This window comes from Haliotis asinina, chromosome 4 (genome assembly GCF_037392515.1).
Source record: "Haliotis asinina isolate JCU_RB_2024 chromosome 4, JCU_Hal_asi_v2, whole genome shotgun sequence".
In the NCBI taxonomy this organism is placed as follows: domain Eukaryota; kingdom Metazoa; phylum Mollusca; class Gastropoda; order Lepetellida; family Haliotidae; genus Haliotis; species Haliotis asinina.
In genome coordinates, this window is record NC_090283.1 from 7,319,714 (window position 1) to 7,378,079 (window position 58,366).

The 58,366-nt window shown below is 39.4% G+C and overlaps 2 protein-coding genes across 2 annotated transcripts; one reads left to right on the forward strand and one right to left on the reverse strand.

Annotated features, from left to right (window-relative positions):
- The first annotated feature begins 9,321 nt into the window (after positions 1 to 9,321).
- On the forward strand, positions 9,322 to 31,598 carry LOC137281236 (aldehyde dehydrogenase, mitochondrial-like). The gene is made up of 14 exons (XM_067812380.1): positions 9,322 to 9,508; positions 16,918 to 17,022; positions 17,854 to 17,994; positions 18,363 to 18,489; positions 19,229 to 19,290; positions 20,251 to 20,379; positions 22,306 to 22,419; positions 23,008 to 23,110; positions 23,503 to 23,687; positions 26,211 to 26,375; positions 26,758 to 26,915; positions 27,978 to 28,052; positions 28,975 to 29,014; positions 29,803 to 31,598. Exons 1-14 carry the CDS (start codon positions 9,461 to 9,463, stop codon positions 29,833 to 29,835), a joined length of 1,485 nt encoding a protein of 494 aa, XP_067668481.1. The 5' UTR covers positions 9,322 to 9,460; the 3' UTR covers positions 29,836 to 31,598.
- Positions 31,584 to 42,649, reverse strand: LOC137281238 (uncharacterized). The gene is made up of 7 exons (XM_067812381.1): positions 42,573 to 42,649; positions 42,205 to 42,273; positions 36,093 to 36,383; positions 35,767 to 35,909; positions 34,742 to 35,137; positions 34,093 to 34,311; positions 31,584 to 33,649 (listed from the first exon to the last, which is right to left on the reverse strand). The coding sequence occupies exons 3-7, from the start codon at positions 36,376 to 36,378 to the stop codon at positions 33,257 to 33,259; spliced, it is 1,437 nt and encodes a 478-aa protein (XP_067668482.1). The 5' UTR covers positions 36,379 to 36,383; positions 42,205 to 42,273; positions 42,573 to 42,649; the 3' UTR covers positions 31,584 to 33,256.
- Between the last annotated feature and the right edge of the window lie 15,717 nt (positions 42,650 to 58,366).

Consider the following 58,366-nt stretch of genomic DNA (forward strand, 5'->3'; position numbering starts at 1 on the left):
CACAGCAAACTCACGCTACCCGGATATTTCTCCACCATCTGTCCAAGAGCGGTCGTCGTGGTCGCTCTCGGGTGGTAGTTTAGGATGGTGGACAAGAGACAGGGAGGACATGAGTCGGTGTTAGAGATGAAGACAGCAGCAGCCATATTTTATTACTGTTTGGTCGAAGGATGGTCAAAATGGTAAATACAGTGGTAAACATGTGACAGAACGCACATCAGGACTGAATGGCCAATGATCCCGATGTGGAGACCCGCTCTGTCACTTACACACATTCAGAAGTCCGACGGCGATTCTTCATCGTCGACGTAGTCGTAGGTGGGGCGACGGCCTTGGCCGACACCCCGACTAGACGCACAATCCGTCCACTTCTGTCGATGATCTAGTCTCCATGGTTGGTCTCGCTGGTTGGTCTCGCTGGATGGTCCCGCCGGTTGGTCTGTCGACTGACCATATCGGTCAGGTTTTTATACACAGGGCCATTACGCCACATTGTGCAAGGTCACTGGCCCATGCACATGTACATACGTAAGATTCGCCGACGTAGGGAGGTGTTAACTGACATGTATTGATAGCGTTTGAGAATTAAGGGTCCTGCCCGGAGGGGGGTTTATGATAAGAGGGGATACACCGAATGTTTGCCGAATACATTACATAGACAAAGGGGATAGAATTTCGGTGCACTTTGGACTTATATTGAAACAAATAGATTGTTTGAATAAATGAAGTTTTAAGGAAACTTATTGAAATGATTTAGTCTATGACAATAGCAAAGCGTGCTTAAGGTGAGTTTAAACCTTTGATGGGCAGTAAAGACCAAGTTCCGCGAAACGAAAGAGAAACTAGAGTGAGCGTACAAATAGGCACAGGTATTCAACGCCCTGTTTTATTTCTTGGTTTCATATAGAGTTATCTTATATATGTTTAGGAACCTGGGTAAAGGAAACCCACTGGAGCCCTACAGGATTCCAGATAACGGATACCGAGTTTCCGTTTTAGTTTCCGTTTTCTGGAAGGATTTATCCGGAAACCTACCTGAAACTTAAGTTTCAACTGTGTGTTAGATGAAGCAACTGTCTATTAAAACAACAGTACTTACGTGACGAAGGTATGCACTACCCGAGAGTCACCGCCGTATCCCAATAGTAATACGGATACGCGAGTCACGTGATCATAACGACCTCAAACTGTTTTCATTGAACGGTGAATAGTCGCTTGTTTTTCTATAACTTCCTCGTACATTTCTATGTATATTCACAGTGTGCCTCAACTGTAGTTTTGTTTTGTTGGTGTGTAGTTGCAAATAAATATCCACAGGGTGAGTGAGTATGGTGACCTTTAGCAATATTCCATCAGTATAGTGTCAGAGGACACCAGAAATGAGCTTCATACACTCTACCCTTGGTGGGAATCAAACCCGGGTTTTCGGCGTAGTGATAGAATGTTTTACCCCGTAGGCTACCCCACCGCCCTGAATATCTATTGAAATGTTCATTGAAATAATAAAGGGTTGGTGGTGAGAATCGAACCAAGGTCTACAGCGTGATGAGCTAAAGCATTGACCAACTGACTACCCCACCGCGCAACTAATTATGAACATTTCATAACTTCAGGTTTCCGTTAGTGCCTAAGCCGAGGGACCTTTCAGTGCCATGCACCGCTTGAACAAAAATTATAATCATCCTATCTAAAAGGTTGTCTTCAATAACTAAAAGACACCAGAGGTTAATAATTCTCGGTGCAAAGGACGGTTGCCACATCGAGTTGGAATAAAATTCACTGACAGATTTTCCTGAAGCTTGAGTGTTGATACTGAGCAAGTGAGTTTAGTTTTACGGCGTTAGAGCAATATTCCAGCAACATCACGACAGGGTATACCAGAAATGGGCGTCACACATTGTACCCGTGCTGGAATCGAACATGGGTCTTCGGCGTGACAAGCGGGACTATAACGCACATGCTGCATGACGGGGTGGTTGACAGCTGACATGCTGTTGCATATATCCCTTTGAACAACCTGTCCAAGAAGATGGAAAATAATTATACCTTGAAGGTTTAGCTAACATCAGTCCTGGACGTCCCATTTTGTGAAAATATGTCACAACATTTATTTCTAACTAGTCATATACAGCAACCCACAGTTTTATGGGTGTTATGTTCCTGCATAACATCCATATTCATCATAAATCTCTCTGCATAACTTTTCACCAAACATTGTTATTCTTCACTCGGTGGGCGCATAAAATGTGTAAAGAGTGACCATATTTTCACTATTTTAGCTGCATATATACTAAAATTTGTAGTGTGAGGAACAAGGTCTTTTACACTCATCATGTCCAAACATTGTGGTGGTGCATGTGCCCTCGGTATACCACTCCGTGTTATATAATGCAGACAGGATGCGGATGATCCTTCGCTGTCTGAGACATTAAATGTTTTTCCACTGGTATCAAGCACCACACTCTTTAATATTTTAACATAAACTTCATGAAAGAAAGACAAATAAGATGTAAATCAATAGATGAGTAATATTCAACACATATGAAAAAGCACAAAATATCTTTGAGATGACCCCTTGTGCCAGTTAGCAGTGCATGATGCATGCATTTCATGCCAGGTGATTTGACGGTCCGTCGTCATACCTGGCTGAGCGACCTAATTGCCATCTAGATACATATAGTCAGATCTATTGTTTCAGCAGTTAAATTCGTATTAGGTATTGTCCGATTGTCCGAGTAAACATGCAATTCTGGATATCCTCTTACGCATCCGCCTGAACGCCCAGTTAGGCCGAAATGAGTTTATTTTACATATCCTCTTTGCAGATGTGTACATTTGAGGAACAGAGAGTAACAGCCTAAAATCTTTCTTTTTTTCCCCATTTCTGTCAGGAGTTGAGTCTTGTTAATCCTCTCAATGCTACCGTCGAACCCATTCGACAGGAGTGCAGGATAATGACATCTCCAAATAAAACTTGCAATAATTATTCAACGAGTCGGATTTACGTGTCATATGAATTATGTATGGAATGTGCTAATTCTCAACTATACTGAACATCATTGAAAACGCACCACCCCTAAAATTGTGGATTTCTAAGAGCAGAAGTGAGCAATCTATGTAAATTTTACATATTTGTGTAGACCAATGTTTGATAAAGAAAAGAAGCAAAAAACAATCAAGCAAAACAGTGAAGATTTAATGCAGCTGACAATGAAATAAAGATGGGGTCAAAATGGAAAGTCAGTAGCGTGTATGACCCCCGTTAGCAGCAACACAAGCTGTGCAACGTCTCCTCATTGAACGGATAAGTCTCTGAATAAAGTCCTGAGGCACTGCATTCCACTCTTGCTGCAAGGCATTGTCGAGTTCCCCAAGGTTGTTGATCTGCGGACGACGTGCGAGGCGTTGGCCGATGTAATCCCACAAGTGTTCGATGGGTGACAAATCTGGTGACAATGCAGGCCAATGAAGTAGAGGAATGTTGTTGTTAGCCAGATACTGTATCGAAACACGTGCAGTGTGGGCTCGTGCATTGTCATGTTGAAATGTGTGCAGATCTTGATGCTGGTGAAAGAAGGGAACGACGTTGTTCTGAAGAATGTTGTCACGGTAGTAAACGGCATTCACTCTGCCACGACAAACAATCAGAGCGGTTCTGTGGTGATAACTTATCCCTCCCCACACCATAATGCTTCCTCCACCCCATCGATCGGTTTGCACAACACAATCCTGATGATAACGTTCACCCCGTCGACGCCATACCCGTAGACGCCCGTCAGCATTTCGCAAGTGAAAACGCGACTCGTCGGAGAACACCACACCATGCCAACGTCGTAACAACCACACACGATGCTGTTCAGCCCATTGTCGGCGTTCACGGCGATGCCTGTCAGTCAGGATGGGTCCAACGTAAGGGCGTCGACAACGTAACCCTGCCGCACGGAGACGGCGTCGGACGGTGGAAGCGCTGATCAAACCACGTCGACCCTGGACAGCGTTGGCGGTTCTGGCAGCGGGCAAGGTTCGATCCCGAATATGGCGCCGTACAATGTCTCGATCTTGACGAGGGGTGGTAACACGTGCCTGACCTGGGCGTAGCCGGTCCCTGCTGGTTCCTGTTTGTTGGTATCTGTTAGCAAGCCTCAGAATGGTCGAATGATGACACCCAAATCGTCGTGCAATGTTTCTGCTTGAAGCGCCGACCTGCAACATACCCAAGGCCTGTTCTCGTTCCTCTGGTGACAATCTTGGCATGGCGAAAAAACTTTACTTACGAAAGTACTGCGAAAATGAGAACGGTTTTGTGCCGAAGGTCATTTATACCCCTGAACAGCATGCTTTCTGCATGCAATTTGTGCCCTTCGTGTGTGATGTGCATGAATTTTGTTGTTTTCATGTGATGTTTTCGATGATGTGTTCGAACGATCCGTTTTTTACTGTAGAGCGTTATGTACGATCTAGTGTGTTATTATCAAAATTCCCACCATTAATTTTCCATTTCCAAAAGATTCTATTGCCTTATTTCAAAATTTACAGGTGGTGCGTTTTCAATGATGTTCAGTATATTTAAATATGTAATGTTCAATACGTTTATATACCTTAAAACGAAACGCCCGCGAATTAAAAATGAGATCGCCGAATTTCTCGGCACGCAGTCGAAAATAACGGCCATTGTTGACTTCCAGCGCACCACGCCGTGTGGTACCCAGTCTAATATTTTCTTCATAATGAAATATTTTTTGATAGTTTAGTCGATATTTTTTGTTCCTTGACGAAGAGAAAGCTCATAAGTTTCCCATTTTCTAAAAATTAGTAACTTTCGGCTCAAATAAATATAAACAAAACCAATCTCAATGTTATATCATCGATTGGACGAATAGAAACGATCATGGCAACGGCGGTAAACAAACAACTCCACATGTATCGTGATGCCGAAGAAAATGTGCCATCCTTTTGACATATCCAATTATTTTATCTGGAATTAATTACCCGGTGTGAATAGGTAAATGTTATTGCCTCTGCACAGAAATTACCAGATTTAGCGATTTTATTTTGATTTGGTTTGATAAACCTTCCAACATTCACAAAGTTCAGAGCCGTTGGTGACTCGAAAGGGCGTAGCCAAACTCGCGGTCTTTCTAAGTGACAAGATACGAAGGATGTTTGAAAATATGCGTTCATAAGCAGAATCTGAACACATATACATTGAAAGAAAACGACTCAATACCTATATAATACACATCATGAAACGGTATCACAATATTTGTAATTGTACCCACCCTTGATGAAACCGGAAGCACGTACACGGCATGGCACTCGTGGAAGTAAAATGTGAACGAGTTGGAAAACGACCATTGATACATTTTCTAAACTGATTCAAATTCCCTTAAGATCCATACTATACACCAGAATTACCTTTCAGTCATCCTCAGTCATTTACTGTTAGTTGTGTTCAATAGCAGTTGTCATTTGTTGCTTATGTTGTAGTATTTCTCCTGAAGTTAGCCGTTGATGTGTTGATCTTTAGTTTAGCAAATCCGAAGTCGGTGATTTTCGCGGTCTATTTTTTTCAAAGAATGTTCTGACACGGGGAGACATATAAATTGTCAGTGTGTCGTAACAATAACAGAATATTCTTCTGTGTATATCGTCACAAGAAGTACAATTTTGATGATTGAAGATGTCATGAAAAAAAATCATTTTTCCTTTTGCAGAAACGAAAGAAACCAGAGATAGTGTGAGAATGTAACGTACAGTAAATGTATGTCATAAAAATTAATTACTGCTTAGAAAACAACTGTCATCGCCTTTGTGAATCAGTATTTATTTTAGACATTAAAACAGCTAAACATCACATCTTTTGTTCACGAATTTGGAGCAAAATTGAAATTATTTTGTTACTCCAAACAGCAGAGCTTTCTGAGTTAATTCTGCCTAGTATAATGCAGGTAATGTTTCAGATCAAATTGTTTGACGTGTGTGCATATTTGTATTTAAAAAATCATGTCATGTGGCTCAGTCCGTGGTTCCATACAGCTTTTAGATATTGCACTATTGCAATCTGAACTGCAAAATGTACCTCATGTTTATGGCCATACTTTTTACCTACTTGCACACTGTCTATGTTCATATTTTACTGTTAAAACAGACTTCATCTGGGAAACAGACTGATGATCCAAACTCTTGGAGCAGTGATTACACTGACAGTGATCGAAAGACAGACTCATTTTTTTCTTGTGATGAAATTTCATGAAGTAATATGAAATTATCATACCAGACCTAGAATAATTTTGTTGTAGTGATGTTTTGAATATGGAATATCAAAACTACAAGTGACAGATAATTAAGTGTTGAGTAGGAGGTGCAACCTATGTTAGTCTTTGGCATCAAGGTAATCATGTGGTGGCAAGTAAATTTCTTTTTTCCTAATACTGAGCTCTGCAGTGAGTGGTTTTTGTTGTCCAGTTTGGAGCTATTCTTTAAGATTTCAATTTGGATTTTTTTCATTGCCATGTGTATATGGCAAAGACATATATATCAAATGCTTCCAGATCTTTAACGGAAGACTGCTCAGTCCTTGGCATTTTGTTATTCAAGGAAGAACGTTCTTCATGTTTCTTGTTTCATGATGGTTTAGGCTATTGAACACTAAATAATTGGAGTATATCACCATCAGACACTTCAGCAAACAGAAACAATCCTTGAAAGTTCATTAGACCCATTTCATATTGTGACATTGCTCCAAAACCCAGGAAAAGACAATAAGGTAGAATAATATATATTTACAGAATATGAAGCCTGTTTACTTTCACCAGAGACAATATAACTTCTTATATGTATATGGTTTCTTTTTTATCAAATGATAACATTTTCTGATACATTTACATGTACTGTTACTTCAACAACATAATTGACATTATTTGTCACGTGCGATTCAAAATAATTCAGCAAACAAAGTGGTACTGTTGAAAACAAAAATAACTCATCACCCATTTGTATTTGACATACATTTTGGCATGATATTATGAAGAAATAAAATACACAAAATAATTTGTAACATCTATCCATATATTTTATGGCATACATGTAGTGGTAATAAAAAATTGTGCAAAACTGTCAGGTTTCCACATTACTGAAAGACATTAATTAAAATTTGGTTATTTACACGTTGCTAATGCATTGACAGATTTTAAGTGTCTTTGCCCTTGTCTATTTGAGAGAGAAAAATATTTGTCATATTATTAATATCATTTAACATATTAAAGTATATGAAAAGATTTAAAGTTGTAACCAGTTATGAAACATAAAGCATTGACAAATCTATCATAATTATTCATCAAGAACGTTAATTCATTGCATAAAATTATGAATGTAATTCAACTTGTTCTAAAGTGAGACATATAACTTTCCCAATCATGTAATATGAACGCAATTTTTATCAAATCACCTCCGATATCATGTGAAACTATAACTGAAAATATATTTTTGTTTATAAAACATGTATACTGCAGTTCTTACTACACTACATCGTCATAAAAAGAAAAGCATGAATGTTATTTTGAAACACAAATGCCACGCCCATATCCGCGCACCTGTTGTTGAGAATGATGTTTGTACACGTTTCTGTGTTGGACCATGTGAAAAAAAGAATAAGCTGGGATCAACATGCATCACAATTATATCTTTGCTATCTTTATATTCAGTGGACAATAAAGTAATGTGCCTAATATGAACAAAAATTCAAATAAAAGATACTGAAAAACTTGCATCTGCAGTGTTGATCGACTACTGTTTCCGGGTCACGGGAGCATACAAGGTCAAACTGGTTCGGCTATGTGCGAATTATATAGTCAAAAATACACCAAGAAAATTCTATGAGCTCTGATTAGTCACTTTAAACAGTTATTTGTGCTAAATTCAGACGAAATATCTCCAACTTTTCTGTTCATATTCAATACCGAATGAATTTCATCAGGCAATCCCCGTCTGTGACATCACATCCGGTGACCTTTGCACTTACTAGAAAACAAGTTAGATTTCACGATCTTAATTTACGTCCGTCTTTCGTCATACTAAACGGAAAATGATACATGGAACACTTGTAGAATGAGAAATTCTCCCTCTTTCACCAGGTCTTACACAGAAGAGTTCTGTAATCTTTCTTCTGACCAAAAAAGCTATATTTTATGTAGGAGTTCGACGAAGCGCGCCATGTTTGTTTTTTAGTATGCGTAACACGATTTAACACCGTCTTTTTGTGGGTTTGTGCAAAAATTAATGAACCATAAAACTTGATATTTGCACTCATGAATGCTTATGAATCATGTATTTTATTCTGCTATTTTCATTACATGACACGTTTAAATAAACGCAATAGTGCCATTTCAGTAAGACCTGTTATGACATCGAAAATGTTATTTGTTTACGACGAACGTTTTCGATTATTTTTTTTTCAGAATTATTTTTTAATTTGTCGTCGCGCGGATTTTTGCCGATACAAATATACGAAATTAAAGTCAGATACTTATGAAATATCAGTAATACGAATATTGAAATCGGTTTGCGATAACTGGACAATTTATACGGTTCCTAGTATAAAACGCATCCGGCTACCAATTGAGTAATTCAGGTAAATTCAGGAAAATTTACTATATTTATGTTTGTCTTGTAATTAATATCTGTACGTTTGAAATTACCTGGATATTTTTTGATAATAATGTTTAATTTTGTATGTAGTATTAATGAGCTGAATATTTTTTCAGTTGTCCCTTATTTAGTGACGCACTGAGTGTTTGAAATCACCCACCCTCTTATTAGCGCCTTATGCTGAAATTAATTCAGCAGGCTAAAGGTTAAGTTGTTATCCCCATTGATGTTTCACCCATCCAACCTTGTGTAAATTCAATCGACACTGTATAATGCTACTCCTCGGTTTTAAAAAACAAAATAATCTTGCCCTGTTTATCTACCATGTGCTAACAGTTGGTGTCGCTGCTATTCTATTCATTAAATATTTGACCAATGGCCTACATTCACACGCATAAAGAATTAAGAGAAGACAATATTAACACATCGTTTGAAAGGTATTGTTTATTATTATCGAAGAATAATATACTGTTATCAAGTTAGAATATACCAGAAATACTACCGACGTAACTTACATGAATTCATTCACTTATCACTGATGAATAGACTCCTGAAATAGAACTGATCGATATGGCGTTGTGCAATACATGTAACGTACAGCAAATAGTTTGGCTCCGCAAATCGGATTGTCATCCTACAAAGCTCTTCACACCGATAACTTAATCTGAAAAACTCAGTTGAGTGGCACGTGATGTCGAGGAGCTTGCATATAAAGGTCAAGGTTGAATAAGAAAACCGATGTTAGTAAGTTTGTGTCGCTCTCAGATCTCACAGGTGTGGTCCCACGTGTGCTTGCAGGAAGTAACAGGTGACAATGTCTGATCCGACGCCTAACCGGAATCCAGAAATCAAGTACAAGCAAGTAAGTAGTTGACACATTGGAGAAGTAGAAGTCGTCAGCATGCCACACCCCCGTACGGTGGAGAAGTCTTGTTGATGAGTTCGATCTCTGGAGACGTACAGTTAGTTTTTGTCTCTTAGTCAACGTGACACCTGTTACCACCAGTGGAGCTTTATTTTCTTCAGTTTGACCACAGGAGTCAGTAATTGAACGAGACTGAAAACCAGCTTATTAATGACCCATGGTAGTTTTTTCTCGACCAAATGTCATTTCTACAGGCCTTGATTTTTTAGGCTTAGAGCTGAGATAGTCATCGATTAACACTATCTTAGCGCTAAGAGAGCTTCGAAAGTGGAGGAAATGGTTGATATTTCTCTATTCATTGCAGCATTTGTGTGCATTTATTTACGAATTGATTATTCATGCAGTTTATGCAACATTTCATCTGTTCAAATCCACATTGCAGACTCACCAGTCATGTTTTTTAATGTATATCTAATTACGGTACTGTAACATCTGCAGTAAGCGCCACTGAGTTTGGTTTAACATTGTTCAATATTCCAGTAATATGGCATGTTAATGGCATCACCTGAGAGGCAAACTTTTTACAGCAGGTCATATGTGAAACTCATGTGGTGACATGTGCATGGTGACAAACTTAAGCTTGTATCAGTTTTCAAACTCATTATCACATTTTTCAACTGTGTCTGATGGGTGCAACTCAAGTGGACTGTTATTGCTTCAACTCAGACACCTGACCCTGTTACATGTGGGCTTTTGCATGACTGGTAGTCTAGTCCTTAAACTCCATGAATTTTGTTATAGTGCCTGATAGTCTTCAAAAATTCACAACATGAAATAGTTACGTGAAGAGGAAATGTCATATAATGTATACCTGTTGAAAATCATGTATTGTTTGCATGTATCACAGGCACTCATGATGTGTTTCTTCTGTTTTTATACTACAGATTGTTTTATAATTACCAGGGGTACAATAATAAAGGATTTGCATGTTGGAGGTGTAAACAACTTTCATTTATTTCATTTATTCATTGAATTGGACCTGATGTTTTGGGACTTCATCTTCCATAGTCTTCAATGTAGAACATCATCTGCTCAGTTTCACGTGATGTGTTAAGCTCAGATTCCTTCCAAATGAGTTCTGGAATTATTTTGATGACATTTCAGACAGTTTGATGTTGGACTTCTGACTTCTGACTTCTGAGATAGGAATCGAATCACAGACCCTCTGAGGTCCTGGCAAACAAGGATAAGTTCAGGACTGAGCTGACAATTGACCTGTATTAGCATGTATGAGTGCCACTCACTGGCAGGGGTGGAAATAACTCTTTGCCCGACGTCCCAGTCTAGTGGTTTTTTCTGTCGGGCAAGCTAATTTGTATATTACGTTGTACCGGTGTCCAGTTGACTTTCCATTGTTAATTTTGTTGTTTATTTAAGTATTCAACAAGAGAATTGGATGGTATAGTGGAAAAATTATCAGGGCAAGTGATTTTACAAGTGCCACTGTACCGAGGTACATTAGCAGTTCAAGAATTATTTCCATACCTGCATGGTGAATGAAGGTTTTCTGAATATTCTTTCGACTTACTACACCGACTACGTGAAGAGTCTCATGAGAAAATGCGTTCTCATTATGCACTGCACATCCACTAACAATGAAGTTAACCTTATCAGCTTCACTGACAAGATGACGATGCTGTCAGTCTTGTTAGACGTATTCTACATATCCCTAGCCATGTTTTGAGTGAAAATAATACAGCCTTCATGCCACATCCACTCCAGAGAAACTATTATGGATAAATTGTGCCAGAAAATTATAGGAGAAATATTATAGATTGACAAGAAGAAAGACATAATATGAGGCAGACAACTGTTATACCAACTTGACAATCATGTGAAGAACAAACAGTGACTAGATGACTTCAATGAAACGCTTGACATCATGAGTTTGTTAGATGCAGTCTTTGACCATCTACTTGATCAAAGACTGCATCATTATGAAGTCCAAAGTTTGCCTCTGTGGACCTGTAAAGATCTGGATAGAACACGTCTTCAGCATCCTAGACTTGTTTTAAGGGGCGACTGACTAATGGGATCGGCTGCTCAGGCTTGCTGATTTGACTGACACATGTTATCGGATCCAAATTGTGTGGATCAGTGCTGATAATGTTGATCAGTGGATTGTCTGGTCCAGCTGGAATATTGCTGAGTACAGCATTAAACAACCAACCAACCAGCCAACTGAAAAAATTGGCCAGACAGACCATCAACAACTTGGTATGAACTTAGGCCAGCCTGGGTAAATCCTGTCAGTGAGCAGCATCACTATCAGTAAGAGTGAGTGAGTAGTATGGTTGAGTAGTTTTCAGCATGTCAAGCAAAGCTTTAACCAATAAGATTATCAATAAGAAATAACACTGGTATAGTTGTGCTATATTTATTTCACTGAATTGTTGTTTGATGTAAGTGTTAGTTGAAGCAAGGAAATAATTGTAACATGTCTGATGTAGGATGTGTCTTTGATCATTGAAGCACAGCCATGGAATGTAAGATGATAGTGATTATTATTTTTTCAGCATTAAAAATGTAATGGTAGTTTATTTTAAGGCTAGTGTCACAAAATGCTTCACAAAGTATTCAGGTTAGGGGCTATGTTTTTCATAGATATAACTATATATGGCACATCGTCATGGAAATGAATAAAGGTGAGCCACTGTAACTCTTGTTTTCTGATAAAGAACAAAATATGGGTTATCTGATTTTATGATATAAATTCCATTACAAAATGGGTTATCTGTTAATCTCAGATTCACAAACTTGGGCAGAATTGAGATCAAATGTGACTCATGGTTTATGTCACAAAAAGCAGGTTTAGGATCAGAATCTATTAAAGAATAATGTTTCCTTTGCACAGGGTTTTGTCCTGATGCAGAAATGCCTCACACATTGTAAATGGAGTGAGTGAGTGAGTTTACTCCACTTGTAGCTCATCCTCGATATCTCCAGGGTATATATGTTCTGATAAGTCTCCACCATACTCTAGATGCATCTATGGATCAGCCTGATAAATTTATTTCCTCACTTGGTTGGCTTTTTATCCAACCAGGTGTCTAAGCTGGGAACTAAGCGAACCAATCACAGCTCCCAGATGTTTGTGATTTTTGAGCTGAATTTTGAAGTAAAAGACAATCTTTTTCTCTTGTATACAAGAAAAATGTCTTTCCTGTAACCGTTCCATAAATGTATGAAATAATCAGTGATCTCTCATCCTGTGAAAGTGGAACTCCCTATCATGCTCATTCACAACTTCTGGTTGAGAGTGATAAACATGTGGCGTTAAGTTCAAGAAAAACACACTTTTAAAGGACTTATGTTGTTACTGCAAAGACAGTTTAATATAAATGATCTTTCTTTTTCGTTTTTCTTTCCTGATTTATTCAGATGTGCATTAAGATATGAGACCAATTTACCTCATGCTTAACACAGAAGCCTGTTCTGGAAACTTTGCATGCTCATATCCATTTTAAAGACTGTTATTCGAAAATCAGTGTGTGACTGATCATATTAATTATGACAGTGTAATAATCGGTCTGCAAAACAATCAAAGCGTTGAACATCCAGTTTCCTAAATAAAGTTGATTGGTGATAATCTAAAACAGAAAATCAGTGAAACATTCATTTCTGTATGCTTTTCAGAACTGGCAAAATAGGTATGACAAATACAGAGATTAATTTTGTTGATTTATTTGTTACTTAGACAGCTTGAGGCAGATATTGAAAACTTTGATGACTTTCATTAGTTAGTAGCAAGCCTGTTTAAGTGTTTGAGGCAGATGATCCAAACTTGGATTCTTTTGTTAGCTGTAAACCTGTTTGACAGTTTGATAAATTCATGACAAATACTGTCCAACTTGTCTTTAATTTTTTTTCCTGAGTTCCTAAAAGAAACACATTTCAAGATGGTAATTGCTACTTTAATTGTTGTTTATTTAAAGCATGAAGTCATGAACTTTTAGAAACTGGTTGATACGAACCTAGTTTATCATCAATGCCACTGATGTATTCTTATCCTAACTAAATATACAATTGAATTGTCGTCTCTGTAACAAACATGTCATTGTTAGTCACCTTATTAAATAAAACTTATTTGGAGATATGAATATAACATGTACCACTTACTATACTTCTGAAGGTAACACGCAAAGAACTCTTTCTTTTATTACAGATAGATCAAAGATTTTTGTTGCAATTAAACAGTTTTTCAAATTTACTTCACATATTTTTTTTCCAATAATATAGAGTATCTTTGGCATAACGATACTGTCTTTCATATAACAGGACTAGAAAGTAAATGTTTTATGATCTAAAAAGTAAGACATTGTCAGAAATCAATCAGAAATATCAAATTATTCTCTTCAAATCGCCCTCAGTGCAATATTTTTTTATGAGAGACAGTTGAGGGGATATCATGAACATTGAAAAGCACCAGCAGATTTCACTTTTTCATCTGACACAGTGTAGATCAGGTTTATTTCATAAACAAGCAATCATAGAACTGAATTTTTAAGTGTGGGTAACAAAATAACAGGTAACGTAGAATTTACAGTGCAATATCTTTGGGTATCAATGTATTTTTAAGAAAAATATAAGTATTACTGTTCTTACAGGAAAGACATTGTGGCTTCAACCTAATTAGTTTAATTAGTCTCCATGACAATACTGAACATAATTAAGCCTCAGATATTATTGATATGTGAACCTTAACAATGTAGTTTGCCATTTGTGATAATCATAAGTGATTGATTATTTTGTATTTGAATTGTGTTGTCTCTTGTACACCAAATAGCTGCAACTTTTGAGAATGACTCCTATATTCAATATTCAATATTCTGGCAATATCACGGAGAGGGACACCAGAAATGAGTTTCACTAATTGTATTCATGTGGAGAATTTAGCCCAGGTTTTCATTGTGACGAGCTAAAGCTTTAGCCACAGCTCTATAGTCTGGTAGAAAATGTTTCAGGATGGTGTTTGGTAACTTTACTTTAAAACTATAAGTGCTATCCGTTTCCAATTTCGTATGAGGATTTATAATTCTTCTACCGTTGAGGATTTTAACTGGCGTAATTCATCACTCGATAATAAGAAAGTTGTTCTTCAACGTATTGTCGACGGCACAGGAAGGTGATGGTTTGTGCTGTAACACAAGCTCATACAACACTGGTTTTGTTGCTTTGTCAGGTCTTACGATGTTCTTTCTGTCAAGCCATTCAATGATCTCTACTTTGCGACAATTGGATGTTGGATACCGATTGTCAGACTCAGGGCAACTGTGGTATGGAGCATGGTCCATGACTACCAAGGACTTTTCAGGAAGGGCTGTGATCAGTTGTTTTTCTACATACTGTGTAAAGACAGCGCAGTTCATTTCCGTTTGGTAGTCTCTCCTGTCGGTGGGCTTAGATTTAAATACCAAATCACACAGGCAGAAATCCTTTGTGTGAGCCAGCATGCAGAATTATAAGTCTCTGTCCTCTACTAGCTGGTAGGTTCCACTTTGGCTCCTTTCTGTCAGGATGCTGCCATTGGTAAGATGCTGTATGGGAGGCATTTACCCATGTCATGTCTAGATACACCGGTTCGTAACCATCAGCACGTTTTTTTTTAATTGTTCTCAAGTAATTTATTCTTGATTTTACAATGTCATGCCATTCACATGTGGCAAGCTTTATCCCCAGAAACTTTTATGTTTGTAACCAATTTCAGCAACAATTTGTAAATAGTATAACGAGAGACATCAAGCTGGTGATCTTGAGCAAGGATTTCAATTACCGTACCGACACATGGTCATTTTGACGTGTTAGTTTTCTAATTGTGTCCCTGACAAGCCTTTGATCAAAACCATCCAGTTTTAATTTCCTACCAACTTTTGAGATGGTCCCTGGAATATCCGTAGATGAGGCATGGATAATTCCACTCAACACGCCCTTTGAGAGATCCACGGCATGTTGGGTCCGTTTGAACTACTTTGCAGGAGCTGCAAATGGACGACCCCTTTCAATTTCTCGTTTGAAATAGTTATAGATTTGTCTGATAATGTCTGATAATGTCTTTCTGTGGCAATAAATTCTTAACTTAGTTTACTATTCATCAATCTGTATGGCTATGATATTGACATTTTAAGATTATTGACACATTGATACAGTTTGTACAATGATATTTCAGACTGGGATCCCATGTGCATGCCTCTGTCCCAAGATGTCTTATAAGAGTTTTACCTTATTTTGTCCATCACTTGTAAACCACTGGCTACAATTTCTTTCTTGAATTTCAATTATTTTGTTTAATATCTTTTGTGTTTTTTCCAGTAATTTAGTTTGTCTTTGATGCAAAGTGATGCATAATTTGCTTTTATATGATTATGAGAAACTTAATTAACTTTTAATGGATTCATACCATGAAGGTCCGGGGTAGAATAGGCTTTTAGCAATCCATGATGGCCAAAATAGGCAACTATGCTTATCTTAAGAGGCGACTAATGAAATCTGGTGGTCAGACTTGCTGACTTGGTTGTCACATGTCATCGGTTCCCAATTGTGCAAACCTTTCATTTACAGACCGCTGCCATACAACTTGAATATTGCTGAGTGTGGGGTAAAGCTAAACTCTCTGCCTCACTTTATTGGATTCAAAGCATTTGGAAACCAGTAATTAGTGATTTTGATTGTTGCTTGTGTTACATGTTACTGGTTCGTTTTAGTTAGTTGTCTTTGCTAATTCACCTGTATGAATTTGCGAAATAGTTTCCAAATTATATTTGCCAGTCGGACTAGCTATGCCTGAAAGCTAACCATCCACAAAACAATTCATTAGCCTGAAATTTGGTTGTAGAAAATAAGCAGAAGATTACGAAAAATTAAGATACCATTAATTGTCGGATCACTATCTCGCATGATTTAAAAGCGACATTACAGCTTAGAAAACATTGCAAAAATGACCCCATGAAAATTCAGTAGCCAGTAGGATCAGTGACTTGGAGATTTTCTGACCTGACTAGATTTTTACTAACCAGGGGCTAGTGGGTCAGCATGTGTAACTGATATGAGATAGTTTTCACTATTTTCATTGTGTTTCTTTTGCAATGTATTTTGAGAATATTACATCACTGAGTCTTCCTTACAAGAGACTTAAATCCTTTCTGAAGGGCCTGAGTTGTTAACCTTTCCAGATTCCTGGCAAACTCTTCTTCTCAAACAGGGCCTCATTTCACAAAGCTTTCATGGTGTATGACAATCTCACCTCCTGCACTGTAACATGGACTAATGGCAGTTGTTGTGCTACGATAGTTTTGTCAAACAGAGCTCAGATATTTTCTGTTATTGATGAATGCTGCTTCTACCTCCAGCTGTTCATCAACAATGAGTGGGTGGATGCTCAGAGTGGACGCACCTTTCCGACCTTGAACCCTTGCACAGGGGAGGTAATCTGTGAGATACAGGAGGCAGACAAGGTGAGCATGCACTGACAGAAAGTTTGGTTCAATATATTCAAACTGATGTCAGTACTGAAGAGGTGAGTAGCATGAGTCACACCGGCAATATTTCATCTTCAGCGTAACAAGGAAACCTACAGATTAATAACAAAACTATCTTAAACAATATGAAATATAGAAACCTGTGAACAATGTACAGTAATATAACTAGATCATTATCTTTAGATTTCAGTTCTTTCAATTAGATGATATTTTTTCCATAAAATGAGACTAGTAAGACATCACATTGTGAATAACATAGAACTTATGAAAATGTGATTGACATTGACATGTGGAGATTGGGTCCCCCAAGACCTATTCTTGTTGTAAGAGTTGACCAAATTAGATGGTATCTGGCTTAGTGACGTGACTTGGTGTGTGTCTTTGCAATCCGATTGCATGACTCAGTGCTCATGATATCAACCACTAGGTCATCTGGACCAAATTTATTACTCATAAGGCTGGAATAGTGCATACTCAATCGACTCAGTACAAAGAAACTGTTAAAATCAAATGTGTAACATTTCACGTTTCATTTTAAATGTTTGTAAATTTGATCAAATCTTCAAATATTTAGTAGACTTTTACAACATATTGAGTCCATGTTGGACCGACTACACAGCCCTGCATCAATAAATCTTGAAAATGATATGCTTCCCAATGAATGTATCTGAAATACAGCTCAGTGTTCATGCAATGTCCCCACTACGAAAGTGACACATTGTGTCAGAATGTACAATGACAGTTGTGTCTGACACATTGTGTCAGAATGTACAATGACAGTTGTGTCTGAAACATTGTTTCCAACAGGCTGATGTGGATGTGGCAGTAGCTGCAGCCCGTTCGGCCTTCAAGATAGGGTCAGCATGGAGGACGATGGACGCTTCCAAGAGAGCAGCACTCATCACCAAGTTTGCCGACCTGCTGGAGCGAGACAAGGAGTACATCGCAGTAAGCACTCAAACTACAGACCTCTTCCTCTACAACTAACCTCTGCAAATCCATCATTGTATATGACAAATATACCATGTTTCCACTTCACCCATGGATCCATTCCAGGTTAGATTTTTTAAGTGACTGGTCTTTTTTCACCTGTCCTTAGGTATAACATAGTTCCAAAACAAGACAAACATTTTTTTTCTCATTTTCTGTTATTCTTTTATCTTTTCTGGTCAGTATTGTAAACTGGTTCAGAAATATTGCCCTCAGATCTTTCTAGTTAATGATAAGTTTGTGGATTTATACCTGTCTGGGTCTGGAACTAAATTCTCAGCATGTTATAAGCTATTTGCTCTAACTTTACGTTATCGTATTGACAGAGTCTAGAGACTCTGGACAATGGGAAGCCTTTCCTGGATTCTGTGGATGACATCGGTGCAACCATTGACTGTTTCCGCTACTTCGCTGGCTGGTGTGACAAGATCACTGGTCAGACAATCCCTGTCGGTGAGTCATCCAACAACATTGTGACCTGGACCTAATCTCATTGATACCTGTGACAGTCCAGGTTCGAATATTGGCCTTCATTAACCCATGCTTGTTGTAAGAGGCAACTAGCGGGATCGGATGATCAAATTACTGGATTTTCTGGTCCAGACTTGATTATTTACAGACTGCTGTCTTATAGCTGGAATATCGCTGAGTGCAGCGTAAGACTAAACTCGCTCACTTACTCATGATCTCAATGATCGCATCCTTTTTGCCGTTTCAAAGGAATCACCTCAGACATATGGACTGTACATAGTACGAACCATGAATATGATCACATGTGGAAAATATATCAAACTGATTGAAAATATATTTGTTGTCTGCTAAAATGTACAATTGCATTTAGCTAGACTATTGTTACATTAATACATGGAAATTTTCCCAGTGTGGATTGGTTGATGGGATGCATTTAATGGAATAGCAGGTGTATTGTGTTGTGTATTGGATGGCCACTTCACTACATTCCTCCATCACCAGTGGATACACATGTCCACGGGGCTCTGTAGTTTCAATTCCTGTGGGAATGGTGGGGTAGCCTAATGGCTAGAGCGTCTGCTCGTCATACTGAGGTCCTAGATTTGATTCCCCACATGGGTACAATGTTTAAGCCAATTTCTCAAGTCTTCTGCCATGACATTGCAGGTGTATTGATAAAGGTATTGTTAAAACTAACCTCTCTCACTGACTTACACTTCAGATGGAAGCTACTTCACATTCACACGTCGCGAACCTGTTGGTGTTTGCGGACAAATCATCCCGGTGAGATACTCAAATTACAAAACATTTTGTGGAAAAAAACATATGATTTTGGATGAAATATGAAACTTAATGCATATGGAGACATAAGTCACAGCTATTTACCAGCATTAAAAATATTGTGGAATGATAATTTATGAATGTAAGGGACCGTTCATAATTTATCACTAGGGGGTGCAATGAGGATTTTTATATTTTTTTTCTGTACGAATCTGGTAGCCCCTGCTTCAATGCTTGGGACAAAACAAATAGCCTTCCCACGCATTCTGTGTACAAAATAGCTGACCCCCCTAAAATATCTGTACAAAACAGCAGACCACCCCACCCCACCCCACCCCCAACCCTTATATTCTGTGGACAAAATGAATGACCCCCCTGAAAATCCTCACCACCACCCCATCCCCCGGTGATAAATTGTGAACGGTCCCTAAAGAAACCTGATGAGGGGGTTGGAACAGGTACTGAAACATTGTATCAAAGAATGATAAAGAGGATGTAATCCAGAAAAGTCTTTTATGTTTATCAGATAGCATGCCAAGCAACTGATGATGATATGGTTCAGTATAGTATTGGTAACTGAATTCCTAAATGGTTTGGGACCCATGTATGCCCTGTTTACAATACTGGCCTTCATTAACCCATGCTTGTCATAAGAGGTGACTAACAGGGTTGGACGGTCAGACTGACTGTCTTGGTCGACACATGTCATCAGTTCACAGTTGCGGAGATTGATGCGTATGCTGTTGATTACTGGATTGCCTAGTCCAGACTCGTTTATTTACAGTTTGCAGGAATGTGCTGAGTGCAGTGTAAAACTGAACTCGCTCTCTCACTAAAAGGTCTGGATTAAAATATACAAGGTTTTTGAAATATGTAGGCACATTATGATATTTTGATTTTTAGGCCTTCAAACTGAATTGGTATGTGATTTACTGATGTGTTGACCGACTTGATTTGTATCAGTGGAACTATCCCCTGGCTATGGTGTCGTGGAAGTGGGCACCAGCTCTTGCTTGTGGGTGTACCATTGTTCTGAAACCAGCTGAACAGACCCCCATCACTGCTCTGTATGCAGGGGCTCTCATTAAGGAGGTAGGTGAACAGACCCCCATCACTGCTCTGTATGCTGGGGATCTCATTAAGGAGGTAGGTGAACAGACCTGATCACTGCTCTGTATGCTGGGGATCTCATAAAGGAGGTAGGTGAACAGACCCCATCACTGCTCTGTATGCAGGGGCTCTCATTAAGGAGGTAGGTGAACAGACCTGATCACTGCTCTGTATGCAGGGGCTCTCATTAAGGAGGTAGGTGAACAGACCCCATCACTGCTCTGTATGCTGGGGCTCTCATTAAGGATGTAGGTGAACAGACCTGATCACTGCTCTGTATGCTGGGGCTCTCATAAAGGAGGTAGGTGAACAGACCTGATCACTGCTCTGTATGCTGGGGATCTCATTAAGGAGGTAGGTGAACAGACCTGATCACTGCTCTGTATGCAGGGGATCTCATAAAGGAGGTAGGTGAACAGACCTGATCACTGCTCTGTATGCTGGGGATCTCATAAAGGAGGTAGGTGAACAGACCCCATCACTGCTCTGTATGCAGGGCTCTCATTAAGGAGGTAGGTGAACAGACCTGATCACTGCTCTGTATGCTGGGGATCTCATAAAGGACGTAGGTGAACAGACCCCATCACTGCTCTGTATGCAGGGCTCTCATTAAGGAGGTAGGTGAACAGACCTGATCACTGCTCTGTATGCTGGGGATCTCATTAAGGAGGTAGGTGAACAGACCTGATCACTGCTCTGTATGCAGGGGATCTCATAAAGGAGGTAGGTGAACAGACCCCCATCACTGCTCTGTATGCTGGGGATCTCATAAAGGAGGTAGGTGAACAGACCCCATCACTGCTCTGTATGCAGGGCTCTCATTAAGGAGGTAGGTGAACAGACCTGATCACTGCTCTGTATGCTGGGGATCTCATAAAGGACGTAGGTGAACAGACCCCCATCACTGCTCTGTATGCAGGGGCTCTCATTAAGGAGGTAGGTGAACAGACCTGATCACTGCTCTGTATGCAGGGCTCTCATTAAGGAGGTAGGTGAACAGACCCCATCACTGCTCTGTATGCAGGGGATCTCATAAAGGAGGTAGGTGAACAGACCTGATCACTGCTCTGTATGCTGGGGATCTCATAAAGGAGGTAGGTGAACAGACCCCATCACTGCTCTGTATGCTGGGGCTCTCATAAAGGAGGTAGGTGAACAGACCCCATCACTGCTCTGTATGCAGGGGCTCTCATTAAGGAGGTAGGTGAACAGACCCCATCACTGCTCTGTATGCAGGGGCTCTCATTAAGAAGGTAGGTGAACAGACCCCATCACTGCTCTAAATGGACCCATGAAGGTCCCGAGGTAGAATAGGCCTTCAGCAATCCAGGCTTGCCATAAAAGGCGACTATGCTTGTCGTAAGAGGGGTCGGGTGGTCTGGCTCACTGACTTGGTTGACACCTGTCATTGGTTCCCAATTGCGCAGATCAATGCCCAGGTTGTTGGTCACTGGATTGTCTGATTCAGACTTGATTATTTACAGACCACGGCCATATAGCTGGAATACTGCTGAGTGCAAGAAAACTCACTCACACTCACTCACTCTCATTAAGGACCATTAAAGGTAGACCACTTCTGCCTGCCTTGTGAAGAATTCCCATCATTAATAAAGAGAACTACTAAGGGGATGCAACTCTCTCTATTTTTAGCCGCAAAACAATATCACCCATTACAGTTGTTGTTTTATGCAAGAATTTATGTCTGAATTAAGCATGAATTTGCAATTCTGAAATTTTAGGAAATTGTCAGTGGATCAACTGAATTTACTGTATTTTATGGCCACGTTTGTCCTAAGTGAGCAAAAACTGATGTAACTACACATTAAGAGATTGTCCAGTTGTATATGTTCAGGAATATTTGATGATTAGCTATCCACATCCCCTCTGTCTATGAACCTTGTGTTGCAGGCAGGATTTCCGCCGGGAGTGGTAAACATTGTTCCTGGGTTCGGGCCCACGGCCGGTGCCGCCATTGCTGAACACATGGACGTGGACAAGGTGGCCTTCACTGGCTCCACTGAAGTAAGCAGATGGTTACACTGTTACAGACACACCCTGGAGGGATTCTGGAATTATCCCCACTGATATATGTTCATATTTCTCCTCCTTGCACATAGATAGGCTACAAAAGGGAGGCAACTCTACCCCTTATTTTCAAGCTGCTAAAAGATAATAATGGCCTATAGCTACATGCAGCAACACCTGTAACAAAAAAAAGACACAATGTGTAAGAAACTATAGAAAGGACACAGTCAATGATTGTATTTTTAAAGGAAACAATGTTTGATTATTTGAAGGATATAATGTATAACCGTATATGTAAGGAACACTGTTTGATTATTCAAAGGACACTATGTTTAGTTTGTTAAACGTTTTGTTTGTTAAAAGGCATAATGTATAGTTATCTAAAGAACACAATGTTTGGTTATTTAAGGGACACCATATTTAATGTTCAGTTTTAAAGGGGAACAGTGTTGAGTTTGTTAAAGGACACAATGTTCAGATTGTTAAAGAATAATAATGTTCAGTTATTTAAAGAAGACAAAAGTGATTGTTAGTCTATTTGTTCACAAACCATTGCCTGTGTGTGATTGGCTACTCTTCATCTAGGTAGGGCACCTGATCATGCAGGCCGCTGGACGCAGCAACCTGAAGAGGGTCAGTCTGGAGCTTGGGGGGAAGAGTCCTCTCATCATCCTTGCTGATGCTGATGGTGAGTAATCTGGTGACGCCATGAGCCAGGGCCCCATTCCTCAACGTGTTCGTAGCACTAAGATGAGCGTAACTCCCATACTTTAACACAGACTTACGACTGACGCAGTGCCACAATGGCATTGAGGAATGGGGCCCAGAACAATAGTCATATGATATAAATTGAGCTAAAATCGTTATTTTGTCGTGATATTGTCTCTCCTTTGTTGTCTAGTAATGGTTTCTACTTTGAATGATTAAACAAGAGTATTTGAATGTGTTATTGCTAATGTAGTGATAAGAATTGACTTCAATATGTATTTGCTTATTTGTAGTGCATAAATATGCTCGTCAGTTGCTAGTCCAGAAATGTAACATTGACAACAGTTTTGAAATGTGAGCATATTTCCACAGTGGAAGATGCAGCCATGTGGGCCCATGCAGCCATCATGACCAACCATGGCCAGAACTGTTGTGCAGGGTCAAGGACGTTTGTGCAGGAAGGCATCTATGACAAGTTTGTGGAGGTCTCTAAAACATTGGCAGAGAACCGCATGGTAGGAGATCCATATGATGTCATGACTCAACAGGGACCTCAGGTGAGACCTACATGCTCTTCATAGTGAGAACTTAAAACAGATGTTAGTTTTAGACACACGCCTGTCAAAGGCATATGAAAGAAAAATTCCAGAGTGTTTGTTTTTAACCCAAATCTAGTTCTGTAATACAAAATGCTGGTCTGATATGAACCATGAAACAGTGGTGTCTACTTCTGGATGTGTGTGAACATAACAAGGAAGTTAAAGCCTTTTATGGTTGAACATTTGGAGCATGAAGCAGACGTCACTGAAAACAGCTGTTCCTTTTCATCGACTGTGTGACAAAGAAACATACCAGATTTCAGGGTCCTGCCTCTGATGATGTTCATTGTCATACAATAGCACACTTCCCCACACATATTTGAACATTGAACGTGCCACATTACGCATGTGTTCAAATAGTCTAACACACCAGCAAGATCAGCCTCCTTCTGAATCATGTCCTTCAGCACACCACGGTCCACATTTCTTGAGTCATCTTCCCTAAATAACGTTGTTTGATTGACTCCAAAGCTTCCATCATTTTAACTTCTGTATTCTTGTTATGGCTTCACATTGGCCATCACAAACCACTTTGTGATCATAAACAATAAATAGTCAAAATATCAACTGCTGGAAGGCAAATGCCATTTCGAGCGCGAAACCAAAATGAGGGAAATGCAAAAGGGAGGTAACTCTAATAAAACTAGCATGACCCTGAAAAGGAGGTCACTCGTGCCTAACATTTCAAAATATATTTTACTAAGGTAAAATGTTACTTCATTTCGTGACAATTTGTTCCATTAAGACTGACAGCCTACTTGGATACATGCACTCTGCATGGCCCTGTTGTACGAAGTGCATAGAGTATAGTGTACAGTGTTCCCAGAAATTATTGAGAAAATCTTTGTTTTTTACTAATGATGCTAAGATTGGAAAAAGGGCTTTCACTATGCACTAAGCATACTAAATAAGGGAAACAACTCTTGAAGGCTTAGAAGGCAGTTCATTACGTCAAGCGTTATCTCCCTTGTCTGAGCAGACGGCTTCCTGTGTTGACATGGCAGAATTTACAGCAAGAGAGAAAAGAAAGCTCATTCTAGATGATTTTGAAAGGGGTGAGGCTGATGCTAAAGTGTTAGCTTGTAGACATGGTATTCCTCTGTCTACAGTATACAGAACTTTGAAGAATATTCAAACAGGAACCGGGATAGAGCGCAAAGCGGGGGCAGGTCGGCCGAGGAAATTCAGTGTTGTGGATCGCCGAAGACTGGGGCAGATTGTGAGTAGGGGCAAATTGAAAAGTGTTGAGAACATCAGAAATGAAATGATTAGCAGAGGAAGTCCTCAGGTATGCAATGAAACAGTTAGGCAGGAATTACAGAGACTTAATTGGGTGAAAAAACATGGAATTCCCTCGCCGTTGATGAAAGATGCACAAAAGGAAAAACGTTTAAACTGGTGTCGGGCTCATGAAAATCAAGATTGGGATAATGTTTTCTTTTCGGATGAAAGTTCTGTTTGGCTTTTCCCTAATTGTGTGAAAATTTGGACCAAAGATACTGTCAAACTTATCTACCAGCGACCAAAACATAGCCCGAAGTTTCACATGTGGGGTGGCATATTGGCTCGCGGAGTGACGCCATTGTGTGTTTTCACTGGAAACTTGAGAAAAGAAAGATACGTTGACATTCTAAATGGTCACCTTCTTCCGACAGCACAAACATTGTATGAAGATGATTGGATTTTCCAGCATGATAATAACCCAAAACACACTGCGCGCTACTCAAAACAGTGGTTGTCGGGCGAAAATGTTCAAGTTTTAGACTGGCCCAGTTACAGCCCAGACCTAAACCCAATTGAGAATGTGTGGGGAGTCATGAAGGACAGAATAAACCAAAAGGGACTGAGAAATATTGAAGATATGAAGGCCGAGGTGGTCCAATATTGGGATACCCTGTCACACGATTACATACAAACTTTGATGGGTAGTGTGCCTAGGCGTATTCAGGCATGCATTGCTGAGCGAGGAGGTCTAACAAAGTACTAAAACAAGACTGAGACTGTAAAAGGATGATGGTTTAACATGTTTATGTAAGTAAAACGCCAGAAGTTAATAAACGTAATGAGTTACATGACGCAACATGATTCTCAATAATTTCTGGGAATACTATATTGTGGTGACATCACTCAAATTATGAACATCCACGGGATCAGCATTGTAATGGAGATACCGATCAGGCATCTGATGTCATGGAAGCATGGGTCGATAACAGTGATAAAAGTGATCTCAACCAGGGCTGGACTCTACAGTATACAATCACTGGCCTCTTCTAATGTGGAATTCTCCTTTCAGAGTTATGGCCCTTGGTCCTGCCAGGATTTGCTGATCAGTAAACATCTAAGCTTTTCTTCTGTTTCTTTTCTGGTGTACACAATTACTCGTTGTAGGAGGAATGCCATGGCAGCAAGGCCATCAGGCGTAGTTCAGCCCAGGCGTAGTTACAGCCTCATGTAGTTAACCATCCCTTCTGTTGCCTGCAGGTTGATGAAGCTCAGTTCAAGAAGATCCTGGACATGATAAAGAGTGGCAAGGATGAAGGGGCCAAGCTGCAATATGGAGGCGAGAGATGGGGGGACAAGGGCTACTTTATCAAGCCTACAGTGTTCTCTGATGTCACTGACAACATGAGGATAGCTAGGGAGGAGGTAGGTTGTGGGAGGGGTGGGAAGGGCCGTGTTCTGCAGATTGCTGTGTGGGATACAGGTTTGCTTTTGGCAGACTTGGTTATAAGCAACACAACCTGCTCTCACTCAAAGGAAAGCTTATTTTATGTACAGTCACGAGGATGGATGGCCATATCACTTAAAATGCTGCAAGCAGATGAGCATAGTTACATCCCTTAGATAGGAGAGGATCCTGTGATTATGAATTTCCTCGTTGGTTTTTCACAACTAGTACCAGACATTTGTGGCAAAACTCTCAACACATAAATTTTCTCCCTCATTACAACATTGTGGCTGCAATACAGTCGAATGTTACCTTATACCAAACTCATCACTAGCTCTCTAAATATAATTCTACCTGCAGATATTCGGCCCTGTGCAGTCTATCATCAAATTCCGTGATGTGGAGGAGGTTCTAGAGAGAGCCAATGCCACCAAGTACGGTCTGGCGGCAGGCGTTATCACAAATGACATCAACAAGGCTCTCATGTTGTCACAGAAGCTCCAGGCTGGCAGTGTGTGGTGAGGCGTTGGGATGGAAGCCATCATGATCATGCAAAAAACATTACATATTTCAAATGCTTGTTGAGACAGTATACCCAGGACTTCATGTCTGTGTTAAACAGTTAATACGTGTATATTCTTGTGATGATCTCTAAAACATTTTCACCAAAAGTGATGTGTTAATACATTCATGTAACATTTTATTTTAAGGAAACATTTCAAGATGAAAAATTCGTTTTTGAAAGTGCTGTGTGGTACTGAGTACAGTGACTGAGGTGTGGTTTAATGTTGTTTTGACAATTACTGTGCTTCGGAATAATGCCAGCTTTATAGTGCAAGGCCACTGAGATATTGTGTTGCTGTTCTACATGGATACCCCCTTATCCATGCTGTACTGACACTCAGGCGAACAGGCCAGGTTTAATCACCTTCATGCTAAACTCTAGGCAGGGTAACAAGAAGCACCACTTTTTGTCTTACATGCCCCGTCAGTGATCGTGTTAGGTTCTGTATGAGTGTGTGCAGAAATAAAATAAATATGCAGTCCAACTCTTTTGTGCATGAAATTTTCAGTACAATCCTGAATCATGTTAAAATTTATTGTTTGTCTATATGTTGCGGTTTTAAGGTACTTTTTAAAATTATGTAGATCAGAATTTATACGTCCAAAACATGCAAAATATTTTTTTCCGTAGATTTTTAAAACATGTTTCCCGTGAAAAATGCAAGTTTTTGTGTTAATGCGAACACAGCCCCTGTGCAGACATGCTATCCAGTTGATGTCAGAGGTTGTCATGATGTTTGGTATCGAGACATATATCTGTATTGACACCGGTTGACAGTATACCCCAGTATTGCTATGGATGGATAAAGTGATCGATCTATTGGTAGTTGTCTAATCATACTGAGTTCATAAGATTTTGTGGCTGTTTACCTTGGAGTCAGTACACTGTGAACTAGTGGTTGAGAATCAGGTTATGAAAAATATTTTTTTGAAATAAAATGATGAAAATATTTTCTCCATATGTTGAACAAGAACCCAAGTTCTCACCTAATTTAAAAACCTGTTTTAATTTGTAGGGTGAACTGCTATGATATTGTCACTAGTCAGACGCCATTTGGTGGATACAAGATGTCCGGTCAAGGGAGAGAATTGTAAGTTGACTTGACGCCATGGCTTGTTCACTGTCATACTTACCTACTGGTACTGTAAGGAGGTTGACCACAAGACTCTATCATTTGATTTGTATTTCCTGAAGGAGATTTGTCAAGCTGTGTGCTTCATCTTAGTGAGATGAATGCATGTGGGCATAAAATGGACGAATGTACTATGGCTGCCTCAGAAACCGACATATAATGTGACTCTTTTGGATGTTAGTTAATTGCTCGTGCTGTCAACCAATTGTTTGACTCTAGTGTTTACAGGCTGCAATGAATACTATACCATTCCAAAAAAGTAGGGAATATTGGATTTACAAGACTGATAAAATGCAAATGATGATGCATACTCTTTGCATATATTTCCAACAATTGTAAATGAAAGATCGAGTGAGTTTAGTTTTACGCCACACACAGCAATATTCCTGCTATGTGGCGGCTGTCTGTAAATAATCAAGTCTGGACCAGTGATCAACAGCATGAGCATCGATCTGCATAATTGGGAACCGATGACATGTGGTCAACCAAGTCAGCAAGCCTGACTATCCGATAATCTTAGTCGCCTTTTACGACAAGCATAGTCGCCTTTTATGGCAAGCATGGGTTTGTTGAAGGCCTATTCTACCCCAAACCTTCAAGGATCAACAACTGTAAATATAGTCAGTCGTGTTGTCTAGAAATTATAAGCAACACACAACTATGAAACAAAGTTTGAGTTCCAACTAAAACAAACTCTTGTGCTTCATATATATTAATAACTTTTTCCTCAGTCACTGAGTATTTTTTTTACCTTGAAATTGTCTATTGCTCCACAGAGTTGTATGATAAGAACAACTTTACAAGGAACAGAGTTTGTCATTGAATTGTGTATGTGCATGGATTGTGTCACAGTATTGATATTTATGTTATTTAATTGTAGGGGTGAGGAGGCGCTGAAACAATACACCGAGACTAAAACGGTAAGTATGTGATGACGATAAACAGTCAAACCTGGCGAGTCTGGCTCTGTTGATGCTATGTACAGGTGATTGTCAGGTACAGACTAACTCAGCATTCAGTGTTATATATTCTCTCAGTTCTATGGGGATACCTGTGCTTGTCATATGAAGTGACTAAGGGTGGTGGGGTAGCCAAGTGGTTAAACATTTGCTCAACACCCCAAAGATCGGAGTTCGATTCCCCACAGTAAAACAGTGTGTGGAGCCCATTTCTGGTGTCCCTTGCTATGATATTGCTGGAATATTTCTAAAAGTGGCATAAAACTAAACTCACTAAATGGTTTTGGTGGCAAGATGTGGGGACTTGGTTGACTTAGTTTCAGCATGGGTGTGGTGACAATATCTCTCTCTCTTTTGTCTATTCAGTGAGTGAGTTTAGTTTTATGCTGCTTTTAGCAATATTCCAGGATTATCACTTAAGAAATGGACTTCCCATACAGTACCGTTTGAGGAATCAAACCCAGGTCTCTGGCATGACAAGAGAACCCTTAACCACAAGGCTACCCAACCCCGTTTATTCAGATTATTATTATTCATAGCTTATGTCATTTAAGTTGAATATTGTGTTGAACAGGAAAAAATCAGCATGTTTATTTAAAAGTATTGTTGCTATTCTCATGAACCTTTTTTGAGCAATTAATTTCGAAATTACCAATTTATGCATACATCTCATTCAGTAATTTTGATGATAGGATCATGAGCCAAATAGTTACAAAGTAAAGATCACTTCAGTAGGGTGTATTTTTCAGGTGACCATCAAAATCCCTCAGAAGAACTCCTAGCAGCCATATTAGACAGACCTTTCACGCTGTGGAAGACAATCTGTGCCATAATTGTTTGGTTTCCATCATTCACAAACACACAGACGTCAGGGAGAAGCTGCTTTCCTCACAACCCATTTCCCGTTTATCTGAAACCATAGTAACATGTTAACCATGCCTATATATTTACTCAGATATCAGCATTTTTCTACTCATCACACATAGTATTATTTTATGTATTGTGATGGAAATTCTTAAACTCTATGGATGAGGGATGCACAAACAATTTCATTTCTTTTCCAAGATGAGTGCTTGAACAAACGACAACTAAAACAACAAAGACATAACATGCATGAATGCATTTATGTCAAGTGATCATTATATTTCTGCTCAAAACATTTTATTGGAACTGTACACATTTACACACATGTAGCTTTTGTTGGCTTTAAAATTCAAAGTGACCTATATTTGTGTCAATGAGTGTACACCCAGAACCTTCTATGTAAGTAAACTTAGTCTCAGTGTTTTTCGTTACACTCCACCACTGAGTCAAACAAAACCTTATGGGAGGTCGCGGCAGGTAACCTTTGACATTGACCAATCAGAACACAGCTTACCAAATCGCGAAAGTGGACATTGGCACCTATCTTTTGAACTTTTTATCTCGAAAAGGTTCGTACCCAAACGATTCCGAATGCTATATAGCGTAAGCTCGCTTCCGGGTGATGCACACAGCGTACGTACAACCATGACAACGGTGAATAAACAGTCGCTGAAAATGATGTTTTGGGCAATATTCAAGGATGTCATCTTGTGGAAATATTAGCTAATGGTAACCATGCCAACAGAAACCCCAAAGCATATATACTGCAGGTCAAATAATTGTGTTATATGCAGATTTTTGCTTGTGGAGAGATCTGTGTCAGTGACCTGAATATTTTGAAAGTCCCTCCGATCCCTAAATAGTAGCCGTTGTCTGATTGGTTAAATCTATTTAACCTTCTCGCGTTTGATTGGACGGTCACTGGTCGCTCAAAGGTTACCTGACGCGACTTTCTTTTAGGTTTTGTTAGACCCAGTGGTGGAGTGTAACGAAATACACTGAGACTAAGTTTACTAAGACTGCTGGAATCTTTGACCTGTTAAAATAATTCCCTGGCTGTTTTGAACCTATACACTCAAGTCTGACCTCTGTGACTCACCAATGTAATGTCCGTGATTGACAAATAAGGCCAGATTAATTTTGTTTCTTTTCTCATGGATACACAGGTTATACTTTTTTGCAAAAATAAGAACAAAAAATCATCTTACTTGCTCAGGAAATAACATCCTAATGTTTTTGTCTGCAAAAAATGTAAACTTTCAAGAAACATTTTAGAATGTTTTTTGCCAAATAAATATTTCATGAGGTGCTAAGAGTAAAATACATTTAATACCTTGAAGGAAAATTACTTTGATTGATGAATTTTATTTTTGTTTCTTTTCCTCTTTTCCCTCCAAGGTTTTGTAAGGAAAAAAATCTATAAAAAGAGAAATGAAATTGGTCTGGCCTGTGGCGTTTTTTCCATCTATGATGTTATCGAGACTTAAGTATAGCGATTCATGCAGGTTCTGTGCTGACTACATTTTATTAGGCACAAATTTCTTGCATTAAACAGACCTGATCTCATGGATGTGGATGTCATTTTTAAGCAGACTGAGTCATCATTATCCAGACTTGTTTATACCGGTGAGGATGTAACATTGACTTGTCTAGATCTGTTGTCAATAAAAGATGAGTTTCATATACTGTTGTCTTCAACTTCAGTCAGGAGCAGATACCTTAGGTAAGGCGAGGTGGATTTTCTTACATATTTCTAATATGCCAGCAAAAAGTAAACAAAAACACATAGCTGTTTTCCTTTCTTTCCGTGACAACTCAGGCAGACCAAATGCCCTACACTCACTGCATTGTTGATACACATGAACACGACATGCCTATATTAATGATAAAGTTATTTTGTATCATGAAGATTGTTATCCATCATAGCAAAAATAATAATAAACGCCATAAATCCCATAAAATGACACTTTTACTTCTGAAGCAGTAACAGAACAAACGGACATCAGGAAGCATTGAAACGAGCAACAGCACTGTGATATATATTTTGTTTGTTGTTTAACGCCACTTGCACAATATGCCATCCATTGGCGGCGGTCTGTAAATAATCAAAGCTGGACCAGACCATCCAGTTGTTAGCAACATGAGCAAAGATCAACAGAACTGAGAATAGTCACATGTAAACCGAGTCTCATACAACAGAACTGAGAACATTCACATGTTAACCAAGTCTCATTCAATAAGCATGAGCTGCTGAACATCAAATCTAACTCGTATCTTCATGTGTCTTTGATATTGAAAAGATCCAGTTGATCATGAATTTTTTCGGGATAGTTTTTGCAGCGAAAATTGAGCACACAATTTTATAAACATAATAATATAATTAAGTTATTCATGATCCTACTGTTTAAAATACTATCTCATTGACATTCTGTTTCATTTAGTGAACGATTCTGGAAATTTCAGGGATGCCGCATCACTATGAGGGCATGTATTCAATTCAAAACAATGAAAGGAATTGTTATTTGAACTTTCTATCCCTTCAAAGACAGTGAACTTACAGACAAAACATTTACAGACTGAGCTCTGCAGGTACTCGAACATGAAAAGCAACAGATCTTTATCAAAGATTAAACAATAGATATATAAAGACTTGATGTATGACTAGATAGTACAATATTCGTAAAAGTGACTCCTAGGAGGAAGGAAGTTCACTATTGTGTGACTTCTTAGTCAGACTTGCTAATGCTCTTTGTACATATATACAACAATTCACAAAATTCTGAATCATCAGGACATTTAGCTTCAATGCTCATAAATCTTAAAATATATTAAAATGAATACATGAATATACATGCACAGGCATTTTAACAATCCATCATCAAAATGACTGAAAGCTCCATAATATTCTGAACAACTGAAGAAACTCCAGTTTTAAATATCATAAAAGTAAGTGGGTTCATGTTTAGTCTTCCTTATAAAAAGTAGAGAGAAATAGTTGCATTTCTATTGCTGCTCAGTATAAATCTCTGCCATGGATTCTTTGACCCATATAACACATAAAAGTGACTCATATCAGGAAAAAAGTTCACTGGTAAGTAAATGTTCTTGGTTATGTTCTTTGTACCAATACACTGCAAAATATGAATCTGTAGTATGCTGACACTTACAGCTCAAAAGCATCCTCTTAAAATAACAATCACTATGTGACAAATAAAGCACTTCATAAGCTCGACGATGCAAAGCTCGATATTACATCTCAGCTGAAGGTCTTTGACCCATGTAACAGATGAAAGTTCATACATTTTCTAGTACCTGACACTTTGACAGGTGTATTTCTGTCTACAGTTTAAACTTGCTGACGATCCCACATGCCTGAAACTTCACAGTCTTGTTCCACAGATCATTAAATGTCTTGACAATCTTCTCCTTATCCCTGCCTGGCTGGGTCTTCTTGAACAGTCGGAAGAATTTGAGGAGCTGTGTCCAGTAGACGGTCAATGAGTGAATGTTTCCTTTCTGTGTCAAGATGTCAATGCTGGCCACCCCATAGTTCAGCTGGTCCCTGTCCGGGATCTGACGCAGACACGACTCACACTGCCCGTCTGTCAGTTGGTAACGGAAACATCTGGGATTTGGACATGACATGTACAGTGTGACGTCAGTACCGACAAGCGTACCTCTTTGGTAACGACGATCCTTTTGGATTTGCTTTAGTAGTGTGGAGGTCAGGAACTGGAAATACAAATCATGGATCGTTCAACAAACACAAGGCATCTAAATCTGCTGAAACTGGTCCCCAAAATGTGCACTTACCCAAGGACGTCTCAAAAATATGTACAATCCATAACAAGTCATGAATGTACTTTTAACTGAAACCAACCCTGTTCAACATGCTAATGACACCTTTCTCTTTAATATCATATATATATATACATATTTTTTTATATTTTTATTTTACTAGTCTATCATTCATGTACAGTGTCATCTAGCTACTATATCATTAATGTACAGTGTGTTGAAGCTAGTTTATAGTAATGGCAACTTGATGCAATCTTTATCAATAATATTACGTGGACAAAAGGGCATAATATGTCACTAATTGTTTCCTTATTTACTGGAAACACTGACAAACACATAGAACCCACTTTGAAACTGAACAAAATCCCTGAGGCTACCTTAACTGAAGACTTGGTTGTTGTGGTGACACATGGGTCATCAGGACTCGAAGTTTGTCGCTTCTTGCAAGATCCGACTTCAACAACTTTGCCCAGCTGCATCTGCTCTGCAATGTCACCCCAGACGTCCACGTAGACAGAACCAGTGTCATCCTTTAGTTTGACTTGGCAATAAGACAACACCTTCCCAAAGCACTTCCGTTTTGTGAGTGGGGATTGCTTGAAAAGACAGATACAGCAAAACTCAATGTGTTGTGTGCAAAATATTGTATACAGAATGAAAAGAAATTGCCATCCATAAAAACGTATCATGCATTCAATTTTTGGTGTAACTTATCTGAGAGGCATTTTAGAAGCTGTGTATTTGAAGGAAAACCAAGTTTTATGGATAGTCAACGTCTTCATTGCAAACATGAAGCTAACGTGAAGCTAACGTGAAGCTTGATAACAGTGTTAGTATCTACACCGAAAATTCACACTCATTGCATTGAACTTGGTTTTCCTTCAAATTTTGGTGTTGTAAAGATGACAAGACCAAATGTCCCTTGCAGCCTCTGGTTTTAGACAGAGCTGTTCCTAAGGACTGCTAATAGTGCAAATGCTGTGACCTGTAAATATTATATTATGAATGCCTAAAAGGTTTACTAACCTTCACAATCTTGCCTCTCAACTTAAACCAGGACATATCAGGCAGAGAGCAGACTTTGGATATGGTTACTGGGTCTCCTGTGCCAAATGCATTGGCAGTGACCTCTTTTGGCACCCGAAACTCCATAGCAAAGGTTGCTGTAGAAGAAGGCTTTGTGAATAAAATCCTCCCCGTCCAGGTCACATTTCTCAGAATAATGCACCCTTCAAGTTTGAACTTGTCGAAGAGTGTTTCCTCCCTGACACAAATGTCAACAGCTGATGTAGCATCAGCCACAGTGGCCATGAACTGTCTCTTGTTCGACTTTTCCTCAACTTGTCCCACCTTCATAACCTTGACATGCAAGGTCACATCCTGCTCCTCAGGGTCCATCTTGAATTCTTTTATAAGCTTTAGCTGAGGGCAGAAAACCATGTCACAAAACTTAGATTTTGACACAACATTCAGCTGGGTTACTGACTTATGGAACAGTACATGCATACTAGCATTAATAATGTAATGTAATACTGCGACATTAAGTAACACACAATCCAGAGATATTACCATGAAAGCACACAGGCATATCATGTGTATGGTGCAGAGAGGCCATGACATCATGTGTAACTATGGGATCGGAATCCAAAGTTAGCAAATGCCAACATATGATCACCACAAATCAATTAACAAAATCTGTGATTATGTGGTCACTGGAAACTTTTTCCTGAAATCTAATATACGCTTATCCTGTCAAAGCAATACAATGTTTGTCCCTAACACTGGCTATATACCATCACAAAACACACCTCTATATATTTCCATATTGCAATTTAAATATGCAAAGGGATATTCATTTTCTCCGTTTCTGTTTCACTGTTTTATCTTGAAATACCATATGCATACATTTCACTTTGTGGTACTCATTAGAAAACTGTTTACAGTTGGTTATAGAAAAATAAAAGCCTGCCACAAGCAGAACTGATGTGCGGAATTTCGACGGGAATTTTCAGTCAGTGGATGAAATAAATTAAACAGATAACAAGCCTCACTGGTTGACCAATATCTTCCTCGCTGTCACTCTCCACACTTTCATCATCTGTGTCATCCCCACAGTCATTTTCGGTGAATTCATCCATAGATTCCGGGTCCTCTTCCATTTCCACATCAATGTTACAATTTTCCTCTGAAGAAACTGTTATATATGGACTAGTATTTAATTACTGAGCATTTCAACATATTGACTGTACTTTAAACAATTAGGTTACTTTGAGACTTGAGGTGTAGTTACTACCAGGAGTGCATGAGTGAATATAGTTTTATGCCAATTTCATTGTTATGGTTTAGTTGTTAGCATGTATATAGTCAAAATGCTTACCCTTGTCTAAACAGCCTTGAAGATGGTCCTTTACATGATCCTGTTCCCCTTCAAGTCCTGTCATGAAGTGTTCAAATTCATGAGGTGGCCTTTTCATCAGCAATGTAAGAAGTTTTGATATTTTCTTGCTGGTTTGGGGAATATCTTCGATGTCTTCCAGTTGTCTTGGAGTGATCACATTCTTCTCCAAAAGATAGTCTAGGAGATGTGTACCTTTCAGTTGCAGGTGTTTCTGCAGATATGTACGCTGTGTCTGGAGTATGCTGAAAGGATTCACAGATGGCATGTTTCCTGAAACAAAGATGGTTTATCAATAACTTTACTTGAAATAATGAGGACTGGTGCCCTGTTCCATCAAGAGACTGAAAAAACTTTGATCACATTATACAGCTTCAAGTCATATATTGTGTTGTGGTAGCGTAGTGCTAAAGCGTATACTCATCACACCATAGACCCAACTTCCATTCCCCCCATAGGTACAATATCCAATTCTTATGATTCTGTTTCTTCTGAAAAAAACTAGTCAGCAAACAAGTCAGTATGAACAGATCAAGACAATCAATACACCTTTTCGACAACATAGACTCACAATTCACAGTCTTTGATGTAGTATAGATTGTATTATGGACTTTTTTTTATATAATAGAAAGGGTTTTGCCACCAGCTGGGTTCAGATGGAGAGGACTAAGTTTAGAGACTGATGTAGTGGACTAGTGCAGGAGCAGGGATCAGATAGAGAGGACCACTATTACTGACTGACACAGTGGACTATTGAGCAGGCACCAAATGGAGAGGACCATGGCTACAGAGTGATATCATGAACTAGTCAAGGAGCGTGGATCGAGAGGACCAGGGTTATAGACTGATGTAGTGTACTAATCCAGGACAGGGGTCAGATGGAAAAGACCAAGGCTACAGAGTGGCGTAATGGAATAGTCTCAAGAGCAGGGAGCAGATGGAGAGGACCAACACTACAGACTGATGTTGTGGACTAGTCCAGGATGAAGCATGAGAAGGAGAGGAACAAGTTTACACATTGAGGAACTCCCTCCAGGGGCAGGGATCAGATGCAGAGGACCATGGCTACAGAGTGATGTAGTGTACTAGTCCAGGAGCAGGGATCAGATGGAGAAGGCCATGGCTACAGAGTGATGTATTGGACTAGTCCAGGATCAGGGATCAGATGGAGAGGGCCATGGCTTCAGAGTGATGTAGTGGACTAGTCTAGGAGCAGGGATCAGATGGAGAAGGCCATGGCTTCAGAGTGATGTAGTGGACTAGTCAAGGAGCAGGGATCATATGGAGAAGGCCATGGCTACAAAGTGATGTAGTGGACTAGTCCAGGAGCAGAGATCAGATGGGGAGGGCCATGGCTACAAAGTGATGTATTGGACTAGTCCAGGACCAGGGATCAGATGGAGAGGGCCATGGCTTCAGAGTGATGTAGTGGACTAGTCCAGGAGCAGGGATCATATGGAGAAGGCCATGGCTACAAAGTGATGTAGTGGACTAGTCCAGGAGTAGAGATCAGATGGAGAGGGCCATGGCTACAAAGTGATGTAGTGGACTAGTCCAGGAGCAGGGATCATATGGAGAAGGCCATGGCTACAAAGTGATGTAGTGGACTAGTCCAGGAGTAGAGATCAGATGGAGAGGGCCATGGCTACAAAGTGATGTATTGGACTAGTCCAGGAGCAGGGATCATATGGAGAAGGCCATGGCTACAAAGTGATGTAGTGGCCTAGTCCAGGAGCAGAGATCAGATGGGGAGGGCCATGGCTACAAAGTGATGAAGTGGACTAGTCCAGGAGCAGGGATCAGATGGAGAGGGTCATGGCTACAGAGTGACATAGTGGACTAGTCCAGGAGGAGGTATGAGAAGGAGAGGAAAACGTTTACAGATTGAGACCTTGCATTAGTCCAGGAGCAGGGATCTGATGGAGAGGGTCATGGCTACATAGTGATGTGGTGGACTAGTCCAGGAGCAGGGATCATATGGAGAAGGCCATGGCTACAAAGTGATGTAGTGGACTAGTCCAGGAGTAGAGATCAGATGGAGAGGGCCATGGCTACAAAGTGATGTAGTGGACTAGTCCAGGAGCAGGGATCATATGGAGAAGGCCATGGCTACAAAGTGATGTAGTGGACTAGTCCAGGAGTAGAGATCAGATGGAGAGGGCCATGGCTACAAAGTGATGTATTGGACTAGTCCAGGAGCAGGGATCATATGGAGAAGGCCATGGCTACAAAGTGATGTAGTGGCCTAGTCCAGGACCAGAGATCAGATGGGGAGGGCCATGGCTACAAAGTGATGAAGTGGACTAGTCCAGGAGCAGGGATCAGATGGAGAGGGTCATGGCTACAGAGTGACATAGTGGACTAGTCCAGGAGGAGGTATGAGAAGGAGAGGAAAACGTTTACAGATTGAGACCTTGCATTAGTCCAGGAGCAGGGATCTGATGGAGAGGGTCATGGCTACATAGTGATGTGGTGGACTAGTCCAGGAGCAGGTATCAGAGGGAGAGGGCCATGGTGACAGAGTGACGTAGTGGACTAATCCAGGATCAGGGATCAGATGGAGAGGACCAGGGATCTGATGGAGAGGGCCATGGCTTCAGAGTGATGTAGTGGAGTAGTTTAGGAGCAGGGATCAGATGGAGAGGGCCATGGCTTCAGAGTGATGTAGTGGACTAGTTTAGGAGCAGGGATCAGATGGAGAGGGCCATGGCTTCAGAGTGATGTAGTGGACTAGTTTAGGAGCAGGGATCAGATGGAGAGGGCCATGGCTTCAGAGTGATGTAGTGGACTAGTCCAGGACCAGGGATCAGATAGAGAGGGCCAGGTTTATAAACTGATATTGACTAGTAACTTTGAAAAGATTGTTGTCAGGAGTTCAATAAAATAAAAGAAACTGAGAGAATTTTGGCAAATTCTTAACAAAACTTTGCACCCATGTACCATATGCTTGAATATATATACATAACGGATAGTGAGGGCCTTAAGTGAGTCTAAACTTTTGATGAGTAGCATATATATATCCTACACTGTCCACACATAAAAATGGGTGAGTGAGCATGATTTTACACTGCTTTTAGAATGTTTAACAATAATCCAGTAATATCATGGCAGAGGCTTCTCATATTGTACCATTGTGGGGAATCAAACTGGGGTCTTCAGTGTCACAAGGAAACACTTTATCCACAAGACTAACCAGTGCCTGTATTACATAACAAGCAATAAAGTAATAAGTTCACCACATCAAAATCTTTCCAAGACACAATCTTAGATTGAAGAATTATACTGACACGAGTAATGCTAAACACAAACCATTAATTTAAAGAAGACAGAGTGAGAAGACTGATTTGGTATATTACATGCAGTGAGGAGGCGGGATGTTTCTCCATAAAAATCATCATCACCGCTTCTAGCCATGAATTCAGAGAACCTCTGTCATTTGTTTTTAATAAAAGAATGAACATCTCACTGTTTTTTTATATCTTATACAGTATTTTAAATAGGAAAAGATATTTAATATTTCATAAGGGAAAATTAACTTTTTTCATTGATATTATGAATTTTATAAAATATTTTAAATATATTATTGTATTCATGTAAATAAAATGAAGAAAATGTGATAATTTCTTAATTGAAGAGTCTACAATGTATACAGGAAACATTTCTCACAGCCAAACTCAGGCTTTCACAAGGTAGGAAATGAGTGTATTGCAAAGCAAACACACCATACCTATATCACTGGGATCAATGTATTTTGCAAACCTTTACTTTAATTGAGTTATCTGGATCACGTAAGGACTGAACAAGGTATTTAAACTTTTCTGCGAAAGACACTTGACATTCAATCTCAGTACGTAGGTGCCATGCTTCAAATGAACTTCACCAGCAAATGTTATTGTCAATATGGTTGGATAATGGTACCATCCTGGTCTACATCGGCAAACAGTTCCATAACCCAAAGTGTATATTTGATACAATAACAGTAATAGGTCAATTAGAAATGTTCCTTACTGTCATCAGCAACGAAACCTCACTTTGCAGCTATTTTATACAGATAGGTATGCAAGTACCTGGATATTTGTACATTAGAGCTTTCATAAGTTTCATTTTCTGCTAATTGTTTAGCCAATGCAATCATTTTAGACAAATGAGTGTGTTCTAATGCTTTGCTGTCAGGTTTGAGGAAAAGTCTGTGACTAATTTTCAGCTTGACATGTATATGTGTAGAGGGAGGGAGGGAGGGAGGGAGTTTGGTTTTACGCCGCTTTTAGCAATATTCCAGCTATATCACGGCGGGGGACACCAGAAAATGGGCCTTACACATTGTACCCACGTGGGGAATCGAACTCGGGTCTTCGGCGTGACGAGCGAACGCTTTAACCACTAGGCTACCCCACCGCCCCGTATATGTGTAGAACAAAGCATAATCTTACACATACAATTTGACTGAATACAAATTATGTTTACAATAAAGGAACTTGACATTATTTGGGGCTCAGAATTTCTCTATGCATAGTATATCTCTCAAATCAGAAAATATTCATGCATAGAAATAAGTGTGAAATGTTTGTTACAACTGCCAAATTAAGAGATTGTGTGAAAGACAGACAGTTTTATTCAGCAAAACCCCATTGGCCCATAATACAGAGGGATGCAAGGAATTGTTTGTCCTAGTAAAGGATATTTCTGTTGCTTTGATTAGACTAAAACTGAGATGCAGCCCTACTGCTTTAAGATTTTTTATGCTTGTCTCATGTTAAATAATTACAGTATCGTTATTTGAAATTTATACGCCACAAAGATTGAGCGATAATAAGTAGATTTGAGAATAGTTTACTTTTTTGCATATAAACTATAAATATTTATGAAGATCATGTCAATTCTTAGTTTGCCAAAAATTTGCTCTTATACATGTTAAACATTCTTATCAAAATATCATAGGATTTTCAATTTCATCATCTTGAAATCTCCCCAGTTGAAGTCTATTTGAGGTCAAGGTCATGACTGCTTTCTGTGTGGGTGTTTTATTCAGTTTAGGTGGTTATCCTTTGTTTTAAAGACTATTGCCATGTTAGGATTCTGTAAGTGTGTACCTATATATCTTGTTAGCTTGTTATATTCTCAAAAGTTTTCAATTCCTGTTGAATTCATGTTGTTTTTAAGCAGCCAAATATGTCACCTTGGCAAAATAAATTATTTCACTCAAATACAACATGATAAATTTTTCAATATTTTTGTGAGCTATTTGCAACCCGTTATTGAGAGAGAGTGTTAACCAAACATGACCCAAATAAATGCATTGCCTCATGGCATTAAAGATTAATATTTATATTATTTAGGGTCATTATATAATGAAGCAATGAAAATTTGTCAAAGCAATAATCATTTCCTGCCCTTAATCTTATTTTCTCATTAATATGCATAAAGTGAGGGGTGCACCAAGGTGCTCTTAATTAGACTGGACTCCATTCTCATATATTGACATTAGACTTTCTGATACATGTCAATTTCAACATGTGATATAATAATTAATAATACATATATTAATAATAATAATTCTAAATCTTCATCCAGTGGTTGTTATTTGCATGGGTTACACAATAATGGGGTCAAGCCGACACGAGCTGCCCACACCCTTGGCTTGGGAAGTAAATGTGTTGTGTACCACCATGTGTTTACTTTCAGACCCATATGTTATTTTGGCATGCACATAATATAATAGCTTTTTTCCGCCGGAGCGAATGACGAATAAGGCGCTGTCTGGGGTTCAGTTGTTTATTCTAGTGGATCCAGTTGGATACTGATAGTTTCAAGTTTCAACTATTTATTGCCCTGAAACATTTAGGCAATTATGACATTTCAACGTATCACATGTCAGCCTTTACATTATGTGAAATAAAAGTTACACTTAGTACATTATGTCAAATACACTGGATTTAGACTGAAACTACAACGAATTTCATTTCATTGCCTTGTTGTACAAATGCCCTCTAAAATATCACATAATAGTATACATATTCTCACAGTACATAGAAAGATAAAACCAAGAGTAATACAGCTTAATATCATGAAACAAAATACTCAGACATGCACTCACATATATATGGTATACAGCCTATCGAGCACATGGCGCCGTCCTCCCCAACCACATGGCAATCGCTACAGTCTGTAGTACACAAACAGTACAGAAATTCAGTCACAAATCGCCTATTGGGCAATGATAATGTGCAAAGAATTGTATCATGAAGTAGAACAATTTAGTCTGAAAAGTAACTACAAGTTTGTAAAGATAATGTTACGTTTATATAAATATTACAGATTTATTAATGCTAATTCAACTACAATTAGAACACAATTACAGTTAAAAAGTGCTACAATGTTTCACTATGAATTAGATGATAATTCCCGCCTCACCCATACCAACAAGCACTGTAAAAATGCCACGCCAACGAGAAAATGGCTCACCTGTCTATCTCTGTATCCCAATGTGAAGTGAAGGTTAATTGCTCAGGTGCAACATGTGGAACCCACTGTTTGCCAATCAACCAATCATAAATCAGCATACGTGCTCACATGATAAACAATTGCTAGTGTCATGACCTGACATGACCTGACATGACACAACCCCTTGAACTATGAGCCTTGTCTGACATCCTTGACTTATATAAGAAATCTCAGAATAAAAGCATTTCTCATGAAATGCTACCTGTGCCATCAAGATACTTTATGAACTCTTTTACCACAAATAAACTGAATAATCTAAAAAAATACTACCACCTAAAACCTTTTTATGAACTGTTTTCTTTTATCTATATATAATTTTTTTATTTGCATTTTATAACCTATATTAAAATGACCACAACCATAACATAATGACATCCTTAAAACACAAGTGGGAAATTGATTCAAGCGTTTGTTAAATAAGTACATGATATATAGAGAATTATAACTCTACTATTTCATCACTGCTACACACTACCCCCGGCAATGAAAATGTCGTCCTCGACATTAACCATGACCTTGAATGACTGATAACAGTACATCAGACACTTTAGTGGGAAGATGTGCAAAAGTGCCCTTCGTTGCTAAATCTTCCAAATATCTTGCCTTCTCAAGCCACTCTGGCGGACGCACAGCATGTGCCATCACAAAGTCGCCACTTGTATGCCATGCTGGTTTGCGTCTCTGTCGTCCAGAACAACGTGGGTCGTTATTAGCAGTGTGAATCTGTACTTCACTGGATACAACAGCACTGTTCTCATCCAACTCTATAGTATCTTCTTCAGCATTTTCTTGAGATAATGTCACAGTTTCTGACTCGATAGCTTCATCAGTAGACTCTGATCTAGAATCTTCACCATCGGACACAGAATCACTCAGGTCTTCATTATGGCCATTACCTGGTTCTGATACTACCACGTCATTAGTCTCTGTTGAAGTTCCTGGAATTGAGGCACCTTCTGACTGTTCTGTGGCATCCGTTAAGTTCAAAACACATGTCTCATCATACTGAGAATATTCACTTGTTGGATTAGCAGTACCCTGGGTCTTTAACACCTTCCTTGGCTTAGGTGTCGGACGCTGCTTCTGGTCAATGTCAACACTGCTAATAGGAAGAAGATGATTTCTGTGCATTGTTTTTGACTTTCCTTCTCCAGCTTCTGAAGTGACCACATACACTGGAATGTCTAAATTTGGCTGTTCTTCAACAACATATGCTTCATTTTCCCATTTATCAGCCAGTTTATGTTTGCCTTCAAACGCAAGCTTTCTTACCAACACTCTGTCACCAACTATGACTTTTGCTCCTCGTGCCCGTTGATCATAACTTTGTTTTTGCCTGTGCTTAGATTTCCTGGAAAGTTTTGCTGCAAGGTCGTAGGACTTCTGTAATCGCTCCTTCAGTGCTTTTGTATAAGACTGTTGTGGTTCTTTCGCATGTCTCTCAATACCAAATGCCAAATCAATTGGTAGTCTGGGATGTCGACCGTACATCAAATAGAATGGTGAAAACCCAGTCGTCTCATGACGAGTACAATTGTAGGCATGAACCAAAGGTGCGACATGTGCTTTCCAGTCTGCCTTCTTATCTGGCTCTAGAGTACCTAACATGCTGAGAAGAGTACGATTAAACCTTTCACATTGCCCATTACCCATGGGGTGATATGGCGTTGTTCGTGACTTCTTCATACCTGTAATTGCACACAATTCTTGAATTAGTCGTCCCTCAAAATTTGCACCCTGATCAGAATGAATTCTTGCCGGGTAACCAAACTGATAAACAAAGTTGTTCAAAAATACTTCCGCAGTCGTACGTGCAGTCATGTTCTTGGTAGGAACAGCTAATGAGTACTTGGTAAAGTGATCTGTAATCACTAAGATGTACTGGAAGTTATTTTTGGAAGGTTCCAATGTCAAGAAATCCATGGCAACCAGTTCTAATGGATATGATGTTTGTACAGTCACTAATGGTGCTTTAGAACTTGTTCTCGATTTCCTGCGTAAACAACGTGCACATCCCTTAATCCAACTCTCAGTCTCTTTTGCCATTCCGGGCCAAAAGAATCTCTCCCTAATCAGTGACAGTGTTTTGTCTCTGCCCAAGTGTCCCATATCATTGTGTAAGCTTTGTAGTACCTGTTTCCTCAAATGAGAGGGAATAACTAGCTGTTCACTAGTGCCTTCAGAACTTTCTGTAATTCTGTAAAGAACACCTTGTCGTAGTTTCAGATTCTCAAATGTCCGTAAATAAGAGTTAAATTCACCGGTGACATGACCTTTCTTTGGCGCTTTCACTAATCTAATCCATGTTATGACTTCAGCCAAAGTCTGATCCTGAAGTTGTTCCTTTCTCCAGTCCCTTGGAGTCATTGCCTTCAGATCTTGACCTGCCTCATTATCAAGTACCGAATCAGGTGACATGCTCAAACACTCAACATAGTTAAATGCTGATACAGACTGACAAATGGCCTTTATAGATTCTGAGGAAATCGTTTCACTTGCCTCTGTTGCATATCCTGGAATCCTAGATAACACATCTGCATCCACATTGGATTTTCCAGGCCGGTACTTAATGTCAAAATTGTAAGCTGCTAACTCCGCCAACCATCTATGGCCAGTCGCGTCAAGCTTAGCTGTGGTTAAAATGTAGGTCAAAGGATTATTGTCTGTAAAGACGGTGAATTCATTTTGATACAAGTACTCATGAAATTTCTCAGTGATTGACCATTTCAAAGCAAGAAATTCTAACTTGTGGGCTGAATAGTTTTTTTCTGGCTTTGATAATCCTCTACTGGCATAAGATATAACTCTCTTGTGTCCATTTTGGGTTTGATACAGAACGGCACCTAACCCACTTTGACTTGCATCCGTGTGCAATTCGAATGGAAGTGAGTAATCACAAAATCCCAATACAGGTGGTGATGAGAGTCTATCCTTAAGTTCCATGAATGCTTGTTCTTGCGCATCCCCCCAAATCCAATCCACTTTTGATTTACCCTTCTTATCAGTTGGTTTCGGCATTACAGTAGACAATGGTTTGGATATCTGTGAAAAGTTATGAACAAACTTCCTATAATACCCTGCGAAACCTAGAAATTTTCTGACTTCCTCTGGGTTTGATGGTCTTGGCCAGTTTCTAATGGTTTCAATTTTGGAAGGATCGGGTTCGATACCATCCTTGGATATGACATGTCCAATGTAAGTACATTTTTCCTTAAAGAACTCACACTTATCCGAGGCTAGTTTTAGATTGCATTCTCTCAATCGCTGCAGTACTTTGGTCAGTCTACGGAGATGTTCCTCAAAACTCTCAGCAAAGATGATCAGGTCATCTATGTAGATTAAGCAAATATACACCTGGAAATTAATCAAGCAACACCCCAATTTTTTCTATTGGAGCAACTTTGAAGTGTTCTGACAATCAAAATATGCCGGGTTGATATAGTTTGACACTTTTTTATTCAACAGACGATCTCTGACAAACAACTTAAAGGGAAAAAGTATCAAGACTTTGCTTTATTGCAACGAAATCCAAATTCTTAAAACTGTCTTAAATTCATGAAAAAATGGACACAATTTACTATTCATCCACAGACGTTGTTGTCAGGTGTATTAACACAAATGTCACATGGAAAGAAAGAACAGTCATCTGAGAGTCTGCACACCGACTTTCATCAATATCTAGTGTGTCCTCCCTGCGCACGCACCACCGATTCCAGACGCCTCCTCATTCCTTGGATGAGTCTCCGGATCTGATTCTGGGGGATCCTGTTCCACTCCTCATGCAGGGCAGCCGTCAATTCGTTGAGATTATGGACTGGTGGGTCTCTCTGCCTCACACGACGGCCAATAAAGTCCCACAAATGTTCAATGGGGTTGAGGTCAGGGCTCATGGCAGGCCATGGAATTCTGTCAATTGCATTTTGCCGCAAAAAATCATTTACAGCATGCGCCCTGTGAGGTCTAGCATTGTCGTCCATAAATATGGGTCTCGTTGCCAGAGGATGGTTCTCAAAATGAGGTACCACAGCCCTGTCAAGAACCTCCTGTTGGTAACGAACACCGTTAAGGTTGCCACGGATGGTAATGATATCCAACTTGCAGTTCATGGAAATGCACCCCCATACCATAACGGAACCTCCCCCAAAGGCCACAGTCTCCTGGATGTTCCGTGGAGCCATTGCTGTGTTCCTCTGCCTCCAGACCCGAGTACGACCGTCCACCATGTGCAGCAAGAACCGGCTCTCATCTGAGAAATGGACCTTCCTCCAAGAGGCAATGTTCCAGTGCAAACGGTCATTACACCAGGCCAGTCGGGCTGCCTTATGGGCTGGAGACAGTCTGGGTCGCTTGATTGGCCTCCTTGCCCGGTATCCTGCAGCTTTCAGACGATTCCGAACAGTCCTGTTCGAGATGGGTCTCCCTGGAAGCCACTCCTGTCTCAACCGAGAGCTCGAGTCGAAGGACCTGCGCCGTACAAGTCTCAGTAAAGCTCTGTCCTCCCGGACTGTGGTCTTCCTGGGTCTTCCTGGTCTAGGCAGGTCTTTAACTTCATTAGTGGCCCGGTATTTTTTCAAAAGTTTTGAAATTATGGAATGATGTCGTCCGATTTGAGTCCCGATTTGTCTTAGAGACATACCAGCATTCCTCATGCCGATTATTTGCCAACGAGTGGCCTCTGATAATTTCCTACGTGCCATGACATTGAAATGAATGAAAAACCGAATGCAATCGACAACCTGCGCTTGTAAACACCCCAGGGAAAAAGTGCATTTTTCGAAAGTTGAGGTTAAAGCAATGCACGTGCGCTGTGCAAGCTTCACGCGCGTCATATCAACCCATAAAAAGCTCATGCTGTATGTCAATACATCAAAATTGAATAATCAATCATCAAAATTACTTCGTTAAACTTTGTTAAGTTTTTATGTGTCTTTGAATTTGGTGTTGCTTAATTAATTTCCATATGTATAGATAGATGTAAGTCCCCTAGACAATCTTGCATCAATCGCTGAAATGTCGCAGGACTATTGCAGAGGCCAAATGGAAGTCTATTGTACTCAAAAAATCCAAGCGGACCTACAGTAAATGCAGTGCGCTCCTTGTGCTCCTCTGAAATCTCGACCTGGTGATATCCCGATTTCATATCCAACTTAGTATAGTAAGAACTTCCAGCCAAACAATCAAGTACTTCATCTATTCTAGGTAAAGCAAAGCTGTCCTTAATCGTGGCTTTATTGAGCTGTCTGAAGTCTACACAAATCCTAAGTTTTCCATTTTTCTTGCGACATAGGACAATATTCGAAGCCCAGGGGCTATGGGATTTTCGAATGACACCACATGCCATCAACTGTTTCAAATGTTCTCTTACCTCCTCAAATAATGATGGGGGAATTCTGCGATAGCGCTGTTTAAAGGGTGTGTTGTCCACTAATTCGATTCTATGTTGAACCGCAGCTGAATGGCCAAGATCTAAGTCTCCATGAGAAAAAACATCAATATGATCTTTGATAACCTTAAGTCCTGCTGATAATTGATCTTCAGATAAATTATCCTTGTGGACTTCTATTTTACTAAGTACACTTTCCATGTCAAATGTGGGATCTAAGTTGATGTCTTCAACAGAAACCGGTTGAAGTTCACAAAGTACCGCTCTAGGTTGTATGACTACAGTACGAGTTGTAACATTGGACACATGAACCTCAACGGGATCTTGCTCCTGATACTTGTAGTACATAAGAGAAGGTGATACATCCAGATCAGCAGGTATTGTTGAGGTACAACTTGCCTGAAAAGTAGCAAGTACTTTTGGATAACAAATCTCCTTGTCTACAGATCCCCGAAGAACAACTTGTGAATTGGCAGGCACAACAATACTTCTACCTTCTGCATTCCTTACAAGTCCTAATCTCCAATTTCTTTTAACCAGTTCCTTCTCTCTGATAACCATATTTCGAAAAGTGAAATACCATGGGCTATGAAGTTTAGCATGTTGAAGAAACCTTGGACCATGCTCAGATTTGCATCTATTCAGGAGAGTGGAAAGGACATTTGTTCCTAATAAGATAGGTACAGAATAGTTATAGCGACTGTCAGGCACGACCAGTAACAAACATTGCAAGATAGTTTCCGACGCAACCCCTGAGACTGATAAGTCAACAGCTATGAATCCTAGATATGGCAAAGTACCACCATCTGCACATTCAATGTCTATCAGTGTTTGAAGAGTATGGAGTGGAAGATGTGAGAGATGCTGCTTGTACAAGAACTCACTAATGGTAGAAACTGTGGAACCTGTGTCAAGTAGAGCTACGCATGGCTTATTGCAAACTACTACTGATGTCTCATTGGATTCCCCAACTAATCCTTCTGGGAAATGTTTGTTACTTGAGAAAGTGGTGAACTGACCCATGAGTTGCCCATGCCCATGGGTCCCTGTCCGTTTAAAGGCTGATGATGATCCATATTAATCCTACATCCACGCCAAATATGACCGAGCTGTCCACATTTCCAACAAACTGGTAATGAACTCCCTTCAGGTGAAGTCTGACCTTTGTATGGTAGGTAAGGGGTATCATAAGTTGTTTTGCCACGAACATTCAGGTCTTTGTCTACATTGGGGTTATATCTGCCATTCCTTGAGTTGCCACCACCTATATTACCTCGAACAGGAGGGCTACTATGGGGTTTTGTCATCTGTTTCTTGATATTGGTTAACTCTGCAGACAATTCCTTAACCATATCTTTTAATTCTTGCATCTCAGAGGGTTTTTGATAAGCCATCTTAGCCGGATGAGGTTTCTTAGAACCGTCAGGGGGATTCCTTTGACTCAACTCATGTTCCAACCTCCGTATTGCAACCCGAAACTTGTCAAAGTCTTGAATGGAATCATACTTGTGACCAGAAATATCCTTAAGAGCTGGCTTAAGTCCTTGCCAAAAGACACTTTTGAGGGCTTGATTGATTTCATCTATTGAAGGATTACTATTCTGAGTAGCCTTGGCATAAAGATCCTCTAGCCTACAGCCCCATGTGGTTACATCTTCATCTGGTAATTGCTTAGCACTGTAGAAGCTTGCCATAAGGGATTCACTTTCCTCACATGTCCCATAAACACTCTGTAACTTGTTCAACACGGTCTCTAAACTGGCACGTGATCCTAAGAGTGAAGCCACTTTGCCGGCCTTGCCCTTCAGTGAATGCCGAACAGCCTCAAATATGATATTCTTAGGGTAAGTTTTCTCTGCTAGAAGACAATTGACTTCGTATACCCACAAATCATAGGAAGCTTCTCCTTTACCTGATTCACCAAAGAACAATGACAGACGAGGAATGGGACCTGGCATGGCAGGGAACTGACTAGGACCTTGATGACTCTGAAAGTTAACACCCTTATTCCATGACACAGAATCCGTTGGTATACCACTGGGAACATTCCCTGGAACACCTTCCGGCTCCTTACTTGACAATTTACCGACTGATTGGAAATAAGACACCATCAAATCCTGCAACTCCTCAGCACTATTCACCTTTGATGTTACACCCATTGACTTAAGAGCCTGACCTAAAAGTAGAACATTAGATTCACCTTCATCCCCATCCTCGAAAGGCGGTATATCTTTTGACTCTAACTCCTCTATCAACTTATGATCCTGTTCTATCTTATGAGCCATATCGGCACCACTAGAACCACCAGTTCCACAAGACAAGAAAACCCAACTACAAAGAGGATAAGTCTATCAGCAATGCAACTACAGGGGTGAAAGGTGAAGGAGTAAACTTGGGGTGCAACAAAGAAGACCCAGAGACAGACAGGCAAGCAATCCTGACATGAAACTTCCACAGTCCAAACCAATACCAGAAAGGCAAGGATACCAACTATATACGATAGATGTTATTACTTTGACAAATTGACCTAGCTTACGCAAATTGACCTAGCTTATGTCAGGTGTGTGTGCATGTGGATAGTAGATTTCATCACACAAACTCAATAATTGCCCATCACTGCATGCCTTCACTGCACTGTCAAATATTCATTCACATAAACAGGTACATAAAGTATAAAAATTGCTAAAATATTTATATCATTGGGCAAATGTACCTATGAAAATAGGTGAACCCCAAAAAAGGTAAAAATATAAACAATGGATGTAAATATCCAATATGTTAAATAAAAGTAATTCACAATATATACTTCACATGATTAAAACTTCAAAAGTTCATGTAGCCATCAAGGCCTGGGACACAGTTTCCTCTGACACTTCAGACTGGTGGATCGTCTTATGCACAAATGTAGTGTTTACACTTCTATTCAGGTGCACAAAAGTATGAGAAAGTTCTCACCCAAATCTTCTACAGACGATCACATGTTGCGCAGACAGACGACATGTGGTGGCTAGTGGACTGCTTAGCCATGTCACTGGATCCTCACTGGGGGCTCCAAGTTATAATAGTTTTTTTCCGCCGGAGCGAATGACGAATAAGGCGCTGTCTGGGGTTCAGTTGTTTATTCTAGTGGATCCAGTTGGATACTGATAGTTTCAAGTTTCAACTATTTATTGCCCTGAAACATTTAGGCAATTATGACATTTCAACGTATCACATGTCAGCCTTTACATTATGTGAAATAAAAGTTACACTTAGTACATTATGTCAAATACACTGGATTTAGACTGAAACTACAACGAATTTCATTTCATTGCCTTGTTGTACAAATGCCCTCTAAAATATCACATAATAGTATACATATTCTCACAGTACATAAAAAGATAAAACCAAGAGTAATACAGCTTAATATCATGAAACAAAATACTCAGACATGCACTCACATATATATGGTATACAGCCTATCGAGCACATGGCGCCGTCCTCCCCAACCACATGGCAATCGCTACAGTCTGTAGTACACAAACAGTACAGAAATTCAGTCACAAATCGCCTATTGGGCAATGATAATGTGCAAAGAATTGTATCATGAAGTAGAACAATTTAGTCTGAAAAGTAACTACAAGTTTGTAAAGATAATGTTACGTTTATATAAATATTACAGATTTATTAATGCTAATTCAACTACAATTAGAACACAATTACAGTTAAAAAGTGCTACAATGTTTCACTATGAATTAGATGATAATTCCCGCCTCACCCATACCAACAAGCACTGTAAAAATGCCACGTCAACGAAAAAATGGCTCACCTGTCTATCTCTGTATCCCAATGTGAAGTGAAGGTTAATTGCTCAGGTGCAACATGTGGAACCCACTGTTTGCCAATCAACCAATCATAAATCAGCATACGTGCTCACATGATAAACAATTGCTAGTGTCATGACCTGACATGACCTGACATGACACAACCCCTTGAACTATGAGCCTTGTCTGACATCCTTGACTTATATAAGAAATCTCAGAATAAAAGCATTTCTCATGAAATGCTACCTGTGCCATCAAGATACTTTATGAACTCTTTTACCACAAATAAACTGAATAATCTAAAAAAATACTACCACCTAAAACCTTTTTATGAACTGTTTTCTTTTATCTATATATATTTTTTTTATTTGTATTTTATAACTTATATTAAAATGACCACAACCATAACATAATGACATCCTTAAAACACAAGTAGGAAATTGATTCAAGCGTTTGTTAAATAAGTACATGATATATAGAGAATTATAACTCTACTATTTCATCACTGCTACATAAACATTTAACGTCACATCGGCAGTATCTCAGCCATATCGTGACGAGAACATTTAATTCTGAAATGAAATATATGCCTATTATAAAACCTGTCGACGAAGGACAGTAAAACAACTAGAATATCACAGAGTAGAATATAAAACTAGTAACTATACCTAAAACAATTTATCTATAGAGGACAATACAATATAAAAATGGGCCATAGATTGCTAACAACTGAAGGTAGATCACCATACTAGGGACCATGGGGACATACAGTACCTTTGCTACCTGCATGGACCCTAGCTGGATTTACATAATTCCCTCAGCCATCAGCAATTCGAGAAATCTAGCTATTCAGTAAAAAAACTATTCTACGATTAAAAACATGGAAAGTTTCAATTTACTTTGAATGTTTGTGGACCTACGTACCCTCTCAGGAGGACAATGGTTTTACAGTACTTCAACCCCCTTTGAGGATACAGCCACTAACAAGCACAGTTACCAATTTAAACTTCTGATAATAAAAAAAGTATCTATTTACAATTCATTTAATAAATCTAATTCTTTTAAAAATCCAATAATTAAATGAGAACTGATATTAGTAAAAAGGTCCTTCATACTACGTGATTTAAAATAGGTATCCTTTGTGATGGAATATTCCACGCAGTCAAGCAAGACATGATTGACTGTGATTCTTTCATCACAAGGGACACAAAATGGAGGATCCTCACCTTTCAAAAGGTATTTATGCGTATATCTGGTGTGACCAATACGACATCGTCGCATAATGACCTCTTCAAATCTGGACTGACAGCCCAAGTAGATGTAACCAATATACGGTTTTATTTCATGTAATTTATTTATTCCTACTTGGGTGTCCCACTTCTTTTGCATCAGATCACGTATATAAGTTCTAATGTTCGCTTTGTAATCTGAGTATGGAATAAGAAGTGGTGTCACAGATTTGTTGAGTGCTGCCTTGGCAGCAAGATCGGCCATTGTGTTCCCTGAAATGCCTACATGGCTGGGTAACCAACAGAAGACGATGTCGTATTAGCCAGTAGAAAGATTATTATACAATTCAATAATGTCAATTAAAAGTGGATGTTTACATGATAAATTTTTAATCGCCTGAAGACAGGAAAGAGAGTCTGAATAGATTATATATTGTTTATATTTAGGGTGTCTTTGAATATATTTAAGAGCCGTTAGTATGGCGTTAGCTTCTGCTGTAAAAATAGAACTATTATCTGGTAATCTAGAAGATATTGTTCTGGATCCAATGACAGTAGCACAAGCAACTATGCCACCGTCCTTGGACCCATCTGTAAATAAGGATTTATAATTGTTATATTTATGTTTCAATTGATTATATTCTTGTTTATACTGTAATTCATTCGTTTGTGATTGTTTAAATGTAGTCAATGTTAGGTCAACCTGTGGTCTAACCAACTGCCAATGGGGAGAAGAAAGAAGACGGAAGGGAGCTATACTGTCCAGCTCAATACCAGCAGCAGCAATAAACGGCTTTATTCTGAGCCCAAGAGGTGGAACAAGAGAAGACTTTTTGCTATATAAATCCTCATAAAGAGGATTGAAGACACAGTTATATGCAGGGTTAGATTGGTTAGAGTATAGTTTTGTGATATATTGTAAAGATAATTTGATACGGCGTTGTGCAAGAGATGCTTCATCGGCCTCAACGTAAAGACTGTCAATAGGTGAAGTTCTGAAGGGCCCAAGACAAAGTCTTAGACCTTGGTGATGGACAGGATCAAGAAGTTTAAGGTTGCTTTTGCAGGCTCCACCATAGACGATGGAGCCATAATCAAGTTTAGAACGAACGAGTGATCGATACAGGTGGTGAAGAGTAGCTTGATCCCCTCCCCATTTTGAATTTGAAACCACTTTCAACAAGTCAAGAGCTTTCAGGCATTTAGTTTTAAGTGATTTGATATGTGGTAAAAACGTTAAATGTGAATCAAAGATTAAACCCAAGAATTTGGCTTCCTTCACAACTTTAATGGGCGTCCCATCTAGAGACAGTTCAGGGTCTTTATGTGGTTTGTATTTACGACAAAAATGTATGCAGTTAGTTTTCGATTTGGAAAATTTAAAACCGTTTTCAAGACACCATATATGAATCTTGTTTAAACACAACTGCAATTGCCGTTCAATGGTATGCATATTTTTACCACGACAAGAAATATTAAAATCATCCACAAATAAGGATCCATCAATTGAATCGTTTAAAACTTTAGATAAACTGTTGATCTTGATGCTAAAAAGAGTGACAGACAAAATACTGCCTTGTGGAACACCCTGATCCTGATTGTAATGATCAGACAGGGTAGAACCCACACGGACCTGGAATTGTCTGTTATTTAAAAACTTGGCAATAAATTCAGGCAAACAACCTCGCAAACCAAAGTCATGTAAATCCTTCAAAATACCATGTTTCCAGGTTGTGTCATATGCTTTTTCAAGATAAAAAAAGATAGACACAGCGTGTTGTTTGTTAATTAGTGCGTTTTTTACAAATGATTCTAAACGCACTAAGTGATCGACAGTACTTCTATTTTTCCGGAAACCACATTGTATATCTGTGATAAGGTTGTTAGTTTTAAAATACCAAACAAGTCGATTATTTATCATGCGTTCCATGGTCTTGCAAACACAGCTAGTTAACGAAATCGGCCGATAATTGGATGGATCCGTATGATCACGTCCAGGTTTAGGTATTGGTACTACTATTGCTTCACGCCATGAAGAAGGAAATTTCCCGGAAGTCCAAATATCATCAAATATATACAAGAGCGTCTCTAAACAGGATTCTGGTAAGTGCTTCAGGAGTTGATAATGTATGTTATCAGCTCCTGTAGCAGTATCATGAGCTTGATCAAGAGCAGTATGGAGCTCATGAATAGAAAAAGTTTCATTATAATCTTCCCCATTATCTGAGTTGAAATTAATAGTTTTCTTTTCTTGTTTTTTATATTGCTGGAATTTAGGTAAATAATTAGAAGAGGAAGAGTGTTTAGCGAGGGTTTTGCCCAGTTTATTTGCGATATCTGATTTATCAGTAAGTAATTGATCTCCATGTTTAAGATGATGGACAGTAGACTTAGTACCTTTACCTTTAATTTTTTGGACCATGTTCCATACCTTGGACATGGGTGTCCGCGAATTTATTTTGGATACATAATTTGGCCAAGATTGGCGTTTGTTCTGTTACGCCGTGCTTTAGCATTTAAAACTTTAAATTTATTTAAATTATGCACCAGAGGATGGCGACGGAAGTAATGTTCTGCTTTTTTCCTTGCCTTCCTAGCTTGTTTACACTCATCATTGAACCATGGTTTTCTTATGTGTGGAACTGCAGAGGACTTTGGTATACACTCATCAACTACGGAATTCAGTTGATCAGAAAAGCATTTCATAGCATCGGGAACGTCAATAAAACGTTCAGGTTTAAGTTTTTCAGCACACAGTTAGCTTTTTTAAAATTTCGTCTTGATGATGGAGGAACATCGGATGGTGTTACAGCTTTTAATACAGTAGGAAAATGGTCACTTCCACAGAGGTCATCGTGGACTGACCATTCAAATTCATTAAGTAGTTCTGAATTTGTCAATGACAAGTCAAGAGCAGAATAGGTCCCTGTCCCAGGATGTAAATATGTGCTGGAACCATCATTATAAATACATAAATCATTGTCAGAACAAAAGTCCTCCAGCAACTTACCTTTAGTGTTTGTAGTTACACTACCCCAGAGTGGGTTGTGCCCATTTAAATCTCCCATTATAATACAGGGCTTCGGGAGCAGATCATATAGAGCTTGAAGATCAGTTCTGGCAAACGTCGAAGACGGAGAAATATAAAGAGAGCATAGCGTAAACGCTACATGTAACGTAATTCTCACTGCAACAGCCTGCATATTAGTATTAAGTGGAACAGGGCTTTGAATAACGTTTTGTCTGACTAGAATGGATGATCCGCCAGTGGCCAGATCACCCGGAGGTGCAAAACAATGATGTGCATTAAACTGACCAAATTTAAATGTATCTATTTGTTTTAAATATCTCTTGGAGACATATCGCTGAAGGTATAAAATCTTGGACTAATACCTGTAATTCATGTAAATTAGTCCTCAATCCTCTGCAGTTCCACTGTACAATATTACTGGAATAAACTATCTTTTGGGGGGATTTATTGGGGATCTACCCCGCATTCTTTTGGAGGGCGACAAGCTATGTGCCCTAGAATGGACGTTTTCAGAAACGTCCATGTCTTCAAGAGACCCGTATTTATTGAACAATTGAATTTTATTCTGTGACCCTTTTTGAGCTCTGCCACTTTGTTGTTTTGAAGCATCAGGCTTTGGCTTCGATTTATTTTTCACCGTTTGTTGACTATCAGCTGTGGATTGAGACTTTGAGTGTGACTGAGATGATGATTTGTGATCAGAAGAAGACTTTGAGGTACTAGGAAGTGATTCCTCAGTCTGTGATGATATAGCTGGGTACAAAAGCTGTGGAGAATCGCAATTTACCCAAGTCACGGTAGTTTGGCAGCCTGTGGTTGATGTAGTGTTAGATTTAGATCCCGCTAATGTAGCATAAGTTTGTGGAAGATCAGATCTCTTTACCAGTTTTTTGGCCTCGGAAAAAGAGATATTTTGAGTAAATTTGATTTTATTGATTTCCATTTGCTCTTTCCAAATAGGACATTGCTTAGAAAACGAAGAATGGTCGCCTGAGCAATTGGTGCATTTTTTATAATCACTGTCACAATCTTCTGCTGTGTGTGTCTTCTCGCCACAGTGTGCAAGTATTCACGCCATGTCCATATTTCTGGCATTTAAAACACCTGAGCGGGTTGGGGATGTAGGTATCAACTTGTATGTTACAATAGCCTGCCTTCACTGATTTAGGAGCATTTGAACATGAAAAAGTAAACAGATAGGTATTAGTTTGAAATGCTTCATTGTTTTTTCGGGTTGAAAAGCGCTTCACATACAGCACACCTTGATCTTTCATTTCTGATCCTATGTCAATTTCTGACATATCAGCAAACAATCGATCACGATCTCTGATGATACCTTTACTAGTATTCAAGGTCTTGTGAGCAGAGACCGTGACCGGAATGCCCACGAAAGATTTCATGTTCATCAGGTTCGTTGCTTGTTGCTTTTTCCCGCATTCGACTAGCAGGGCACCCGAACGCAAGCGTCTAATGTTTTTCACCTCTCCAGCAACACCTTGAATACCCTTGGATACAGCAAAGGGGTTCAACTTTAACGGTGTCTTTTCAGGAGTCTCAATAACAACGAAACGCGGCCAATATTCAATCGATGCAGACGGTCTATAGTCAGTATCAACAGGGTCAATATCAAGTGGACGTTTTGGTTTTTTGGTTGGGGTTTCATAAGCCATGGTTAGTGTAATATGGTTCATCATCCGAGCTCCCCACCCACCACGGAGTATCACAAGGACAATGATAAAGCAAGCGGGCCTCCAGCTTGCAGGACCAAGGATACCCGGATGATATACTCCAGTAGAAGAATTACAAAGAATTAATCCACCAGATTGGCCCATGAGCCACCGCCTTCTGGGCATAGGACTCTAGGCAAAATTCAGAACTTCAAATACATTCCAAAACCACAAAAGTCGATGAATAATTCAGCCAAGACCGAAATTAAAAGTCCAAATAAAATTTGTGCAATGACATACATATATAATCCATGCACAGGGCTTGGCATGACCAGCCGATTGGTTGAATCGGGCCAATTCAACCACCCGTCTAGGTGAAGTAAGGGCCAAAGTGGTGTGTTGGGCAATTGGAAAGCAGTTAAAAGCCCAAATGCCCTCAACCACCAGGTTCCCGTCCTCCACCGACACGGGACGCAACCCACGGCCAACAGGTTGCCCAATTTAGTCGCCTCTTACGACAAGCAATGTGGTGCTGTGGACACATTCTCTCTCGGGTCCACACGGGAGAATGGTCAGTTTTTTGGTTGCCGTTTTCAAATCAGACGATTGTTTTGGTACCGACTGCAGGTTTACTGTTGAAGT

What these genes read in the sequence shown, in the direction of transcription:
- LOC137281236 (XM_067812380.1), top strand. Translation starts at nt 9,461, where the DNA reads ATGTCTGATCCGACGCCTAACCGGAATCCAGAAATCAAGTACAAGCAA. An exon ending in CAGAAATCAAGTACAAGCAA is followed by an intron (nt 9,509 to 16,917) that starts GTAAGTAGTTGA and finishes TTCTACCTCCAG; the next exon opens with CTGTTCATCAACAATGAGTG. An exon ending in CATCCTTGCTGATGCTGATG is followed by an intron (nt 23,111 to 23,502) that starts GTGAGTAATCTG and finishes ATATTTCCACAG; the next exon opens with TGGAAGATGCAGCCATGTGG.
- LOC137281238 (XM_067812381.1), bottom strand. Translation starts at nt 36,378, where the DNA reads ATGCCATCTGTGAATCCTTTCAGCATACTCCAGACACAGCGTACATAT. An exon ending in AGGAAGATATTGGTCAACCA is followed by an intron (nt 35,138 to 35,766) that starts GTGAGGCTTGTT and finishes TTCTGCCCTCAG; the next exon opens with CTAAAGCTTATAAAAGAATT. An exon ending in CAACCAAGTCTTCAGTTAAG is followed by an intron (nt 33,650 to 34,092) that starts GTAGCCTCAGGG and finishes TTGTATTTCCAG; the next exon opens with TTCCTGACCTCCACACTACT.